The sequence below is a fragment of the Nicotiana tabacum genome, chromosome 12, assembly GCF_000715075.1.
Source record: "Nicotiana tabacum cultivar K326 chromosome 12, ASM71507v2, whole genome shotgun sequence".
Classification (NCBI taxonomy): Eukaryota; Viridiplantae; Streptophyta; class Magnoliopsida; order Solanales; family Solanaceae; genus Nicotiana; species Nicotiana tabacum.
The window spans coordinates 102,629,225-102,701,313 of NC_134091.1; positions in this window are offsets into that span (position 1 = coordinate 102,629,225).

The window sequence follows — 72,089 nt, forward strand, 5'->3', positions numbered from 1 at the left end:
ATTTGGATATGAGCACGATAATGATATCGGGCTTGTCATTGATCGGTCTTAGAGCTCGAAGCTTGACACCCTTACTTCGGACCTTGACCTGTCGTCACGCAGATACCCTTTGATCGAAGTATTATCATCTCGACTAGTCCGTACGACTGACTTAATCGGTTTTAACCGTACACAGATACTCCACTCGTTTCTCGGAAAGGTGTAACGAGAAACGATATGATTTTCCACTGGTACGGCTAGACGTACACTGACATCTGCATCTAGTTCGATCGTGACGTATATGATAGCGGTCCCGTCGATTCCGTTTACCGACGTATGTGATAGCGGAGCCACGGACGGAGGAGTGTGTTCCCAAAACATGCCTTCTCACCTCTGATTTCAAGCTCGACAAGGGCACGCTGGTTCCCGATCGATGCGAACCGGTATCGAGATATTTATGCTCGATAACCAAAAAGCAACTTGAACAATTGAAGGCAGATTGTAACTGGGCCAATAAGGAAGTGGTGATTCCGACTTCTGATAAAGATATTACCACCCATGTAGAAGGGTTCTTAAGTGTATATACCTACCCATTTACGTTAGGACCTTTCGACTCTGTTATCGTCGACTTTTGTCGGCAATACCAAATAACTCTAGGCCAGATTCATCCTTCCTTTTGGCGGATCGTTATTCTGATCCGTTTCTTTGCAAACATGGTCGAGGGGATGCCTTTCACCCTCGATCATCTTATTAGACTGTATAGTCCCCGCCTATTTTGAGGCGGATTGATAAAACTGCAACGCCAGGCTACCAAGGTTTTGTTCTCGAGTATAGACGAGGATAAGGATCGAGGTTGGATGGGCAGGTTTGTTCGAGTGAAGACTTTGGACCTGATTCCTGCCGAAAATATGCCGTTCCCCGAAGAATGGAATATGAATCGTGAGTTTACTTTACTGTTTTATTCCCTATTGCCTTGTTTCTTTGTTTGTTTTCTTGCCGATATCTTTTTTGTAATGCAGCGGTTCCTTGGATGCCTGGCGCCATTCCTGACCTTAAGAGCTGGGTACTGGCTCTAGCTTCGAACTCCTCTTATGCTGAACGTTCGTGGCGTGATCTGGCAAAGGGCCGATGGGAGGCGAAAACTCATGGTAGGCCTATCTTTCATGTTTTTGGGTATTCGAACGCAACATTTTCCTTATACTTAACCGATTTTCCTGTGTGTAGGCATGCGCAGAGACGCAGCTTTGAGGCCCATGTTCGGTGAGGAAGAGACCTCGGTTCCCATTTCCAAACCGGTGAAGGGAAATAAGAGGAAAAGGGCCTCTGCTTCTGAGAATCCAAAACCGAAGGCAAGGTCGACTCGTAAGTCGAAGAAGAATACCATCCCTTTGACATTGGAATTGGTTCAGCACCTAAGAGATGAAGATGAGGAAGAAGAAGGTGAGGAGTTCGCGCTGATGGCCCGAACGAAGAAAACCACCAATGCTCCAGAGGCAAGTGGATCGATGGTGGTTTATACCGCTCTGGTTCAAATCGAGGGTATATCGGAGAAGGATTCGGGCAGAGTTCCTGAGTCGTTGCAGATCGGGGATGTTTCCAATCGAAGCCAACGGATTAGGAATATATCTGAATGGGTTGTTCCCGAACCAAGTGACTCACTTGGGGAAGCGGTAATCGAAGATTCACCCACCTTTCCTACTTTTTATGAAGGGGCGATTCGGGAAACCCAAGCTTTAGGGGCCCTCGAACTAGACAGGCCTCATGAGGGGGCTGATCCCTTCTATGGTCTTTTTACTGGCATCGAGGATGCTGCCGGTAGCAGTGAGGCATCAGATATTTTCCACGTAGTGCAGCAAGCTTTGAATCAGGTAAACCTTAACTTATTTTGTTGGTATTATCTCTCATGTCTATTTTTCTTTTTTTACTTTATTTCTTCTCCCCTCGTAGGCTGCGGCAGCTTATCGAGAAGCATGTTCTCGATCCCGAGCTGAGCTGCATCGATATAAGGTCGATCTCCAACGGGTTACGGAGGAGAGGAATGTCCTTAAACTCCTCTTAGGGCAAAAAAGGGAGGACATTAAGGATATCCGAGCTGAGTTGACTAAAGCTCACCAAGATCAGACCGATCTGTCTGAGCAGGTAGTGATACTATTAAAAGCCTATGGGCTCGATACTGGAACGATGGCTAATCTTTCGGTCTCACAGCTGCAGCAGAAGCTTGAGTTGATTGGGAAAATCCGCGAGGAGGTTGATGAGATAAAGGCGGAGTCCTTAAAATGGAAAGAAAACATGGACCGCCTTGCTGCAGAGAGAAAGACTGCTCGAGCCTAGTTGTCATCGACTGAAAGTCAACTTCATAGCCTAAAAGAGAAAATCTTGGCTCAAGCAAGGGAAAAGAAGGAGCTCGAGGCTCGGTTGGCCTCTGAACTTGCCAAGGCTGAAAAAACAAAAGCTGATGCAGACGCAATGGTGGCTGTTTACCGGGATGATGCCGAAGCCGCTCAGTTACATGCGAGAGAGGTTGCCGATACCGCTCGAACTCGAGCACATTGGATCGCCGAATTTGCCAAATGCCAAACTCGGAGGGAAACCCTCGAGGAGATCCATGTTCGGGGCTTCGATCTTTCTGAAGAGATAACAAAGGCAAGCTTGAAGCTGATGCTGGGGCCTTGGCCTCCGATGATGATGACGATGATGATGATGACGGGAGCAAAAGCGGGTCTCAGAGTGGGGAGGAGCCCGATGTAGAAAAGATTGCTCCCGTAGATGATTAGGTTCCTTTGTAAGGCCCTAATCAATCGTTTTGTAAATATCATTGTGTATATAAAGTCTTTTCTTTTTCCCAGCTTGCCTTTGTTCCCATTCTTATGCTTAGTGAGGATTTTGTTTACTTGTGTTTTATGAAAATGTTCAGCACTTAGGCTTCAGGCAATTTGCTTCAACTCGAAGTAGCATAGCCCTTAGGCTTAATAGTCGAGTGAGTGATTGCTCGAACTCAAAGTATTTGTAGCCCGTAGGCTTTTTATGGTCGAGTGATTTGCTCAAACTCGAAGTAAGATAGCCCTTAGGCTTAACAATTGAGCGAGTGATTGTTCCGAACTCGAACTCAAAGTATCATAGCCCGTAGGCTTTTTATGGTCTAGTGATTTGCTCGAACTCGAAGTAAGATAGCCCTTAGGCTTAACAATTGAGCGAGTGATTGTTTCGAACTAGAACTCAAAGTATCATAGCCCGTAGGCTTTTTATGGTCGAGTGATTTGCTCAAACTCAAAGTAAAATAGCCCTTAGGCTTAATAATTGAGTGAGTGATTGTTTCGAACTCAAACTCAAAGTATTTGTAGCCCATAGGCTTTTTGTGACTGAGTGATTTGCACGAACTCAAAGTAAGATAGCCCTTAGGCTTAATAATTGAGTGAGTGATTGCCTCGAACTCAAACTCAAAGTATTTGTAGCACGTAGGCTTTTTGTGACCGCGTTATTTGCTCGAACTCGAAGTAAGATAGCCCTTAGGCTTAATAATTGAGTGAGTGAATGCTTCGAACTCAAACCCAAAGTATTTGTAGTCCGTAGGATTTTTGTGACTGAGTGATTTGCTCGAAATCGAAGTAAGATAGCCCTTAGGCTTAATAATTGAGTGAGTGATTGCTTCAAACTCAAACTCAAAGTATTTGTAGCCCTTAGGCTTTTTGTGACCGAGTGATTTGCTCGAACTCGAAGTAAGATAGCCCTTAGGCTTAATAATTGAGTGAGTGATTGCTTCGAACTCAAACTCAAAGTATTTGTATCCTGTAGGCTTTTTTTATCGCTCGTATCAAAATTCTCTTGATGGTGGTTGGCCTTTAAGCATGTTTGAATCATGAAGTAGGAAGATCTTTTCAAAGTATGAGATATCTGAAAAGAAGAAGTTTTCCTTTATAAGTCATTATATATGTGTTTGTATCTTGTGCCAGGGTTCGAGCAAAACTACGTGGGCATGGTTCGTTTTGACCATTTGGCCCTTACACTTTTCTCTATCGAGACCCTGTCCAACATGAATTTGGTATGAAATAACTTTCTTGTGTCGAACTTGATTTATTCGATGGTAGCCCCCTAGTATTTGAGGTTGATTATGAAGAAGCTTAGGATACTACTGAATTGCCCTCAGGTAGCACATAGTTGTTGCCTCGTTAATAACCTTGCCGGAAAAACTCATTTGGGATAAAAGCCGAATTAAGGAAAAAAGATAACAACGCGTGCTTTAAAACCAGAGGTCTTGATGTCTTTTGTCGAATTCCTGGAAAAAAGAGTACAACGCGTGCTTTGAAACCACAGGTTTTGAGTTTTTTGTCAAATTCCTGCAATGAGTTAGTGTCGAATATACGTATATAGACGATAGAGAAGAGAAAATCATACCTTAACAATAATATCGTTTGAGAAGCGATATGTTCCAATTGTTTGGTAATGGTTTTCCATCCATTTCTCTAATTTTATAAGACCTTTTCCCGACTATATCGAGGACTTGATAGGGTCCTTCCCAATTTGGGCCGAGCTTGCCTTCATTAGGATCTCGAGTGTTGATGGTGACCTTTCTTAGGACCAAGTCCCCAGCCTTGAAATGTAGGAGGTTGGTTCTTCTATTGTAGTACCTTTCGATTCGTTATTTTTGTGTAGCCATTCGAACCAGTGCCGCTTCTCGTTTTTCATCTAATAATTCGAGGCTAGTATTCATAGCCTTGTAGTTCAACTCTTCTGATGTATGTCAGAACCTTGCGCTGGGTTCTCCGACTGGAATTAAAGCTTCAGAGCCATACACTAGGGAAAATGGAGTTGCTCCTATACCGGATTTAGATGTTGTCCGATATGCCCAAAGGACTTTGGGCAGAATTTCTCTCCACTTTCCTTTAGCTTCGTTCAATCTTTTCTTCAGGTTTTGGATGATAGTCTTGTTCGTTGATTCGGCATGTCCATTCCCACTAGGATGATATGGTGTTGACAGTATCCTTTTTATTTTATGGTCTTCGAGAAATTTTGTCACTTTACTACCGATAAATTGCTTACCATTGTCGCACGTTATTTCTGCTGGTATCCCATATGAAATCTATAACCTCCTTCTCTCTCACTTTCTCGAACGCATGTACTTCAACCCATTTAGAGAAATAGTCAGTCATAAATAAAATAAATTTAGCTTTACCTGGGGCCGATGGTAGAGGGCTGACGATATCCATTCCCCATTTCATGAATGGCCATGGGGAAATGACTGAATGAAGCTGCTCTCCGGGTTGATGGATTATTGGTGCAAACCTTTGACATTTATCACATTTTCGAACAAACTCCTTAGTGTCCTTCTCCATGCTATCCCAGTAGTACCTTGCTCTGATGATTTTGCGAATTAATGGTTCGGCGCCGGAGTGGTTTCCACAAGTGCCTTCATGGACCTCTCGTAAAACATAATTGGTGTCACCTGGCCCCAAGCATACTGCCAGTGGTCCATCGAACGTTCTTTTGTATAATGTTCCATCTTCAACCAACGTGAATCGAGCAGCCTTGGTTCGTAGAACCCTCGATTCTTTAGGGTTCGACGGGAGTTTTCCGTTCTTTAAGTATTCAATATACTTTTCCTCCAATCCCAGGTTAAGCTCGTGGAATTTATCTCGGCATGTCCCTCCTCGATTATAGATCTCGAGATTTGAACGTCAGTCCCCGAGTTGATCTTATCTTCCTCGACCAACGATCCCAGATTTGCGAGTGCGTCGGCCTCACTGTTCTGCTCTCGAGGCACATGTTGTAGGGTCCATTCTTTGAAACGGTGCAGAGTTACCTGTAATTTGTCCAAATACCTTTGCATCCTATCTTCTCGAACCTCGAAAGTTTTGCTTACTTGGTTCACCACTAGTAAAGAGTCACATTTGGCTTCAATGACTTCTGCTCCCAAGCTTTTAGCTAGCTCGAGACCTGCAATCATGGCCTCGTACTCGGCCTCATTGTTAATTAATCTAGTGGTTTTGATGGATTTCCTAATAATGCCACCTGTGGGAGGTTTTAATATGATGCCAAGCCCGGACCCCTTCATATTTGAAGCACCATCTGTGTAGAGGTTCCAAACCCCCGACGACGTACCCGATTTTAACAAGAGTTCTTTTTCAACTTCGGGTACGAGGGTTGGCGTGAAATCGGCCACGAAATCCGCTAAAATTTGGGACTTGATGGCCGTACATGGTTGATATTCGATATCGTACCCACTGAGTTCGATGTACCATTTGGCCAATCGGCCCGATAGTTTGGGTTTGTGCAAAATACTACGAAGTGGGTAAGTGGTTAAAACGTATATGGGTGACTTTGAAAGTATGGTCTTAACTTTCTATAGGCACTTATCAGTGTGAGTGACAATTTCTCTAAGTGTGGGTATCTAGTCTCTGCTTCTCCTAAGGTGCGACTTACATAATAAACAGGAAATATTGTACCTTGCTCTTCTCGAACTAGGACGCCACTTACCGCGAATTTCGATACCTCTAAGTATACGTAAAGCTTCTCATCTGTCTTCGAAGTGTGAAGCAGTGGTGGGCTCGATAGGTACCGCTTCAATTGTTCTAGTTCATGTTGGCATTCCAGGGTCCAAGCGAAATCGTTCTTCTTCTTGAGTAAAGAGAAGAACTTGTGGCTTTGATCTGACGACCTTGAAATGAATTAGCCTAAGGCAGCTATCCGTCCGGTCAGCCTTTGCACTGCTTTCACACTGTCCACGACGGTGATGTCTTCGATGGCCTTGATTTTGTCGGGGTTGATCTCGATCCCCCGATTCGATACCATGAAGCCAAAAAACTTGCCCGACCCAACCCCGAAAGCACATTTCTCGGGGTTGAGCTTCATGTTGTATTTCCTTAAAATTTGAATGTTTCCTGCAAATGAGTAAAATGGTCCTCTGCGCACAGGGACTTAACTAGCATGTCATCAATGTAAACTTCCATCGACTTACCTATTTGTTCTTCGAACATTTTATTCACTAGGCGTTGGTAAGTAGCTCCTGCATTTTTTAGCCCGAATGGCATTACATTATAACAATAGGTTCCATACTTAGTACAACAACAACAACAACCTAGTATAATCCCACTAGTGTGGGGTCTGGGGAGGGTAGTGTGTACGCAGACCTTACCCCTACCCTAGGGTAGAGAGGCTGTTTCCAAAATGACCCTCGGCATCCTTGCTCTTAGGGTGACTCGAACTCACAACCTCTTGGTTGGAAGTGGAAGGTACTTACCATCAGAGCAACCCACCTTGGAAGTGGAAGGTTCCATACTTAGTGATAAATGAAATTTTTTCTTGGTCCTCCTGGTTCATTCGAATTTGATTGTACCTGAAATAGGCGTCGAGAAAAGTCTTTGGGGCATGCTTTGTTTAGATCTTTATAATCTACACACATTCTAAGTTTGTTCCCCTTTTTAGGGACTACAACTACATGGGCTAACCATTCGGGATATTTCACTTCCCAAACTGACCATATTTTGAGAAGTTTAGTTACCTCATCCTTTACAAATGCGTGCTTTACCTAGGACTGAGGTCTTCTTTTTTTCTTCACTAGTTTGAACCTAGGGTCCAAGCTCAGCTGGTGCGTTGTTATCGATAGTGGGATCCCTGCCATGTCTAAATGGGACCAAGAAAAATAATCTATGTTATCAATAAGAAATTGAATAAGTTTTTTCCTGAGTTCGGGGGTCAATCCCGTTCCCAGGTATACCTTCCTATCGGGCAGATGTTCGATTAATATAACCTGCTCCAGCTCTTCGATTGTCGATTTGGTGGCGTTAGAGTCATCGGGGACGATAAAGGTTCGAGGGGTCAGAAAATCTTCCTCATCATCTTCTATTTCCTGCTTCACGGATTCGGCCGAAACCGGTAGATGTGATTGTTATTTGGCCTCTCGTCTATCTTTTATGTTCGACCTTTCCAAGGCTGATAACATTGGTATCAGTGTTACCTCGTCGACCGCAAATATTTCCTTCATAGCATGCTGCTCCCCGTATACTATTTTCACGCCGTCCGACGTCAGGAATTTCATTACTTGGTGGAGAGTCGAAAGCACTGCCCTCATATTGTGGATCCAAGGCCTTTTGAGTAGGGCGTTGTACCTCATGTCGCCTTTGATTATGTGGAACTTTGTATTTTGGATGGTTCCGGCCACATTCACGGGTAGAATAATTTCCCCTTTAGTCGTTTCACTAGCCATATTGAAGTCGTTTAAGACCCGAGCTGTGAGCATGACTTGATTCTACAAACCAAGCTGCTCTACCACCCAAGATCGGATGATATTCGCAGAGCTACCTGGATCCACTAAAACACGCTTAACTTACTAGAGCGTCATTGTGAGGCTGAGAAATGCCTTCCGCTTCTTCAATTTCGAATGATAAAGTGCCCTCGGGTACATAACCTCGAGTTCATTTTTCCCCTGTGGCCGGTACCTTGCCGCGTTTGAGCACGGGTTCCTATAGAGTGTCGACCCCACCGATGATTATATGAATGATATTCTGAGGTTCCTCTTGTTTATAGTTTTTGTTGGCGTCCCTTTCTCTGAAGTGATTCTTGGTTCGATTACTGAGGAATTCTCGATAGTGGCCCTCATTGAATAGACGAGCTACCTCTTCTCTTAATTTTCTGCAATCCTCGGTCCTGTGGCCATGCGTACCATGATACTTGCACATCGAATTCGGGTTCCTTAAGGAAGGGTCGGTTTGCATGGGTCTGGGCCACCTAGTATCTTTGACTCTTCCGATCGTCGATATAATGCGCGATACATCGACGCTGAAATTGTACTCCAATAGCTGAGGTGCCTCTATAGGATCGGCATATTTGTCAAAGCCACCCTTGCTCATAAGCCCTCGAGAATTTTGTCCTCGATCACTCCTTCGATTGTTTCGGGCGGCATTGCGTGTCGAACCATTATTCATTCATCTGCAATGAATGGTTGATATCGGTCTTTGTTTGACCTCTGTTCTCTGTCGATGTTCCTCTGGTTTTTAATAGCCGACCTGTTCTGATGCATGGATCTGGAAGGACCTCCTAATTGGTCGTCTTCGACCATGATTTTTGACTGGTATCGATTATGCACATCTACCCAAGTTATTGCCGGATACTCGATCAAATTTTGCTTCAGCCGACGTGATGCTATTGAACTTTGCTCGTTCAACCCTTGGGTGAAAGCTTGGATGGCCCAGTCGTCTGTGACCGGTGGCAATTCTATACGTTCCATTTGAAATCGGGACACGAACTCTCTCAGCATTTCATTATCCCTTTGTTTTACTTTGAAAAGGTCTAATTTCCTCGCTGCAACCTTTATGGTACCGGCATGTGCCTTTACAAACGAATCCGCTAACATGGCAAATTAATCAATGTAATTTGGTGGCAGGTTATAATACCAAATCATCGCCCCCTTCGAGAGGGTCTCTCCGAATATTTTCAATAGCACGGACTCAATTTCACCGTCTTCCAAATCGTTACCCTTGATAGAACATGTATAAGAGGTGATGTGTTCGTTGGGATCGATCGTACAGTTATATTTGGGGATTTCGAGCATACGGAATTTTTTAGGGATTGGTTTTGGGGCTGCGCTCGAAGGAAAAGGCTTTTGTATGAATTTCTTGCAATCCAACCCTTTTATCATGGGCGGAGCTCCTGGGATTTGATCGACCCTGAAATTATATGTTTCTACTTTCTTATCGTTGTCTTTGATTCGCTTTGTGAGCTCCTCAAGTATTTTAGTAATTTCTGGGGCAGTCCCTGATTCTTGCTCGTTTGACCTCACTACGGCTAGCTCCGTTCGGTGGGCAATTTCTCGAGGTGGACTGGGCTCCGGTCTTCTTGGTAGCTGGGTTTGGCTCTGCAACTGAGCTATCGCTACCTGTTGGGCTTGCAACATTTCAAAAATCATATACAAGCTGACTCTGTTTTCCTCCACATTATGGGAGTCTCGAGCTGCAGATCGAGTACCGCCATGAATGCTATTTTCAGGCTCGGAACGTTGGTTTGCCTCAAAGGCCACATGTGAGTTAACATCTAGCGGTACTTCGGCTCGAGCTTCAGGTATTTCGACTCGAGCTTCAATGACATCGATAAGCGGCCTTTCGGCCCTGGGCATCAAGTTATTGGTTTCGTCTTGAAGGCCGGCTTCGTTGTCGGTAGGTAAAGCCATTAATTGAGGGTTTGCCATTGCTAGTTCGAGTGAGAGACACTTTCAAAAGACGAGCGTAAACTGGTGTGTGTTGCAGATTTGTATCAAACAAACGCTATTATCCTTAGCCCCACAGTGGGCGCCAAACTATTTACCCGAAAAATTGGATAGAGTTAAATTTGTGTTATGGGTTCTAAGGATACGTTATATAATTTAGTACAAATTGTAGAGTGAGATAGAGATATGTATATTCTTGACAAATGGAATGAAATATAAGGCAGAGAAAAAAAAATATTGATGAACAAGGCAAAGTAAATGAGCTCAAATGTATTAATCTCTCTAAAATTTTCTTTGTTGCAATGTGTCAATCTGTCTTATGCTTATAAGGATTCCCCTATTTATAGTAGAGGGATCCTACTTTATCTATAATAAAAAATATATAGTGGAGAACCCATGATGAATTGTCTTTTCCCCAATTCCCATCAAGATTCTCTCCCTTAGTGCGGTTACAACTGCTCTTGTCTGTGAGCTCGATACTGGCTCGAGCTCGGTATTGGATCGAGCCCTCGGCTTCGATTCGAGCTCGATTCTGTCTTGGAGTCTTGATATTCGGGGTGAGTATTGGTCGGTCTATGCATCTTCGATAATCTTCGCTTTGCCTCGTAGTTCGATTTGGATATGAGCTCGATAACGATATCGGGTTTGTCATTGATCGGTCGTAGAGCTCGAAGCTTGACGCCCTTACTTCAGACCTCGACCTGTCGTCACGCAGATACCCTTTGATCGAAGTATTATCATTTCGACTAGTCCGTACGACTGACTTAATCGATTTTGGCCGCATACATTTATCGCAAAATCCATCCGCTCTCTATTTCCAACCACAACGAAAAAATAAAAACAAGAAAAAACCTTTAATCTTCCCTCAAAAGCACCAAATTTCTATAACCCAGCCCCTTAAAACTATGATTTCCTTTTCTTCATAATTTCATACCCTACAAAAAGACTATTCACTATAATTCCTATTATTATACACGCATTTACAAACAAATCTGTCTCTCTTCAACTTTTAATTTCCCCCCCCCCACACAAAAGAGTTATAAATTTGACCCACACACACAAAAAAACTATAAATTTGACCCACACCAATCTTTTTCTCCGGATATGAATCGTTGACAACTCGACATCAATTTAAAAGGAAGGCAGGGTGACCCGGGGGAGGAGGGGGGTTCAATGTGATTATAGGTCTAAGTCGTGATTCTTGGTGTAAGTCCCACGAGTCAAAATTTATACTTAAATTTCTATTTTTAATCAGTTAGATGTCCAAATCTCATTTTAAGTGATTCTAGGTCTAAGTCCAAAATTCCTCAAATTCTATCTTTAAATCCGTGATTTAGTGTTAAAAATTAATGGGTAATCAAGATGCAGGCTCAAATCAGTGTGAATATCACTTATCTTCACTTAAATGTTGAAATCCTTGTTTGAAATCGCCTAAGATCGATCTCAAAATATATCCTAAAATGGTAAAAATAAAACAAATTACTCGTAACTCGACATTTTATATTCCAAGTCTCTGTTCGTCGCGATATAATCCACGCGATCACGCTTCACCCAAACTTGGACCCTAAAACTACGCTTATTCCCTAAAGTAATACTAACGGGTCGTTTGGTATGAGGTATAAGTACAAATAGTGCTGAGATAAAAATTTAATTTCACCTTAATATTTTGTTTGGTTAGTAAACCTGGTATAAGTTATTCCGATATTAAAATTAATACCGGATAACTTATACCTTATAGGGGGTTGGGTAATTAGTGCCGGGATAACTTATTACTTGTAGGGGGTAAGGTAATTAGTGCCGGGATAACTTATAGCTTTTTCTTAGAAATTATGCAAATGTCATTTTTAATACAACATATCAAACAGTGGATAAAAAATAATCTCAGCATAACTAATCTCGGCATAACTTATCTCGGCATAACTTATATTCAAACCAACTTATGTGGTGCATCAGAAATATTTTGGAATCTTGAATCCATTTCAAAAGAAGCCCAACTTATAGTGGCAAATGAGTGAAGTGTCTAAAAACTCAATGGTCCTATAAACAATTTGTGCAGTTTTGCATAACAACTTAGTCCAATAATTGGCCTAAAAAGGCCTATCTTTTAGCATTTGGCACACATAGCCTAAATATAATATTTAATGATATTCTCTCTCCTCTAATGGTCCAACCATCACCTAAAAATAAGCTTTCATTTCCTTTTTGTTAGTATTCGAAAATCCTTCAAGATTTTTTCCCAAATCTCTACAATCGTTTTTCTGTTTTTTTTTTTTTAAAATTTTTTCTCACAAGCGTTAAAAATATAAAACATTATAAATATAGTTTGTATATTTGCATTATTTGTATATCGCAGTGTATAATACAATAATAATGTGTATATGAGAATGTATATCACAACTTTATTAAACAAAAAGAAACAATATTTTTAAAAGAAAAATACCCACCTAGTTTTTCTGGGTTTTTTTTTATTTCTCACAAGAAATAAAAATATAAAAAACTATAAAATATAGTTTGTATATCACAGTGCATAACACAATAATAATGTATATCTCAAAATATATAACATAATAATAATTATATTATTTGTATATCATAGTATATAATAATGTATATCTGAAAATATATAACACAGATTCTGCATATCATAATTTTATTAAACAAAAAGAAACAACTTTTTTAAAGAAAAATACTACACCAATGTTTTAGTTTGTATATCAAAACAATTGTGTATCATAATTAGTTTTTCTGGTTTTTAATTTCTCACAAGAACTAAAAATATAAAAATTATATATATAACACAATAATAATGTGTATCTGAAAATATATCACAATTTTATTAAACAAAAAGAAACAATTCTTTTAAAGAAAAATACACCAATTTTTAGTTTGTATATTACAAAAATTGTATATCGCAATTAATTTTTTTGTTTTTTTATTTCTCACAAGCACTAAAACTATAAAAATATTATTTATAGTTTGTACATAGCAGTGTATAACATACTAATATTGTGTATCTTAAAATATATAACATAATAATAATTGAATTATTTATATATCACGACATATAATACAATAATAATGTGTATCTAAAAGTATATAACACAAAAATTGCATATCACAATTTTATTAAACAAATAGAAAAATAATTTTTAAAGAAAAATGCTACACTAATTTCTTAGTTTGTGTATCAAAATTAGTTTATTTGATTTTTTTATTTCTCACAAGCACTAAAAATATAAACATTATAACTATAATTTTTATATTACAGTCTATAATACAATAATAATTTGTATATGAAAATATATATCACAATTTTAATTTAAAAAAAAAAGAAATAATTTTTTAAAGAACAAATACTACAGCAAGTTTTTTGTTTGTATATCACAAAAATTGTATATTATAATTAATTTTTCTGGATTTTTTATTTCGCACAAGCACTAAAAATATAAAAAATTATAGATATAGTTTGTATATTACAATGTATTACAAAATAATACTGTGCATCTGAAATGTATATCACAATTTTATTAAATAAAAAGAAACAACTTTTTTAAAGAAAAATACTACACTAATTTTTTAGTTTGTGTATCAAAAACATTGTATATAAATTATTTTTTCTTTTTTTTTATTTCTCACAAGCACTAAAAATATAAAAAATTGTATATCATAGTGTATAATACAATAATAATGTGTGTTTAAAAATATATAACACATTAATAATTGCATTATTTGTGTATCACACTGTATAATACAATAATAATGTGTATCTCAAAATGTATATCACAATAATTGTGTATGAAAAGAAATAAATTTTTTAAAGAAAATTAATACACCAATTTATCCCTCTTACTTCAAAAATAAAAATAAACAAAGAAACAAACTTTACATACATACACTAATCCAAAAATAATATTTAATAAAAAATGTACTATACCAATTTTATAAGAAAAAAGACCTCATCAAAGCTACGTAATATAGATCCTCAAAAATCGCAAGAATTTTATGGTATGATTATCAATCAAAGGAAAAATTGAAGCATATTAAATATTCGTAAAGAAAAAGAAAAAGAAAAAGAGAGCACCTGAATATAGCAACAAAAAATAGGTCTATGCATGGAACAATTACTATTTTTATGGGAAGGGATTTTTACATTCTTATACACTATATGAAACCTTATTACCCTCCCTACTCAAGTTTTAATTTAATTATATAAATATATACAATTTACCAATTATATACATTTTGGGAATTAAATGAGATATTCCCTCCCCTACGTTTCTCCTTTAATCACGCTAAAACGTATCTAACGTACATATCCCACTCCCCCACGTATCTCTGTCCACACCTCACACGATTTTGATCATCTCTCCCTCCATTAACGTTTTTTTCCATTTTTGTTCAAAAAGCTTTTACAATTTCTTTCTCACGTTTTCTATTTTTCTCTCAAAAATTCCTGTGAAATCCTTAGTGCTTCAAATTTTCCTTCCCTTACGATGAAAAAGAAATGAACTCTGAGGAATAGCCCTAAAAAAAGTTACTAATGGTGATATTCCTACTTTTGATTTGGTTGCTTTCTCAAAGGATTCACCCAAAAAATGGTGAAATCCAAACATGCAACACCATAGAGAAAATCCAAGCTTTCTCCTCGTGAAGCTAGGGCAGAGGCTTGAACAAAACTCAAGCATGACATGGATGCTGCTGAAGTTTCGACATCTGCTAAATCAGTAAAACGGAAGGGCAAAGAAATTTCTCGTAATGATGATTTCGTTGAAGTTGTCTGTGCATTTGTAGCTTCAATATAGTTCAGTTGTTGTATTTATTTACTAATTTTATAATTTATTTATATGCAATGTATTAGTGTCTTTCTGGTTGTAGCTAAAGTGTAGCAGAATTATTGTTATTATATTTTTGGTCTTTAAACATATTTTATTAACTTATTTTTTCTTTTGGTGCAGAATCAGACATTTTCTGCACCACATGATGTTGATTATCGCATCACTAGGTTTCAAACATTATCCGACCCTACTGTTCCTGCCCAAATCAAGGTGTTATTGTTTGAAAATGGGTTAAAGTTATTTAAGAAGATATGTTTTGGGCACTTTCTTTGCATGCCCAAAATATGTATCCAAAACTAGACAATTCACCTTCTCGTGAAGTATGAATTGAACGCATCTAGTTCTCATTTTTTTTTACAGCAGAAATAAAGGGTGAGAGGCTGAACTTTGGGTTGAGGGAGTTTGCCCTTATCACTGGCCTTAGATATTTTATAGAAGTAACGAATTTTGGTTACACAGCTAAGTATTGTAAGCACCTAATTTTTGACTATATTTGAACTTTTATCACCTTCTACTATGTAAATATTTTTAGAAATTTAATATATATACTTTTTAGATTTGCTACATTTTTTTTATAGAAGGTAAAAATTAAAAAATAATTTAAAAGGTCAATTATTACTATTAGTATTATTTTTATTTTTTATCTTTATTTTAAAATAAAATAAATTAAAAAAACGAAAAATTAAATATTTTTTTAAAATTTTCGGATGGGAATAAAATAATAAAAAAATTAAAATTATGGAATAAAAAAGTAAAAGTAAAAGTAAAAGTAGGTGAAAATTACTTTTAAAAAAAATAAAGTTAAAGAAAGTGGAAAATTTTAAAAATAAAAGTAAAAGAATGTGAAAATTTAAAAAATAAAAAGTAAAAGAAGGTTGGAATTAAAAAATAAAAGTAAGTGTAGCTGAATTTTTTTTTAAAAAAAAAGTAAAAGTAAGTGGAAATTAAAAAAGAAAAGAAAAGTAAAATAAGTGGGAAATTAAAAAAAATGGGAATTTAAATATAATAAAAGTAAAAAAGTGATAAATTAAAAAATAAAAGTAAAGAAAAGTGGGGAATTATTTTGTTTTTAAAAAATAAGAAAATGGGAAGTGGAAATTCTTTTTAATTAAAAAATAATAAAATAAAAAATAAAACAAATCTGAAAAAATTTCGAAAAGTTTTCTATAAATAGAAGAGAAATGTGAGGAGAAAACAAGGGAGGAGAGGAAGGAAAAAAGAGAGGGGAGGGATTTGGAGAATAAATATTTTTGCTTCTTCTGCGCTAAGAAAAGTTCTGTTCATGTCATTCTTTCGAAAAAAAACTACCCGTTTTACCACCCCAAAGCCACCAGCCCTTGACCACTTTTGAGCCATCATTAACCCAAAAAATAAAATAAAAAATAAAAAAATGCCAAATATAGCCTCTAAATCGTCGGTTTTGCAAGGTCGATTGAAGTTGCAAGTTGAGATTTTCCGCTCGAGTTTTTCGCGGTCCAAAGGGTCCAGTTGAGAGTTATCTGATCATTGACTGGTTGTAATTTAAATCCACAATCATTAATACAAAAGTTCACTTCTCTTTCTATTTTTTTTTTATTAATGTTCTGGGTCACTCTGTTTTAATTTAACCTTAAGTATGATATGGTCGAGTTTGCATCTGAGTGTGCTAAGATTAATTTGTTCTCATGTTTAGTATTTGTTAAGATTAATTTATTGTCCTTTTTGGTAGTTCATATGGTTAATCTTATTGATGAATATGTAGTAATTTGTTACTTTTCTTGTTTATTCAATGAAGCAATGACTTTCCATTTTAGCATGCTTTAGTTTCATTTTGATCTCCTATCTTAGTGACTAAATTGCTTCTGCCCGTATCTATCTATTCCTACCATAAATTTAGTCTAGTTTCAAATATTGATTAGCAGTAAAATTATAAGAGATTAGGTTGGGCCATGATTGGTGTAAGACTTTAATTGGACTTCCCCGATGTATTTATGAGCTAATTGTTGCCCAGGACCAAAAACAAATAAACAGTCGCAAGCTAACTAATTTTTTCATAATTAAGTTACTTCATTTCCTCCACAACAATATCCATACCTCATGACCTTACAATAATTTCAAAATTAGTAATTGAATAATATTCGAACATCGTAGCTTGCTTTAGGCGCGATTAATAATAAATCATTGTGATTGTAGGTACGGTTCCCGTGGCATAGCCATGATACGTAAACCCCAATTCAAGTATGCGTTTCACGCGACTTGACCATAACTTCAAATAATAATAAAAATAAACATGTTCTAAATCGTAGATGCATTTCACGTGGCGCGGTTTGCAATGTGTACCAAAACGACAAGTGTACTACATCGTAACTTGTTCAAATAAATTTCATAAATACTAAAAGCGGTTAAGCAAATAATTAAAAGTGGTCAAAAGATAAAATGCACAATATGTTTTAAATATGTAATGAATCAGATAATTAGGCCAAGTATTAATTGTTAAGCGACCGTGCTAAAACTAAGGAATCCGGGAGTGCCTCACACCTTCTCTCGCGTTAACATAATTCCTTTCCAGGTCTTTTGTGTTTGCAGACCATAAATAGAGTCAAATTTCCTCGATTTGGGATTTAAAATAAACCAGTGACTTGGGACACCATAAATTATTCCAAGTGGCGACTCTGAAAAACTAAATAAATAATCTCATTTCGAATAATGTCACTTAAATTGGAAAAACTCCCCTATCCCTCGGAAAAAAGGAGGTGTGACAAGTATGACAATAAAACAACGAGGAGGTATTTTTCGAACAAGGAAAAAGTTGAGAAGTCGTACTTGAAACAAATTGTAACCAGCCGTAGTTGGGTGAATGATGAGGATGCAGTCAAGCTGTGTATTCTCTATCTGATAGAATTCTTTCTCTGTTCTTCAGAGAAAGATAATGGTTTGATAGACCACTTTAGGTTCTATTTGGTGGACTCGGGACAGTATGCGAATTTCGCATGGGGTATCGAAGCTTATACACAATTGCTTCAGTCTGTTAGGCATAAGCTAAACCCTTCTGTGCATTGTTATCTCATTTGAGGTTTTTCACTCGCTATGCAAATCTGGTTGTATGAGTATTTCTCTACAGTCAACATTGATATTGTCACGACCCAAAACTCACTATAGGCCGTGATGGCGCCCAACGTCGTCGTTAGGCAAGCCAACGATGAACTACCAACTTGATTGCGCATTTTATTATTTTCGAAATCGTGCATTTTATTAGATGAAGAAATAAACGCATTAAAATCATGAAAACTTATACTTTAAATAGAATAGATAATAAAAGTAGTGCATGAGCATTTACTAAGGAGTACAATAATAATACAACATCTGTCTGGAATACAAGTTAGACAGAAGAATATAAATAACTCTGATGGAGACTCTGTATGCTGCGAGTCGTAATATGGAATGCAGCTCACCATAAAGTCCCCGCAATAGTCGCGGCTCTGTGCCCAAAGGACCACCAGAAATATATATATACCTGCACAATAAGTGCAGCAAGTGTAGCATGAGTACGTAAATCAACGCGTACCCAGTAAGTATCTAGCCTAACCCCAGAGAAGTAGTGACGAGGGGTCGACATCGACACTTACTAGTGGTCCAATAAGACAGATATAATAGAAGTAAACAAATGTGAATTAGAGCAAATAAACGGTATGAACAAATATAAATACGAGGTACAATCCTCCTCTGAACGGTAAAATCAAGCTCTCACTAAGCAGTTACATCCTCAATCGGAGTATATCTAGAATGGATCACACCAAATAGGTCATCACAACTCAAATCAGGAAAATAAATACACGGAGGTGTTGGTTCCTTGTCAGATATTACGTACGACGCCGTCGAGGCGAATGACCTGATCCACAAGAGTGTTTTATAGAAATGCCACGGCTAACGGCCCGATCCCATCATACTGTGTGCACTGCCGTGGGTCGAATGACATGAACCATAGATGTATCTATTATACTGCCGAGGCGAATGGCCCAATCTCCCATAATAGTGTGGTACATAATCTTGTAGAGGCAAACGGCCCGATCCCATTAGAATGAGAAGCTTTAACGGGTCCTTGACCCCACTCATGAATAACCGTGTGACTTATGAATTTTTAAGGAAAACCTTTCGATGAAAACGCATAGCGCGGGAGAAATCCGTAAGAGGAGCACAATTATTCCTTGGCTAATCATGAAGCTCGTCAAATCTCTACAATAGAAAGTCTATCATTCTATGCAAGTCTAGTCTCAAGTCGTAATGCAAAATAAAGGAATTAAACGAGCAAAGATAACTCCAATAGTACAATTATAGCATGGCATGAACCTAAGCCTACCCGGACATAACATAAATTTAGCTACGTACGGACTTTCGTCACCTCGTGCGTACGTAGCCCCCGCAACAAGTAGGACATAACAATTACATCACCTAGGGGGTAGCTTCCCCCTCACAAGGTTAGACAGGAGACTTACCTCGCTCCGAAGTTCCATAACCGGCTCTAACGCCACTTTAACACCTCAAACCGATGCCCGTCGCTCCAAAATTAGTCAAACAATGTGCAAACCAATAAAAATATACTCTAATACTCATAATAAATCAATTCATAACAATTCTCAACTCTGCTCGAAAAGTCAATAAAGTCAACCATCAGGTCCACGTGTCCGAATTCCGAAAATATTTGAAGATAAACTTTACCCATAACACTATGAACTCAAATATATGATTTATTCCCAATTCCATGTCCAATTTCGTGGTAAAAACCCAAAAATACCAAATTCTAAGTTTTTCTCTTAAAATCTCATAATTTTCATAAATATTCATATTTTAATCCATATATAAACCATGTATTTAACACACAAGGTGTAAAAATCACTTACCTAAAGTTTGATGATGAAAATGGCACTCCAAAATCGCCCTAAAGTCGGCTCCCATGGAAGGAATGAGGTGAAAATGAGCCAAACCCCCGAAATATAGCTTCTGCCCAGGTATTAACCCTTCGCGATCACCTAAAATGCTTTGCGATCACGAAGCACAACTTTTATCAGCTCAAAATTGGTCTTCGCGATCGCGGAAAATCAATCGCGATCGCGAAGAGCAAGCTACCCAACTCCTCTAGACAACCTCTAGTATAATGATCATAACGTTTTGTATAAAACTCCAAATGACAAATGGTTTGCCTCTATGAAAACTAGACACCAAGGGATACAACTTTTATTTTTGGATCATCTCCAAATTCCTTATAGATTGCAAGATATAAGCTTCCAAAGCCAGCCCTTTGCAGCAGAAATTTCTTCATCGCGAATGCGAGTCTGCCTCCGCGAACGCGATTCACAGACCCGTTTCTCCCATTTTTCTCTTCGCGAATGCGACCCTTTCCTTGCGAACGCGAAGAAGGGCGCACCAGACCTCAGAAAACACACCCGAGGCCCCGCCCCCGGGACCCCGTCCAATGACACCAACAAGTCCTAATACATGACAAAAACCAGCTCAAGGCCTCAAATCACACCAAACACCATCAAAACTACGAATCGATGATCGAAATCTTTCTTTAAACTTTTAAACTTTCAAACTTCGACGAACATGTCTGATTCATACTTAAACATTCCAGAATGATGCCAAACTTTACAAACAAGTCATAAATCATGATACGAACCTTTTCCAAGGCTCGGAACCCCAAAAGGATATCGATAACACCAAAGTTCACCTCAAACTGAATTTAGGAAATTCTAAAACCTTTAAAATGCCAACTTTCCATAATAAGCGCTGAAATGCTCCCGGGTGACCCGATACTCAATCCGAACATACGCCCAAGTTCGAAATCATCATACAAACTTATTGCAACCTTCAAATCCCGATTCCTATGTCGTTTACTCAAAAGTCAAACCTTAGTCAACTCTTCCAACTTAAAGCTTACACATTTAGAATTTTTCATCTAAATCAACTCCGAACTTTCCGAAATTCAATTCCCACCATATGTACATGTTATAATACCTGAAGTGAATCTACTCAAGGCCTCAAACCGCCGAACGAAGCGCTAGAGCTCAAAACGACGGGTCGGGTCATTACATTCTCCCCTACTTAAATATATGTTCTTCCTCGAACGTGCCAAAAACTGTTCTGGAGTTGTCCAAAATTACTGTTTAATACCTCGTGCACCTACCCGTGCCACCACAACCCATGTGAGCACATTAGATCGAGCCAGACTGAAGATCCTCCCTACAACCTTGGCTAACAAGCCTAAGAACCAAATTCCAACATCCGAAATTCTCCACGAGACCCGAAAAATCGATGTCCAGGAAAAACATAATAAGACTTAGTCGCATTGCCTGTAGGGAAACCCCCTTCTATTATGAATCACCAAAGTCTTCCTACTTCTCCATTGTTACAATAAGATCCGAAAAATGTCTCCCAATAAATAAAAAAGGATTTCTGGTGACACGAAAGGCTCAAAGCGAATAGGCTAGCAGTCTTAAAGCGACGAAGCCTTAGATGTCCTTTCATAGATTCTCGAACCTCCGACAGACAGAATTTCCATGCCTGCGTTAATCCCTAAATACTTTGATTTTTTATATTCCCAGGGTCCCCCCTATTTTTTCATTTCTTTATCTATATTTTGCTAGTTAAAGAGTAATACCACTTAAGGGCGGATAGACTGTCCACCCAGTGCTGCTACCCGCTTCTACTAAGGTCAAGGGAAAATCACTTGAGCTTTTTCGCCTTTGCTCATTCTAACATACGAACACCACATTAATCACTACACACTGTACCAAAACATGATAGTGCACTTTTGCTGAAATCACACCATGCACCGCATAATTCGCATGCCCATAATAATATCCTCTGACCACATTAGCTGCAATTTCACGAATCCGATGCCCGCAATATGCCTCATAACATATGTAAGCCCTGTTCCAACTCTCGCAATACTGCCACGACGAAAGAGATGTGTAGAAACTCATAACCACCTACCAAAACAATAAATCATGGGGTCCCTCCTCCTGACAAGAACCATTACCTCATTCTGAACCGAATAACGATATTTGCTCTTTAATATACCCTACATAACTCCGATCGCACTAATCCCAGGTCCAATAATCTCATATCACCCAGAACAAACTGCTCGGGAAATAAGCCACTTCAAACACCCTCTAGAATGTCATATGATGCCACCAAAGCACCAACAAGCTACAACTCGAATATGACCCATAGGAAAGAACGAACTCTGGCAAAGAACTATCAAGCCCGCATAACGAATAAAACGGCCAACAACCGCTATGAACCTTCCTCAGAAATAAGAAACAAGACATACAAAAATAAGTATAGGGAACCGTACTTAACATGTCACTGTTGCGGCATGCAACTCGATCCAAATATGACCTATTGCAGTGTGCAACTCGATCCAAGCATGACATCGTAAACAAAGGGAATGAAGAGGAAGGTATACAAAGAGCCACAAATAAAACAGTAAAATTATAAGACACATATAAAGGTAAACAAATAAAATAAGAAAGTAAATCAAGCAAAAGGAAATAAAAAATTGATTTAAAAGAAATGAAATCATACAAAAATCCCACATAGAAAAGAAATCCATTATGGTAAGAACCTAAGTATCCCCAACAGAGTCGCCATGTTGTCGCGCCCCGTTTTCACGCGAAAGCGGATTTCGACATGTGACAACTCTTTTAAATGGGTATTAAAAGAGAAGAGTCACCACCTAACGATTTTTAAGGAGTGTTAGGGCACTTATTTGCAGATAAGTCCGGTTAAACCAGTCTGCATCACCAAAGATCGGGTAAGGGTTCAAATTACCTCAAATAGAAGGTGTTAGGCACTCCTCGAGGTACCCAAGTATGATTCCCGGCCGAATTTTAAGCTATGTGGGAAAATTGAGTTAAACTAAGTTGTAGGTTGCTAAATTAGTAATTAATCCTAAGTGGTCAAGTTTGTAAATTATAGGCAAATAATTACTTAAGTCTAGTAGTAGAAAGAACTAAAGGACATGTGAGGATTGTAACAATATTATATAATGGAAAACTATTTAATTACATAAAGGGGAGACCAAAGTTTTTAAGCCTAATGGATCAACTCCCGTGCAAAGTCGGCTAAGACTTTTATAGTCAAAATGCAATGGCTACTCGGGCAATTTGTGTATCATGTCCGCTACCCTCATTACTATCTTTAAGTTGTTACCTAAAACACACTAGTTGATTCTAAATCGTATCTTAATAGGTCTACCTGTCCCATTCCTATAGTCCATGAGGCGTTGGACACTATCTAAAGGATGGTTCTAGACATAAAGAAAACCTTAAATTTCTCTTTCTATTCATGTTAGCGTCACATAAGATGCACATTGGGACTTAAACAGGTAACACATAAGGCAAGTAAGAGCTCATGTTGGCCTCCGAATTAATTAAGTGAAAATAACTTAAGTAAGTAATCGCGATAAATTGGGCTCTTCAAGCATATTACGTGATTTGGTATAACACTATAAATTTAAAATAAGTTGAAGCAAATACAATTGAGAACATGTATGGTAAGAGGACATGTTAAAAATAGTAAGCATTCCAGACTATTTATAAGGATAATTAGATTTCTGTTGGTCAATACAACAACCCGACAAGTTCATAAAGCCAAATGCGATAAGCTTATTTATAAAGAAAACTTGCAAAATTCATCTCGATCTGTCATTGGTGTATCTGAACCAAGGCATTTGTAAAGAAATTTCAGATTTAAAATATAGGAAAATAGTGCTAAAATGCTTATAGGAAAGAAATGATTTCAGAGCTAGAAATATGTTCCAATTCTTTCGAATAGTTTAAATAGACTCCAGTACTTGCAAAATAGAAATAGAGCCCAAATAGACTAAAATAATACTTGTAAATTTAGGCAGTGAATTTCAAAAAATTAAAAAGATTCTTTAAATGGACTACATTGCTACTTAGGACTAAAACTTAACCAGTTCTCTTATCATATAGATAGCACATATGAAATCTGATTTTTTTAATTAAGTAATCGCTATAGGCATGATATCTAATGGTTTTAATAAACTATAAATTATTTAAGCATTCTCTTAAAACATAAAGACAAATAAAGTAGCACACAAATAGCAATTAGCGCGTAAATCCGTCCTAGCAGCCTTGCTATAGTGTCTTTACAAAGTGACTACAAAGATAGAGCTACAATTAAACTAACTATAAAGGCTTCAGGCATGACAAGGCTGCAAACATGCATTCTTGAGCCTCCCTCAATCCCAGGTGACTCCAATTGTTGCCCAATACTTGAATTAGGCACACACAGAAAAAAAAAAAGAGAAAAAAAAGAAGAAGAACATAATGCATAATGTTCGAGTATTACAGATTGATTTATTCGAGAGGCGTGATATACTAAGTATTCAATCCATTTTCAGTCCAATATTGAGCCAAACAAAGACAACATAATGCATACAGATTCATAAGAATATGCTTGTTATCCTTAAGAACATAATATCTAAGTGATTAAAGTGCTAATGACATGGCATCTAGGTGACATATGCTCAAATATGTTCAAACACTAAATCTTATATGCAAAACTCACACGTCAAGTCAAAAGACCAACACACACCTGGTCATTATATTGGCATAATTTCAATGGCAATCGGCATGGCCCAGAGTATATAGAACGCACAAATAGAGTAAAAGAAAACAAAAATAAACAGGAGAACTAGTCTCTTCTAACACTAACTAACACGTAAAGGAATCGTAACACGTCGTTTAGGTAACTGACCAGTTGGAGAGCGGAATAACAATATAATAAGAAAATTAGAAATTCAGTAACTTCAACAGCAACCAATAAGCCAATTACCCTCCGCAGTATGCAGTAATATGCGCGAAAATTCGAATAGCAATAATGATAAACCAATACTCGAACTCGATATTGTATCAACGAATATAAATACTAAAACTTTGTATCGAACAAATATAAAGACTAAAGCTCTGCAGGAATAACAGAGGAGTGAAGAATAGCTATATCAGTAGTGAAACCGTGATCCCCCGTTATTTTTTTCGCAACCTTAATAGCAATAGTATTTATAGCTGGAGAACTATTTAGGCTCATAGTTAGAAAGGCAAGACAGTCTAAAATTGAGGTTGCAAATTAGTAAGAGCCAATCTTTTGACAAAATTAATTAGCGCAATCGGAGGTAAATAATTTTTAAAAAAATATAAGAGATTGATTCAAATAAAATAAAGGGCATAAGTGAATATATGTAAAGCTTTAGTCATTACATAATTTGAACAACATTCACGTTAAGAAAGGAAAGCTTTTGGAAGTAAATATACATGATTGAGAAAGAAAAAAAATCAAATAAAATCAAATCAAGTTTGATAACAGAGAGTCAAAAAAAATAAAAGTTTAGAAAAAACTTACCTACTATGTGACCTCTCGAACTGTTGACGGATTCTTTAAGTATATTCGAGGTAATTTCCTTCTTGGGACACTTACCATAGAAAGTAAAAGAAAATTCTACTACTCTCACAAATTGGTAAAACATTATGCCATAAAATTAGGATTAACAGTTGGAGATAAGTACAAGAAATTAAGGAAATGAAACAAAAACAAAAAAAGAATCAAAATCAATGCAGAATGAAAGAATCTCGCAAATGAGGCTAGATGGACGTCGGCGTTGGAGGGCTTTGGACGAAGGAATTGGAAGGGAATTGAGCAAATATTTTTTGGGAATTATTGGGTGAAGACTAAAAAGGATTATTCGGGTATTGGGCTAAGCTTGATTGTGTTAGGTGTAACGTTGATAATTGGGCTAAGCTTGATTGTGTTAGGTGTAACGTTGATAATTGAGCTACTACTAAATTAAAATGCCATAGTAATAAAGTAATTATAAACTGGGAATGGTAATTAGTAAATAAAATACAAGAAGTTGAAAAACAAATCCTATTTTATAAAACATTTGATCAAGCTAAAAATAAATTGTAAATGCTTTATATTTTTTAACAGTTGCTAATATGTAGAAAAATTCTCTTAAAAAAATGTAAAAATAATAACAATAACAACAACGCCAATAATGACATTATAAATAATGACAATATTAAGTTAAAGAAGATAATTAATAAAAGGTAATTCAAATACTTGCATAAAATATGTGAGGCAGAAATAAATATTTAAATAAATACACCTTTACATAAATATACTTAAAAATAAATTATAATGCCTTATGTTAAGGGAAACTATAAATTTAACGAATAGCGCCATACGCTACAAAAACCCAAGCACGACTAAGGTGCAATAAATGACCTGCATCTCAAGAGCTATCTTACTCATATAACACCACAAGCTATACGGGATCACAACACATGTGCGAATAATCAAGCCGTCTCACAATCCACCTGGCACAATAGAGTATTACATAGAATAGCTGATGGTGTGAATAGCATCCAACGCCCGAAAACTCCTCGGTAAGAAATGTTATGCCTAATGAACACATCCGACCTGACGTAGAGCACACATTCACATTAGACCCACCAACGGACCTCAAGACGATTCTGATCATACCATACTCGGCCAATAACCTTTCAAGGATCTACAATAGCCTTATTCATGACGCACGCGAGTAGCCGTCCAATCCGGAATAAACTCCCACAGTCCACAACCAAAGGAATAGAGCGCCTTTCCGGCATAAACTCTCACATTAATGATAGTACCAGAATCTCCATACTTGGTTTCAATCCTTAACAATCAAGTGACTAACATGTCACACTTATACAGATTTTCCCGTGGGATATGCTCCCACGACCTTTCGCACCAGGTAGCAAAGTCTGCACCTCCACACCACCAACTATACTAATTCTGTAAAGCAAACCAAGAGTTCGCAATTCAATACACAAAATCTCTTACACATGACACTGTTCTTAGGTGACACTAAAGAAAATACCAGTTTACTCTGAACATCTGAACTCCATCCTGCTCATCCGAGCTCGCGACATTATTATCAACACCGAACCGCACCCCATATCCTCAACTTCCAATTCCCATGCCGCTCACTGCACCTATCATGCCATTACACGAGAGTGCAAGAATTCATCATAACCGCTGAACTACTAGTAGAATAAATACTTCATTGGTTAGATTCCTTTCACTTACAAACCTTAAGTCGTGATCTAGACCGCCGTAACTCTTTCGGAATCCATTAACACAATATGGCCATTTGACTCAAGTACCTCCTAAATCAATCAAGTTATGGCGGCTGTTAAGCCAGCACGTACAACCACAAACTACATGTATAACTTCACACGCCGAAGGAACTAATCTATCACGACCGAATTCCCTATAGGCCGTGATGGCACCCAACGTTGCCACTAGGCAAGCCAACGATAAACTTATTCTTTTAACATTTTAGAAATAGTTAATTTTTAATTATTAAATAAGTAAGATGTGAGAAATTCAATAAAATAAAGCGTAAACATTTATAAGAATAAGTGTAGTGAAATAAATGCTCAAAACCATCAAGTGTCTACTAGCAAAATTTCCAAGACCTGGTATCATAAGTGTATAAGCTACTAATAGAATATACAAAACACTAAGCTACTGTCCGAATGGAGAAGACAGAAAATAAAAGCAAACGAGAAACTCCAGATGCTGTAGGATGGACTCAGAAAGTAGCTCACCACGAAGTCTCGAAGTATCATGGGTGTGCGTCAGGATAACTACCAGATGCACCTGCCTCAGAACCTACATGGTTAGTGCAGAAGTATAGTGTGAGTACATAAACAACATGTACCCAGTAAGTATCTAGTCTAACCTCAAAGAAGTAGTGACGAGGGGTCGATATCGACACTTACTATGGGACGAACGACCCGCTCCCATGAGAGTAGAGGAATTTTTACTTCGCTCGCGGAAATACTTGCGACGCGAGTGAACATGGATTTATCAGAGTTATTATAAAAATTCTTCAATTCTTCCCAAATATAAGAAATCCAAACTTGAGACTTTGAATCTTAAAAATCCTTAATCTCAGCTCTTTTTAAGACAATTGATATGCATAATCAACCTAACAGGGCAAACAAGAATGATGTAAATCTAAGACTATCCGGACATCACATGGAATTTAGCTACGCACGGATCTCGTCACCTAGTGCGTACGTAGCTCCCCACACAAGTAATTCACAACAAATACACCTAAGGGGATGAGTTACCTCTTACAAAGTTAGGCAAGAGACTTACCTCGTTCTCAAGCTCACTTCCGATCCACAAATATGCTTTAAATCCTAAACTCGGTGCCAAACGACCCAAAACTAGCCAAATGTTATATAAATTAATCAATATGTGTTCAAAAGTTCATAATTTAACTATTAGAGTAATTACCGAACCCAAATCGAAATATTCATAAAACTTTCAAAAATCTTCGAAGATAAATGTTACCCATAGCCTCACAAACTCAAATATAAAATTTTCACTCAAACCCACAATTATTTTCGTGGTTAAATCCCATTTTTATCAAAACCTAGGTTTTTCATCTAAACCCATAATTTACACAAATTTACATGTAAAAATATACCCATAATCTATATATTTAACTCACATGGGATAGAAATTACTTACCTCCAAATTTCTAGGTGAAACCCCTCTCAAAAAGCTCCAAAATCGCCCAAAAAAGTGAGAGAAATAGGTTAGAAATGGCTTAAATACCGTATTAAATGAAGCCTTCTGCCTCTAGGACTTTCGCTTCTGCGGACAAAGCCTGGCAGATGCGGACCATGCCCAAGTTAGCCCCTTCCGCTTCTACGGCATGAGAACTACACATGCGCTCCTGGCCGCTTATGCGATATCCTCTCCGCATCTGCGCCTTCGCAGAAGCATCCAAGAATCCCGCTTCTGCGACCACTGGGAAGCCCACGCTGGGCCGCTTCTGCGGTTGTTGGCTCACATCTGCGGCTGGCCCTTCATAGGTGTCACGCCCCAAAACCGAGGAGCGCGACCGGCGCTCAACCGAGTGAACCCGGCCGAGCAAGCCTATAAGATTTTCTTCTACCCAAACTCATTCATGAATAAAGAGAATATATATGTTTTCGTTAATCAACCAATAAAGTGATCACGTTGCAATACCAATTTCTTACCATCAGTTACTTTATTTTAAAGTCTCAATTCCAAACACATTTTTCATAATCTGAAGTGGAAATAGTAATTCAAGCACAACACACGCGTTTGACTTCCCCAGCACCCTTATACAACCCACACTATGTCTATGAAGCCTCTATAGATAAAGATGAGTACAATGATAATGCCGTCAACAAGGCCCCGACTATACCTCAAACAGAATACACAAAGAACAAAAGATACATGACCTCGGGATGAAGTGGGGCTCACCAAGTCAGCTGGGAAGAAGGTGTACTGCTATCACTGTTCAATATCTCCTGCTGTGGAACCACCTGCATCCATTAAAATATGCAGCGCCCCCGACAAAGGGGACGTTAGTACCGTCGAATAGTACTAGTATGAAAACTAAACACTAATTTAAGAATTCAGAAATACAAGATGAATATGATGAACCAGTGCAGCAATAGAATAATATAGATAACCATTTAAACCATAGCAAGCTTATTAAAAGCTATCAATAACATTTATAGGATTTAAGATGAGATCCTCTATAACCATCTTCACACAAAGCGGCCCCGCCGCCTCACCCGATGTATGCAGGTGGAGGTGTACGTACAATACCACAACTCTAATCAAGCGGCCCTACCGTACCACCCCAATGTATTCGGGTGGATGTATAACCACATTGCCAAGAACCTACAGAAAGAGGCTATGTCGCCTCACCCCAATGTATGCGGGTGGAAATGTATCAACGATACCAATACCAATACAAAGAGGCTATGCCACCTCACCCCAATGTATGTGGGTGGTGGTGCTACAACAATACCAAAACTATATATAAAGCGGTCATACCGCCTCACCTCAATATAAGCAGGTGGAGGTGCAGTCCCACAATACCATAATTCCTACACAAAATGGTCATGCCGCCTCACCTAATATATATGCGGGTGGAGATGTATCATAATCAAAATCTCTATACCATAATCCCCACACAAAGCGGTCATGCCGCCTCACCCCAATGTATACGGGTGGAGGTGTATCACAATCACAATCTCTACACAACTTGGCATAATAACTTTCATATAAATCATGACTAGAAATTATAACATGTGGATACATAATCCATAGTTTGGGACACATCCTCAATTTATAATGCAATATGATAAGAGCATTTGAAACACGAATTGAACATATATCTTCATCACAAAACTTATCGCAATACTCCATTTATAATCAACATCTCGGAACCTACAAGGATATAGGGAATTCCAATTATTAAAGAAGAGTTTAGCCAACATACCTCACTTGAGCTTCCTTACACTCTAAATGTTCCAGAATTTTTAGCAACTTCAATCTATTTTAGAAATATAACAAATTGAACCAAAATTAGGAAGATGATCATGGTTCTAGCTCATTTGAGCATTTTATCAAACACAAGGTGTGCATAAGGTTTCAAGGCCCTTTTATGGAAAATTCCATCATCCCACAACCCAATATTTACCATGCCTAGTTCAACAATCTTCCTACACCCCTTGATATCACATGCATGTAAATAAACAACCCTCCTGCCTAGAAATTATCTTCCTAATTATTCAATTCTATACAAAATTTGAAAGTGAGGGTTAGGGTGTAGAATCTTACCTCTAGGATGAAGTCCTAGTGAGTTTCCCTTCTTAATCTTCCAAAACTTAGGCAAGAATTGAAGAACAATTATTGAAGAACACTTTCTCACTCTCACTCTAGGGCACTCTCTGTCACTCTAAAATATTATATTATAGTTCAAAAATGGCCCAAAGAGTATATTTAACGAAATAGAGTCGGGTTTTAAAAACCCCAAAATGGAGCTCCGGAACGGTTCTGCGACCGCATATGCGACCGCATAATGGATATGCGGACTGCATATCGGTTGCATAATCGCTGACAAAAATGATCAAACATTTGTCTGTGTATGCGGTCACTATGCGGTCCGCATAACTATTATGCGGTCGCATAATGCACCGCATAGCAGTTATGCGGTCGCATAGTCGACCGCATAGCTGCTTCCAAAATGGCCCTCTCCTACTCACTTCTGCGGCCATTATGCGGCCCGCAAAGTGATTATGCGGTCGCATAATGGACCGCATAAACGCGCTTTTCTGCCAAAACTTTTTCTTTACATTCCGGTGCATTATTCAACCCAAAAAGTCCGAGCCGCGGCTATAATCCTCAAACACGTAAGCCTAGTCCGGCACCATGAAACATTAATTTCTTTGCAAATTTTACCGGGCTTTACACTTAAGTACTTCAAAATTTTTCGGGGTGTTACATTCTCCCCTGCTGAGGATCATTCGTCCTAAGCAACATATACATATTCCAACAACGTAACATAAGGCCTATCCACCTATCATTCGTCCCTAAATTTCCAAAATTTCGCTAGAGTTTCCTTTGTACTTAGGCCTATCCACCTGTCAGAGAGCCCCAGAAACACATCCTAACAACATATACACATTCCAACAACGTAACATAATACAAAACAATACCAACTGTGGCCTCATAAGCAATATATTTTCAGAAAGGAACACCCTTAATGCCAATTGTTCAAATGATACAAAATTCATAAAAAGTAAGTCTTATAATTTTTTTTCCTAGATCACAACTTTATAAATTCATGGTCATTCAAACAAATAAGGATACTTTTTCTTCATTTCTTCCTCAACCTTTCAAGTAGCCTCTTCAACTTGTTGGTTTCGCCATAACACTTTCACAGAGGCAATTTCTTTATTTCTCAATTTTCGGACTTGCCGATCAATAATAGAAACCAGAATCTCTTCGTAAGTCAGTTTCTTATTTACCTCAATAGTCTCAACCGGAACAATGAATGTCACATCTCCAACTACTTTCTTCAACATAGACACATGAAACACCGGGTGTACTAATGACATCTTAGGTGGTAGCTCAAGCTTGTACGCTACCTCACTGATCCTCTTAATGATTTTGTACGGTCCGACATACCTCGGACTCAATTTTCCTTTTTTACCAAATCGCATTACCCCTTTCATGGGGGAAATTTTCAAGAATACCCAATCATCTTCTTTGAACTCCAAATCCCTACGACGAACATCCGAATAGGATTTCTGACGACTCTGAGCAGTCTTTAACCGCTCCTTAATGATTTTAACTTTTTCCATAGCCTGATGCCGAGGTCTGGCCCTATCAACTCTGCTTCTATAATTTCGAACCACCCAATGGGAGATCTACATCTCCTACCATATAAAGCCTCGAACGGTGCCACCTGAATGCTAGCATGATAGCTATTGTTGTATGCAAATTATATGAGTGGTAAATAATCATCCCAACTACCTTTGAAGTCTATAACACAAGCGCGCAACATATCATCAAGCGTCTGAATAGTCCGCTTTGCCTGCCCGTCAGTCTGCGGGTGAAAGGCTGTACTAAGATTCACCTGAGTACCCAAACCTTGCTGAAATTGCTTCCAAAATTTAGCAGTGAATTGTGCCCCCCGATCAGAAATGATGGAAACTGGGGTGCCATGCAACCTGACTATTTCTTTGATATACAACTGAGCATATTGCTCCACTGTGTCGGTAGACTTAACCGGCAAAAAGTGTACTGATTTCGTGAGTCAATCCACAATCACCCAAATTGAGTCAAACTTGCGCTGAGTGCACGGTAATCCTACCACAAAGTCCATATTAATCATTTTCCACTTCCACATTGGAATTTCTATGTTCTGTGCTAACCCACCGGGCCTTTGGTGTTCGGCCTTCACTTGCTGACAATTCGGACATCTTACCACAAAATCCGCCACATTCCTCTTCATATTATTCCACAAATAGACTTCCTTAAGACCCTGATACATTTTCATAGAACCTGGGTGCACGGAATACCTAGAAGTGTGAGCTTCAGTCATAATTCTTTCCCGGAGACCATCCACATTTGGAACACAGAGTCGCCCTTGGTACCTTAGTGTACCATCATCCATGCCAAGAGAAAAGGCCATGGTCTTATGTTTATGAATCCCCTCTTTTAACTGCACCCACAATGGATCATTGTATTGCTTCTCTTTGACTTCCACAACAAGCGATGATTCAGCCCTATTTTGCACAATTACCCCTCCTTCACTAGAGTCCGCAAGAAGAACTCCCAAACTAGCAAATCGGTTAACTTCCTTGGCTAATGGCCTCTGATATTCCTCCAAGTGAGCCAAACTACCCATAGATTTCCGGCGAAAAGCATCAGCCACAACATTGGCCTTTCCCGGATGATATAGAATATCAATGTCGTAGTCCTTGAGTAACTCAAGCCATCTTCTCTGCCTCAGATTCAATTCCTTCTGCTTGAAAATATATTGAAGGCTCTTATGGTCCGTGAATATATTAACATGGACCCCATATAAATAATGACGCCAAATTTTCAATGCAAATACCACTGCCGCAAGTTCTAAATCATGTGTTGGATAGTTCTTCTCATGATTCTTTAGTTGCCTAGAAGCATAAGTTATCACCTTCCCATGTTGCATTAATACACACCCAAGACTGATTCTTAAAGCATCACAATATATCACAAATCCATCTATACCCTCTGGTAGAGTTAACACCGGCACCGTAGTCAATCTTGCTTTCAATTCCTGGAAACTCTTTTCACAAGCATCTGACCATTGGAACTTAATTGCCTTCTGCGTCAATTTAGTCAATGGAGAGGTAAGAGTAGAAAACCCCTCCACAAACTTTCTGTAATATCCAGCTAAGCCTAAGAAACTGCGAATCTCTGTTGGAGTTGTAGGCCTCGACCAATTCTTCACATCCGCAATTTTTTGAGGATCAACCTTAATCCCCTCACTAGAGATAACATGACCCAAGAATGTGATAGACTCGAGCCAAAATGCGCATTTCAAAAATTTTGCATACAACTAGTGTTGATACAGAGTCTGCAACACTGCCCTGAGGTGACCGACATGGTCCTCTCGATTGCGTGAATATACAAGAATATAGTCAATAAACACTATCATAAAAGAATCGATGAATGGCTTGAAAACGCGATTCATAAGATCCATGAAGGCTAATGGGGCATTTGTTAGCCCAAAAGACATCACCAGAAATTTAAAATGCCCATACCGGGTTCTAAAAGCTATTTTTGGAATATCCCGCTCCCTGATCTTCAATTAGTGATACCCGGATCATAAATCAATCTTAGAGAAGTACCTGGCACCTTGCAATTAATCAAACAAATCATCTATCCTTGGCAGTGGGTATTATTCTTGATTGTGACCTTATTAAGTTGACGATAGTCAATACACGTTCTCAATGACCCATCTTTCTTTCTTACAAAAAGGACCGGTGCGCCCCAAGGCGACACACTTGGCTGGATAAAATCCTTTTCTAACAAATCTCTCAATTGTTCCTTTAACTCCTTCAATTCTGCCGGTGCCATTTTGTAGGGTGGAATATATATAGGATGCGTGTCTGGCATCACATTAATCCCAAAATCAATCATCCTGTCTGGTGGGATCCCACAGAGTTCATCCGGAAATACTCCCAGAAATTCATTCACAACAGGCACAGACTCAAGTGTAGGTGCCTCAGCATCGGTGTCCGTAACCCGGACAAAATGGTAAATACATCCCTTGTTGATCATCTTTGTGGCCTTAAGGTAGGAAATAAACCTACCCTTTGGCACCACATCATCACCCTTCCACTCAATCACTGGCTCATTTGGAAATTCGAACCTAACAGTTCTGGTTTGGCAATCAAGCTTGCCAAAACATGAATAAAGCCAATCATCCCCATTATCACATCAAAATCGACCATTCTCAATTCAATAAGATCAGCCATGGTGTCTCGACCATGCAATGTGACAACACAATCCCTATAAACCCGCGCGGCCAAAATAGACTCACCAACCGGAGTAGATATAGAGAACGACTCATAAAGCTATTCTGGTTCTATCCCAAATTCCATATCAACATAAGGTGTGACATATGACAAAGTGGAACCGGGATCAATAAGAGCATATACATCATGAGATTGGACAGTCAATATACCTGTGACAACATCTGGAGAAGCCTCTGATTCCCGACGTCTCCGCATAGCATAAAATCTGCTGGGTCCTCCCGAATTCTGTGCACCACCCCTAGCTGCACCACGCCCTACGAGTGCTGGGGTGCCTCGAGCTGGAGGTGCTGTGCATGTAGTAGCTACAGAATTAGTTGACTGTGCCGCACCTCTGCCTATATTTCAGCGGGACGAGCCGCAATCTCTCTGAATGTGACCCCTCAAACCACACCCATAGCATACTGGTAGGTCCATGAAACAGGACCCAAAGTGCATCCTCCCATACTTAGGGCATGGAAGCCTCCGCTGCTGAAACTTTCTGTCGGGCCGACCCTGCTGGTGGGGTCCCTTATTGCCCTGACTAAGGTCCAGATGATTGTGCACCCATCGAAGACTGGGTGAATGATTGGAATGGTCTTGATGACGCTCCCCTGAATGCCGACCTACCACCACAACCAACGGAAGAACCACCAAAGTTACCTGCGGATCGGGCCTTATTGCTACTCTGACGCTCCATTCTATTCTTTAATTTATGGGTCTCTGTGGCTTGAGCAAATGCCACCATCTTACCATAGTTCATATCGGAATTCAAGGCAGCTGTAGAGGCCTCATTGATAACCAAAGGGCTAAGGCCCTGTACAAACCGGCGTACTCTAGCCTCCATAGTGGGCAATATGTGAATAGCATACTTGGACAGGCGCGCAAACTCCATATGGTACTCCCACACATTCATACTACCATGCTTCAGGCTTTCAAATTCAGCGGCACGAGCTGCCTTAGTTTCGACATGCAAGAAATGATATATAAAGGCATCTTTGAACTTACCCCACCTTGCCGGAGGGCTTCCCTCCTCACGGGATTCCTCCCACAACTCAAACCAAGAATAGGCCACCCCTTTCAGGCGGTAGGAGGCCAACTCTACTCCCTCCGTCTCTGTAGCATGCATAACCCAGAGAGTTTTGTACATCTCATCAATGAAGTCCCGGGGGTCCTCCTCGGGATCAGTACTGGTAAATACTGAAGGATCTAACTGAAAAAACTTGCTCACCCTAGAACTAGCAGATTCCCCTGGATGACTGGAAGAAGTAGGCCCAACACTCGATCTCTGGGCTTGAGAAGCCACTATCTGTGTCAACATTTGTATGGCTCCCCTAATATCAATATCAGACATACCAGAATCGAAAGCTGGAGCTGGAGGTGGAACTGGAATATCAGTTGGAAGAACCGTTGCACCTTCTGTAGGTGTAGGGACAGGTGCAGTCAGATCAGTTGTAGTAGAGTCAGGCAGTGTAGTAACTGAAGGAATATTCTCACTCCTCGGGTGCTCACCCGCATCATCAATTATAGGATCAACTGTCACTCCTGGGGTGACATTGTCTTTTTGGTCGGTTCTTGCCTTTTTCTTAGGTGCCATGTACTGAAAATTAGAGCAACACAGGAGTTAAAGGAGGAACAATCTTACAACCAGCTTTATCGCACGATCAAGAATATGAAAGAAGGGTATTATTCCTAAATGCCCATGTAGCATCCTAATTATAGTTGTGGTCGACAACACACCGATAATAAGGACTCTACTTAATATGGCTCCGAGACATCCTAGGATACTTTAAAACCTTAGGCTCTGATACCAAGTTTGTCACGCCCCAAAACCGAGGAGCGCGACCGGCGCTCAACCGAGTGAACCCGACCGAGCAAGCCTATTAGATTTCCCTCTACCCAAACTCATTCATGAATAAAGAGAATATATATGATTTCGTTAATCAACCAATAAAGTGATCATGTTGTAATACCAATTTCTTACCATCAGTTACATTATTTTAAAGCCTCAATTCCAAACACATTTTTCATAATCAGAAGTAGAAATAGTAATTCAAGCACAACACACGAGTTTGACTTCCCCAACACCCTTATACAATCCACACTATGTCTACGGAGCCTCTATATATAAAGAGGAGTACAATGATAATGCCGGCAACAAGGCCCCAGCTATACCTCAAATAGAATACACAAAGAACAAAAGATACATGACCCCGGGATGAAGTGGGGCTCATCAAGTCAGTTGGAAAGAAGGTGTGCTACTATCACTGATCAATATCTCCTGCTGTGGAACCACCTGCATCCATTTAAAAGATGCATCGCCCCCGAAAAAAGGGATGTTAGTACTGTCGAATAGTACTAGTATGAAAACTAAACACTAGTTTAAGAATTCAGAAATACAAGATGAATATAATGAACCAGTGCAGCAATAGAATAATATAGATAACTGTTTAAACCATAGCAAGCTTATTAAAAGCTATCGATAACATTTTATAGGATTTAAGATGAGATCCTCTGTAACCATCTTCACACAAAGCGGCCCCGCCGCCTCACCCGATGTATGCAGGTGGAGGTTGTACGTACAATACCACAACTCTAATCAAGCGGCCCTGCCGCTTTACCCCAATGTATGCGAGTGGATGTATAACCACAGTACCAAGAACCTACACAAAGCGGCTATGCCACCTGACCCAAATGTATGCTGGTGGAAATGCATCAACGATACCAATACCAATACAAAGAGGCTATGCCGCCTCACCCCAATGTATGCGTATGGTGGTGCCACAACAATACCAAAACTATACACAAAGCGGTCATACCGCCTCTCCCCAATGTAAGCGGGTGGAGGTACAGTCCCACAATACCATAATTCCTACACAAAGCGATCATGCCGCCTTACCCCAATATATATGCGGGTGGAGGTGTATCACAATCACAATCTCTATACCATAATGCCCACACAAAGCGGTCATGCCACCTCACCCCAATGTATGCGGGTGGAGGTGTATCACAATCACAATCTCTACTCAACTTGGCATAATAACTTTCACATAAATCACGACTAGAAATTATAACATGTGGATACATAATCCATAGTTTGGGACACATCCTCAATTTATAATGCAATATGATAAGAGCATTTGAAACACGAATTGAACATATATCTTCATCACAAAACTTATCGGAATACTTCATTTACAATCAACATCTCGGAACCTACAAGGATATAGGGAATTCCAATTATTAAAGAAGAGTTTAGCCAACATACCTCACTTGAGATTCCTTACACTCTAAATGTTCCGGAATTCTTAGCAACTTCAATCTATTTTAGAAATATAACAAATTGAACCAAAATTAGGAAGATGATCATGGTTCTAGCTCATTTGAGCATTTTATCAAACACAAGGTGTGCATAAGGTTTCAAGGCCCTTTCATGGAGAATTCCATCATCCCACAACCCAATATTTACCATGCCTAGTTCAACAATCTTCCTACACCCCTTGATATCACATGCATGTAAATAAACAACCCTCCTGGCCAGAAATTATCTTGCTAATTATCAAATTCTACACAAAATTCGAAAGTGAGGGTTAGGGTGTAGAATCTTACCTCTAGGATGAAGACCTAGTGAGTTTCCCTTCTTAATCTTCCAAAACTTAGGCAAGAATTGAAGAACAATTATTGAAGAACACCTTCTCACTCTAAGGCACTCTCTCTCACTCTAAAATATCAGATTATAGTTCAAAAATGGCCCAAACAGTGTATTTAACAAAATAGGGTCGGGTTTTAAAAACCCCAAAATGGAGCTCCGGAACGGTTCTACGGTCGCATAATGGATATGCGGACCGCATATCGGTCGCATAATCTTTGACAAAAATGATCAAAAATATGTCTGTGTATGCGGTCACTATGCGATCTGCATAACTGTTATGCGGTAGCATAATGCACCGCATAACAGTTATGCGGTCGCATAGTCGACCGCATAGCTGCTTCCAGAATGGCCCTCTCCTGATCACTTCTGCGACCATTATGCGGCCCGCGGAGTGATTATGCGGTCGCATAATGGACCGCATAAATGCGTTTTTCCGCCAAAATATTTCCTTTACATTTTGGTGCATTGTTCAACCCAAAACGTCCGAGCCGCGGCTACAATCCTTAAACACGTAAGCCTAGTCCGGCACCATGAAACATTATTTTGTTTGCAAATTTTACCGGGCTTTACACTTAAGTACTTCAAAAATTTTCAGGGTGTTACAGTAGGTGCGATTGCACCAGAAGCTGGAGGCTTTAGCTATTCACCCAATACCAAACGGCCTCCGTGCATCGTTCGAATAGCATCCGAGGCCCCCGATTCCCCATTTAAACATGCCCACAAGTTTGTAAACATAAAACAGACTTGCCCGCACCCTCGGAATGCGGAAAACAACATTAAAAATAAGAATCACAACCCAAATTCAATGGAATCAACTTATGAACTTCAAATGCTTCCAACTTACTCCGAGCACGCCGATTCATACTTAAACTACTCGAAATAGCACCAATTTTTGCGTGCAAGTCTTAATTCACCATACGGAATGATTCCCAGGATATGAATCTCAAACAGACCTCGATAATACCAAAACCTACTCCAAACCAAATTTAAAGAACTTTTAAACCTTCAATAAGCCAACTTTCAACATTAAGCGTCGAAACGCTCCCAGTTCATCCAAAACCCGATCCGAACATATGTCCAAGTCCAAAATCTTCATACGAACCTATTGGATCCGTCAAATCCTGGTTCCGAGGTCGTTTACTCAAAATGTTGACTAAAGTCAAACTTAGCCTTTTAAAGCCAAACCAAGGAACCAAGTGTTCCGATTTCAACCCAAACGCTTTCAAAACCCGAACTAACCATCCCCGCAGGTCATAAAACAAAAAAGCACATGCGGGGAGTCTTATTTAGGGGAACGGGGATCTAGAAAGCAAAACGACTGATTGGGTATTTACATTTTCTAGCTCTTAAACAAATGTTCATCCTCGAACAGGTCTACAATCATATTTGGAGTGCTGAATAGGTGTAGATATCTTCTCTGCATGTCCTCCTCGACCTCCCAAGTCACGTCCTCGACTGGTTGGGCCCTCCACTGAACGTTAACTGCCGAAATCTTCTTGGACCTCAGCTGGCGAACTTGTCTGTCAACAATGGCAACTGGCTCCTCCTCATAACCCAGGCTCTCATCTAACTGAACCGTGCTGAAGTCTAACACATGTGACCTATCGGCATGATACCTCTGGATCATAGACACATGGAAAATCGGATGAACTCCTGATAGACTGGGAGGCAAAGCAAGCTCATAAGCAACCTCTCCAACTCGTCTCACCATCTCAAATAGACCTATAAACCTTGGTCTCCACTTTCCCATCTTCCCGAACCTCATGATTCCCTTCATTGGCGAGACTTTCAAGAGAACCTTCTCGCCCACCATAAATGATAAATCACGCGCCTTCTAATCCGCGTAACTCTTCTGTATGGACTGTGCTGTATGAAGCCGCTCCTGAATTAACTTTACCTTTTCCAGGGCATCCTTCACTAAATCAGTACTGTATACCTTAGTATCGCCGGGCTAAAACCATCCGATGGGTGAACGTCATCGCCGATCATATAAAGCCTCAAATGGAGTCATCTCGATGCTGGACTGATAACTGTTATTATAAGCAAACTCGGCCAAAGGCAAGAATCGATCCCACTTCCCTCTGAAGTCAATCACACATGCTCTAAGTATATACTCCAAGATCTGAACTATCCGCTCCGACTGCCCGTCGGTCTATGGATGAAAGGTTGTGCTGAGCTCTACCCATCTCCCCAACTCACTCTGCACTGCCCTCCAGAAACACGAAGTAAACTGTGGGCCTCTATCTAATATAATGGAGACCGACACACTATGCAACCGAACAATCTTGAATATAAATCTGAGCCAACCTCTTTGAAGAATACATGGTAACAACCGAAATGAAGTGTGTCGACTTGGTCAACTTATCGACAATAACCCAAACTGCATCAAACTTCCGCAAGGTCCGCGGCAACCCAACTACGAAGTCCATAGTAATGCACTCCCATTTCCACTCAGGTATAGTCATCTGTTGAAGTAGGACACCTGGCCTCTGATACTCATACTTAACCTGCTAGAAATTTAGGCACCTCGCTACATACTCAACTATGTCATTCTTCATCCGCCGCCACCAATAATGCTGCCTCAGGTCGCGATACATCTTTGTAGCACCTGGGTGAATAGAATACTGAGAACTGTGTGCCTCCTCTAGAATAGTTTCCCTTAATCCATCAACATTAGGGACACATAGGCGACCCTTGAGTCGCAGAACACCATCCTCCTTGATGGTTATCTCTTTGGCACCACCCCGTAGTACCGTCTCTCTGAAAACCAATAAGTGCGGATCATCAAAGTGACGAGCCTTGATCTGCTCGAATAGTGAAGACTGAGCGACAACGCATGCAAGAACTCGATTGGGATCTGAAATATCCAATCTCACAAGTCTGTTAGCCAAGGAATGAATGTCCAAATCTAGTGGCCTCTCATCTGCTGAAATGAATGCCAAACTGCCCATACTCTCCGCCTTTCTGCTCAAGGCATCCGTAACTTCATTTGCCTTGCTCAGATGATACAGGATGGTAATATCATAATCCTTTAGTAACTCAAGCCACCTGCACTGCCTCAAATTGAGATCCCTCTACTTGAACAAATACTGCAAGCTGTAATGATCGGTGTAAACCTCGCAGGACACCCCATAAAGATAATGCCTCCAGATCTTAAGTGCGTGAACAATCACAGCCAACTCCAAATCGTGTACATGGTAATTCTTCAAGTGGGGCTTTAGCTGACATGAATCATATGTAATAACTCACCCTTCCTACATCAATACACAACCCAAACCAACGTATAAAGCGTCGCAATACACAATATACATCCCTGAACCAGAAGGCAACACTAATACTGGTGCTGAAGTCAATGCGGTCTTAAGCTTCTGAAAGCTCGCCTCACTATCATCGGACCATCGGAATGGAGCACCCTTCTGGGTCAATCTAGTTAGAGGTGCCACAATAGATGAAAAACCCTCCACAAACCGACGATAATAACCTGCTAACCCCAAGAAGCTCCTGATCTCGATCGCTGTGGTAGGACGAGGCCAACTCTGAATTGCCTCGATCTTCTTGGGATCTACTTTAATACCCTCGCCTGATACAACATGTCCCAAGAATGCCACAGAATCTAACCAAAACTCACACTTGAAGAACTTAGCATATAGCTTCTGCTCCCGCAAGGTTTGAAGCACCACTCCCAGATGTTGCTCGTGCTCCTCCATTCTACGTGAGTAGATCAAAATGTCATCAATGAAGATAATGACAAACGAATTAATATATGGCCTAAACACCTGGTTCATCAAATCCATAAATGTTGCCGGGGCATTAGTCAACCCGAAGGACATCACTAGGAACTCATAATGGCCATATCTAGTCCGGAAGGCCGTCTTCGGAACATCCGAATCTCGAATTCTCAACTAATGGTACCCCGATGTCAAGTCGATCTTAGAGAACACCCTAGCACCCTGCAACTGGCCAAACAAATAATCAATACGGGGCAACGAGTACTTGTTCTTAATGGTAACTTTGTTCAACTGGCGGTAATCAATGCACATCCGCTTAGTCCCATCTTTCTTCTTCATAATTAACACTGGTACACCCCAAGGCGACACACTCGGTCTGACAAACCCCTTTACTAGCAACTCCTCGAGATGTTCCTTCCATTCCTTTAACTCTCTCGGAGCCATGCGATACGGTGGAATAGAGATAGGCTGGGTACCTGGAGCCAAATCAATACAAAAATCAATATCACGATCTGGTGGCATGCCTGGAAGATCAGAAGCAAACACATCGGAGAACTCCCAGACCACGAGCATTGAATCAATCACCGGAGTCTCTGCAGTAGTATCCCAAACATAAGCTAGATAAGTCAAACAACACTTCTCGATCATGTGTCGAGCCTTCAAAAAAGAGATAACCCGGCTAGATGCGCTGACAGGCGAACCTTTCCACTATAATATAGGAAGCTCTGGCATTGCCAAGGTAACAGTCTTGGCATAGAAATCAAAGGTGGCGTGATATGGGGACAACCAATCCATGCCCAGGATGACCTCAAAGTCGGTGATATCAAGCAACAAAAGATCCACTCGGGTCTCATAACCACAGAAAGTAACAATGCAAGATTGGTAGATCCGATCCACAACAACAAAATCGCCCACTGGAGTGGACACATAAACAGAAGTAACCAAGGACTCACGAGTAACACCCAGGAAATGAGCAAACAGAGATGAAGCATACAAATACATAGACCCTGGATCAAATAGTACCGAAGCATCCCTACCGCAGACAGAAATAATACCTGCGATCACGGCATCTAAGGCTAGTGCATCTGGTCTGGCCGGAAAATCATAGAATCTAGCTGGAGCACCACCTGACTGGCCTCCACCTGTCTGACCTCCACCTCTAAGATGGTCCCTACCCACCTACCCTCCGCCTCTGGGCGGCCAGACGGATAGTGCGGTAGCTGGTGCTGTAATCATAGGTTGATGACCCTGATGTACTGCCTTGCCCCGAAGTCTGGGACAAAACCTCTTCATGTGGTCAGGATCCCCGCACTCGTAACAACCCCTCGAACAGAGGACTGCTGACCTGAAGTTTGACCCTGATGGCCTGAATACCCACTGGAGGAACCCTGAATAGCTGGTGGCTGGTAGGAACTCTCTAGCATGGCGCTGAAATAGGGCAGCACTGAACTATCCAGAATATCGAAACCGTTTATCCTTCTGCACCTTCTCTCGGCTTCGCTGACGAACACCCTCGATCCTCTGAGCTATCTCTACCACTAGCTCATAAGAAGTCCCCATCTCAACCTCTTGGGCCATAGTGGCCTGCAAACCTGTAACAAACCTCTGCACTCTCTTTGTATCGATCAGAAGTATAATAAGTTCATGGCGAGACAACTCAAAGAATCTCACCTCATAGTCGGTCACCGATATCTGGCCCTGCTGGAGCTGCTCGAACTGAAATCGCAACTCTTCCCTATGAGAGGGTAGAATATATCTGTCCAAGAAGAGGCATGTGAAATGGTCCCAAGTCATGGGAGGAGAACCTGTTGGTCTACCGAGAAGATAAGACTCCCAAAACTAGTCAAATGTTATATAAATTAATCAATATGTGTTCAAAAGTTCATAATTTAACTATTAGAGTAATTACCCAACCATAATTGGAATATTCCTAAAATTCACCCTGGATTCCGAAAATTCTCGAAGATAAATGTTACCCACAGCCTCACGAACTCAAATATAAAATTTTCACTCAAACCCACAACCATTTTCATGGTTAAATTTTATTTTTATCAAAACCTAGGTTTTTCATCTAAATCCATAATTTTTACAAATATACATGTTAAAATCTACCCATAATCTATGTATTAAACTCATATTGGATAGAAATTACTTACCTCCAGATTGCTAGGTGAAAACCCCTCTCAAGAAGCTCCAAATTTACCTACAAATTGAGAGAAATAGGTTAGAAATGGCTTAAGTCCCGTATTAAATGAAGCCTTCTACCTCCAGGACATCCGCTTCTGCGGACAAAGCCTCGCAGATGCGAACCATGGCCAAGTCAGCCCCTTCCTCTTCTACATGCGGAGTCTCGCATCTGCGAGTCCGCTTCTACGGCACAAAAATCGCACTTGCGCTCCTAGCCGCTACTGCGATTTCCTCTCCGCATATGCGCCTTCGCAGATGCGGCCAAGAACCCCGCTTCTGTGACCACTAGGCAGCCCACGCTAGCTGCTTCTGCGGCTGTTGGCTCGCTTCTGCAAGCTCGCATCTGCAGCTGGCCCTCTGCAGGTGCAATTGCACCAGAAGCTGGAGGTTTCAGTTGTTCACCCAATGCCGAACGGCCTCCGCGCATCGTCTGAATGGAATCCAAACATGCCCACAATTTTGTAAACATAAAACGGACTCGCTCGTACCCTCAAAACACGGCAAAAAAATATTAAAACTAAGAATCGCAACCCAAAACCAATGGAATCAACTTATGAACTTCAAATTCTTCCAACTTACTCCGAACGCACCGATTCATACTTAAACTACTCGGAATGACACCAAATTTTGCGTGCAAGTCTTAATTCACCATACAGAACTATTTCCAGGCTCGAAATCACAAACGAACCTCGATAACACCAAAACCTACTCCAAACTAAATTTAAAGAACTTTTATACCTTCAATAAGCCAACTTTCAACATTAAGCGCCGAAATGCTCCCGGGTCATCCAAAACCCGATTCGAACATACGCCCAAGTCCAAAATATCATGCGAACCTATTGGAACCGTCAAATCCCAGTTCCGAGGTCATTTACTCAAAATGTTGACCAAAGTCAAACTTAGTTTTTTAAAGACAAACCAAGGAACCAAGTGTTCCGATTTCAACCCGAACGCTTCCAAATTCCGAACTAACCATCCTCGCAGGTTATAAAATAGTAAAAGCACATACGGCGAGTCTTATTTAGGCGAATGGGAATCTAGAAAGCAAAACCACTGATTGGGTCGTTACGTGATCATTGCCACAATCATGTTGATTCAACCAGTACTAATCGAACCAACTTCTTCCAATTTACTCTTATCTTGCCTTAGGAATAATAATAGCTTTACTCAAAAACATAACGAACTCAATCCGCACTCATCCCGAGTAACCCGAATCATGAGACTACATCACCTCAACACCTGTGAACCATCTCATACCCTCTTCAAGCGCACAATAGCATCTCCAACTGGTACGCCCGTTCTGCAACACCTTCTGTGAATCCAAAGCTATTTCTCACTTTCCTCAAATACTGCACCGCAAACCGATGATAACATAGAACACTCCAAGCCCCTTTCATAATCCACTGTACGAACTCGATCCTTAACCACACAACGGACCTGAAATCTTTAGGCACTGCACCTAAATTCTTGAACCCACTAGAACCGTTGTTGAGAGTCACCCACTCTGACCTGGTCCCGAATATAACAAAACTCCAACGCTCTGCTAGCATATAAACACCCTCTCAAAGAAGTAACCGGCTGAATTTTTTTCCTTGTACATCACATCCACAAGAAGCATAAACTCCGAGTCTCCCAAAAACCTGCACATGAATTGATAAGTCCAAATATAGCACACATTCATCAAGTTCTTTGCTCGAATTAACCTTGATGTTTTATTTTCTTAGTCATAAATAATCCACCAATACACCAATAACCAGAAACCGCACAAGCAGACATCCACGCAATCCAATCGTAGATGGTGGGCTCCCCCACTTAGCTTTAACCTACCATAACATAATGTAGAACCCACAAGGATTTCTCCTTCTCTATTACCATGATCTCACGCCACTAACTCACCAAACCTCTCGAAATCTCTTGTTAGACTCTTTATAAAGCATCTCGAATTATCAGCCACAATCGCGTACTCGACCTCCTGCCGGGTAGTAAGTAGAATTCTTCGTAGAATGTTCATCAACATCACGCAATCGCTAACCTGTTCATAGGAGATAACCCACTTGTGAAAATTCCATACCGACATCTTCCAATGACGTTGCATTGGGTACAACTACCACGAATCCAGTAAACCCTCCTAAGACTATGCTCGTCCACCAACTGTAGAAGTACGTTCCCTCCCCATCGACATCAACTGAAAATCTGACAATACATTCCAAACTCGGAGTCACGTTGCATCCAAAAATGATAATCAAGTCTTCACACCCCTCTTAATTTTAAGCAAACTCCTCTTTGCCATATTCCATCTCCCTCGGTACAGTAGCCACCATCCCAAATAAAATCCGTAGACCAAATCACCTTCCATCATGATTCCCCAAATCGCCCTAAACTTTCTCAAGGCACGTGGTTATCCTACCACAGAATCTATACGCTACTCTGCCACTCCCACTTTGGTTAACCCATCTTCTTAAGCAACTTCTCGACCTCTGTTGTGCGTACTTGACCTGCTAGCAATTCAATCACCGCGAGACACCTCCCATAATGTCCTTCCTTGTCCTTCACTACCCCAATACCGCCTTAAATCGAAAACCATCTTTGTAGCACCCGAACTAATAAATTTCTACCAACTCTAAGCCTCCTCACAGATCATCTTTCTCGAGCCATCAACATTAGAGACACTGATTCGATTCTGAAACCGCTACACACCGCCATCTTTGACAATCGCTTCTCAGGCACCATTTCACAACACCCTGCCCCAAAGGTAAATTAAGAAGACCATAACACCGTCGAACCTTAATGAGTTCAATAAGGACGATGATACCACATCACAAATGAGAATTCCACCGCGCTCAAAAATATCAAGTCTCATTACTCCATCAAACAAAACCTGAACATCCATAGTCTGATTGCCTTTCCTCTGCTGGAATTAAATGATGAACCTCTAAATCATGCACTGAGAAATCCTCCTCTCAAGTCATTCACTGCCTCAACACAAAAACAAGCACCCTACCATTACACCAACACCGTGCGATAACAACACATGAACATTATAACAATCTATGCATAACCTCAAAACCATCGGAAATATAGATATTGAGCTGAAACGACAGAACATCCTTCCACAAGGAGACAATAATAGCCTGCCCGAATACGCAGGGAAAAATATCCGGCACCACGTGTGCAGTACCACTACAACTCCTCGATACCCAAGTGATAACAAGTGCTTCACGTCACATAAGATTGAGTAGGAAGGAAAAAAAAGCATAAGCCTTAAAGGAATCAAATCGGATGATGAGGAATCAAGAAGGGAAGTGCTTCTACAGCCTTGTAGACTCTCGAAGATAAGTACAGACGTCTCTGTACCGATCCGTAAGATTCTACTAGACTTGCTTATGACTCGTGAGACCCAAGTGAACCTAACGCTCTGATAAAAAGTTATCACGACCCAAAACTCACTATAGACCGTGATGGCGCCCAACATCGCCGTTAGGCAAGCCAACGGTGAATTAACAACTTGATTATGCATTTTATTATTTTTTAAATCATGCATTTTATTAGATGAAGAAATCCATGCATTAAAATCATGGAAACTTACACTTTAAATAGAATATATAATAAAAGTGTGTAAATGCTAAGTAAAATCACCACAACATCTAGAACATCCCAAAACCCGGTGTCACAAATGCATGAGCATCTACTAAGGAGTACAATAATAATACAACATCTGTCTGGAATACAAGTTAGACAGAAGAATATAAATAATTTTGATGGAGACGATGTATACTTCGGATCGTAACATGGAATGCAGCTCACCGTAAAGTCCCCGCAATAGCTGCGTCTCTACGCCCAGAGGACCAACAGAAACATATATATACCTGCACAATAAGTACAACAAGTGTAGCATGAGTACGTAAATCAACGCATACCCAGTAAGTATCTAGCCTAACCCTAGAGAAGTAGTGACGAGGGGTCGACATCGACACTTACTAGTGGTCCAATAAGACAGGTACAGTAAGAAGTAAATAAATATGGGGCAGAGCAGATAAATGGTATGAACAAATATAAATACGAGGTACAATCCTCCTCTAAAGGGTAAACTCAAGCTCTCACTAAGCAGTTACCTCCTCAACCAGAGTATATCTAGAATGGACTTCACCAGATAAGTCATCACAACTCAAATCAGGAAAAACTAATACACGGATGTGTTAGTTTCTAGTCAGATATTACGTATGACGCTACCGAGGCGAACGACCCGATCCACAAGAGTATTTTATAGAAATGTCGCGGCGAACGGCCTGATCCTATCATACTGTGTGCACTTCCGAGGTTCGAACGACACGAACCCCAAATGTATCTATTATACTGCTGAGGCGAACGGCCAACTACTATAAGAGTGTGGTACATAATACTGCCGAGGCGAACAGCCTGATCTCATTAGAATGAGAAGCTTTAACGGGTCATTGACCCAACTCATGAATAAAAGTATGAGTTAAGAATTTTTAAGGAAAGCTTTTGGATGAAAAAGCATAGCGCGGGAGAAATCCGTAAGAGGAGCACAATTATTCCGCGACTAATCATGAAGCTGGTCAAATCTCTACAATAGCAAGTCTATCACTCTACGCAAGTCTAGTCTCAAGTCGTAATGCGAAATAATGGAATTAAACAAGCAAAGATAACTCCAATAGTTTAATTACAGCATGGCGTGAACCAAAGCCTACCCGAACATAACATGAATTTAGTTACGTACGGACTCTCATCACCTCGTGCGTACGTAGACCCCGCAACAAGTAGCACATAACAATTACATCACCTAGGGGGTAACGTTCCCATCACAAGGTTAGACAGGAGACTTACCTCGCTCCGATATTCCTTAATCGGCTCCAACGCCACTTTAACACCTCAAATCGATGCCCGTCACTCCAAAAACTAGTCAAACAATGTGAAAACCAATAAACATATACTGTTATACTCATAATAAATCAATTCATAAGAATTCCCAACTCTGCTCGAAAAGTCAATAAAGTCAACCATCGGGCCCACGTGCCTGGATTCCGGAAATGTTCGAAGATAAACTTTACCCATAACACTACGAATTCAAATATATAATTTATTCCCAATTCCATGTATAATTCGGGATAAAAATCTAAAAATACCAAATTCTAGATTTTTCTCTTAAAATCCCACAATTTCCATAAATATTCATGTTTTAATCAACATATAAACTATGTATTTAGCTCACAAGGTGTATAAATCACTTACATAAAGTTTGATGATGAAAATGACACTCCAAAATTGCCCCAAAGTCGGCTCCCATGGAAGGAATGAGGTGAAAATGAGCCAAACCCTCGAAATATAGCTTCTTCCTAGGTATTAACCCTTCACGATCGCGGAAAAGTATTTACGATCGCGAAGCACAACTTTTCTCAGCTCAAAATTGCCTTTCGCGATCGCGATGATCAAGCTGCCCAACTCATCCAGACAGTCTCTAGTATAATGGCCATAACATTTTGTACAAAACTCCAAATGACAAAGGGTTTGACTTTCTCCAAATTCTTTATAAATTGCAAGAAATAACCTTCCAAAGTCAGCCCTGTGCAGCAGAAATTTCTTCTTCACGAACGCGAATCTTCCTCCGTGAACGCGATTCACAGACCCCTTTCTCCTATTTTTCTCTTTGCGAACGCGACCCTTTCCTTGCGAATGCAAAGAAGGGCACACCAGACCTCAGAAAACAATATCTCCACATGGCAAAATGACCCGTAGACCCTCCGAAACACACCCGAGGCCCCCGGGACCCCGTCCAATCACACCAACAAGTCCTAATACATGACACAAACCTGCTCGAGGTCTCAAATCACACCAAAAAACATCAAACTATGAATCGACAATCAAAATCTTTTTTTAAACTTTCAAACTTTGACGAACGAACGTCAATAACACCAAATTCCACCTCAAACCAAACTTAGAAAATTCTAAAACCTTAAAAATTCTAACTTTTCATAATAAGCGCCGAAATACTCTTGGGCGACTCGATACTCAACCCGAACATACGCCCAAGTCCGAAATTATCATACGAACCTATTGGAACCTTCAAATCCCAATTCCGAGGTCGTTTACTCAAAAGTCAAACCTTAATCATCTCTTCCAACTTAAAGCTTTCGAATTTAGAATTTTCCATTAGAATCAACTTCGAACTTTCCGAAATTCAATTCCGACCACACGTACAAGTCATAATACCTGAAATAAAGCTACTCAAGGTCTCAAATTGCCGAACGATGCGCTAGAGCACAAAACGACCGGTCGGGTCATTAGAAATATGGCTACAAAGGTTGGTAATTCGATCCCCCGCATACTTAACTGGACAACTAGTAAGGACAAGATATGGATTTCTGCATTGGAAGAGAGGATGATCAAACCATCATGGATCAAGGTAAATATTTTTCACTTTTATATAAGGTATCTCAATATATTAACATACTTAACACAATTAGACTACAATTTTATGGTACAGACAATATAAATACAAATTTTATACATATGATGACTAGGTCCCTCAAATTTTTATTTCACTCAGTTCACCAACATGATTGAAGCCCCATAAGAGCTTTCTAGAATGGCTTTGCCAGACAAAGTTGAATACATCCTTGAAGAAGCTGAAACGCAGGTCGAGCATCCGATAGATGCTCCATCTTCATCTGGCAATAAGCCGGCAATGGGAATAGATGACAAGAAAGATATTCTGAAACAACTAAAAAAATTAAGAAAAGATGTTGATAAGGTAAAAACTGATGATATTCCTAGCCGGTTTCTGTAATTTATGTTATGCAAATTATTTCACTAACTCTTTCTATTTTTATACTTAGGTCGGTTCAGACCTTGGATTATTCAAGAAAGAGGTATACATAATTCTTGATTCTTTCTTTATATATCTGTAAGCCTCTTATTGTCAGATACATTATAAGCATTTTTTGTTCTTTAGGTTTTTAAAGAACTAGGTAGCATTCGAGTGCTACTCAATGATTCCATCAAGTCTGTGTTACAGGCAATAAAAAGTCAACAGGATACTAACATTGTTGCTAAGGTTTCATTCAAAATATATTCATTTTGGAAAATATTTTTTACCATGTTTATGTTTATATTAGCATTCATAAAGTATATAGCCTAACAAATTCTACTTGCAGTTTACTGACAGTTCTGCGAAAAATGATGAGCATTACAAAGAAAAGAACAAACAACAGTATCATGGCAGTAGTGCTAAACAAGTGTAGGGCAGCAGCAGTAAAACATGTATTTTAACAGTTTTAACACAATTTGATGACAAATAATCTACATTATATTTATATTATATCTACATTATATCTACATATAGCCTAAATTATCAACAAATAATCTACATTATATTTCCAATTGTTGTCTTAGATACATGACACATGTCTCACATTCAAAGGGAGGAGAATGTTCCTATATCATGCCCCGTAGGTGTTGACTTATCTTCTCAATTTCAAGAGGCATTGGAGGAAGAAACTGCAGGTATGATTTAGTACATTATATCTTATATTTCACAATACATATTACATCTCAGCTACATGACAGCATTTCAACAAATTAACTACAATTTATCTACAATGTTTATTTGAGTTTACAACAAATGATCTATAATTCTCTTAAGTTGTACACATTTGTTGTCATAGAGAAGAAAACTATGCATGTGCACTCTCCAAAACAGGATGCAAATGTTGGCATAAAAGGAGAGCGTTTCAATGAGGAGAAGGAGACTATGCATTTACAATATCCAATTCAAGAAGCAAATGTTATACAACAAGGAGAGGATTGCAATGAAGATTTCAGTGGTATATATAATTGTAGAAAAAAAAACAGCTTTCATATCATTTACAGTTTCCCATCATTTCTGATTCAAAAACATACAATATTATTATTATTTTGTTTTTAACTTTGTAGTTGAACCAGTCGACTTCATATATGTAGCTAACTCAGACAATGACTCCAGGTCTAGAAAAAGGGCAATAACACTTGATAGTTAAGTTCTCACAGATAGTTAAGTTCGGCGAGCTTAATGAAGATGAAACAACCCCTGTCCATCAAGGAAGAACAAAGGTTCCTGGAAAGCAAGCCAGATCCCACTTTCTCCCTTATTTCAGTTCTGGTGGAAGTACTTTTGCTGGACCTCCTCCAATTTTCAACATCAAGCATCCATTTACTGGGGTTATTGGCGACGATATTGATCCTGATTTGTTGGAAGAATTCAATAAATGATTATATTTAGGTACCGACATTATTTCAAAGAGGTTAGATTATACACTTCTTCGTATTATCTAGTGCATAGAATTTATGGATTTACAATTGCAACTACATTTTAATTATCCTTGTGATGTCTTTAAATAGGAAGAAAATACCTTATACTATAAAAGATAACCAGCTCAACCCGTGGTTTGATCTTGGAGTGGAGAAAGTTGATAAAAAGGACTGGTTTTTATACTTTGGCACATCCTGAGCAAATCCTCAACAACACAGTACACTCATACCCTGACAGAATTTAATGATTGGCTGAAGTATTCTGTTACTTTAGATATATGTAGATTTTTTATTTGAAAATTGTAGTTAAATTGTTGGCAGTAGTGAGAAATAATGAAATCTGTTTTTTTGCAGCACATTGATGCTATTTTATACTATTTGAGGAAGAGATGAAAGTATGATCCTGAAAACAGAATAAGATTTACAACTACTGACTGTATGTTCAAGACTACAATCGAACAAATTTATAAGAGGTACAATAATGCCCCTGCCGATTGCAAGCTTGTTGTTGTCAAACCCAGGACGTCGTATCAGAATACATATTGGGCTACCGATTACTTGCAAATGTTTCATGGGGCAAAGTTGATTTTGTGATTATGCCCATAAACATTGTTGAGAAATTACATTGGTTGTTGGTTGTGTTTGACATTACCGATAGGATTCTATAGGTTTATGATTCTATGGTCACTTTACGTAATCACAAACTTATTGAATCTATTGTCGACAAGTTTGCTATTATGATCCCCCTCTACTTGTCATGCACCTGCTTCTATGGAAAGCGTCCAGACATCAACTACAAGAACACAAAGGCATACATTAAAAAATATGTTACTGACCCTCTTGACATTCAGTGGTTGATCGGTGAGATACCCCAGCAAAAAGAGGAATCACTGTATGTGCTGCTTTTCCTTCGATTTAACCAATTATATTTTACATTGAATGCTAAATCTTTTCCACTATTATTTATTGCAGTGACTATGGTGTATACGTGGCAGCATTTGCAGAATATGTTAGTATTGGACATCTCTCGATTTCAAAGGAAGACCTTTTTGATATTGATCAACCTCGTAGATGCTATGGAGCGCTCCTTTGGGATTATGCTAGGATAAAGCAAGAGCTTAGTGCAATTAGTGAACGTGAGGTGACTGGGAGATTAGCAAGAAGAAAAGGTGCACCAACTATGAGGGAGAGAACATGAGTCCGAAACAAAAAGAAATAATTGCCCTTTTTAGTAGAAAAATTGTAGTGAAAGTGTTTAGTTATAGCTGGATTGTATTAAAGTTGTAGGGAAATTGTTTATTAAGAAAAATTCAGCTACAATTTATTTGTAGAAGATTTTTTCTACAGTTGTTTTACCTTTTGTTTTGTTATTTTGTCAAGAATTCTACCACTTACAATAGAAAATATATGTGGCATGTTTTTTTGTTGAACGTTATTAGTACTTGATCTCGATATTGATACTATGTAATTTCTTTACAGCATAACTACAATTATGTCTATAACTACTATACAAAAATACATAATCTATTCAATGTTAGCAGTGTTGTTAGGACAGGTTTAAAACTAATAAATAAACCTAGTGTTTGAACAAAACAACTACAAACCAATTGCATTAAAAGATGAAATCTGTTTACCAAACATTCATTATAAGATACAATCTTTATTCAAATTAGCAACACAATTACACCACAACTATAATTCTCTAGAACAGAACAAATAAAACTGAATATGTCTTAAAGGACAGATTATCATCAACAGTACTCAGTAAAAAAGAATTCTTTATACTATATCAATTCTTATTTCCTTTTGGGAGCATTCCTACAAGATCTTTTGTTATGCCCTTCTTGTCCGCAATTTTCACATGAAACCTTGTACTTCTTTTCATTTATTTCATCATACGGTTTGTATCTTTGTTTTTGAGGTCTCCCTGGCTACCTTTTCCCAGTAGGCGGCATTACAACTTCTTCTGCTATATGTTGGCACATTCCATTTTCTTTCATCAGGCAACGAGTCTAGTGGTATTTTATAAGTCTGCAGAAGGCTCTCCCTCGTGTAATAAGGAGAACAATAGTTTTCATAAGACTCGTTCCTATGCCTCAAAGCCGCCAAAGCATGTGGATAGGTACGTTCATCAAGCTAGAATTGTCCACAACTACATCTCTTGTTTTGAAGGCAAACAATGAAGCGCTTCACACCATCTATCACAATATGGATGTAATCTATTGAAGTCCTCACCTACAATTTCATTACAAATACACAATAAGTTATCAGTTACAGATAAAAGACAAAATAAATACAATTATACAACAACATATCTACAATTATCAGTATATATTTAGTTTGATGAAATAAATGATATGATGTTATTGGCCAAAACTTACTCTCATCTTCTGCGATAACGTCTTGTTGTCCTCCAACTCTTTGTTGTATTGTTTTCTCAAGGTATGTGAACGTACCCTTTGCATTCAATAACTTTTCATTAGTCCAACATTCAAGAAGAGTCCTCATGTACTCTAATAGTTCAACTACGGGCAGTTCTTTTGCATATTTGGTTACTGCATTCAACAACTCTACAATGTTTGATGTCATCATCCATGTTCTGTTCACCGTAGCATGTACCCGAGACCATCTGTGATAGCCAATATCGTATAGGTATGCCTTAACACGTGTGTCGATCTCTTCAATCTTTGAAATTATTTCATTAAATTCATCAAGCGTGTATGATCGTGCCGTGGCAAAGTACAATTCGCATAACTTTAGATGACCTTTCTTGAACTTTGACCTTACATTTATCCAAATATGCCACATGCAAGCATAATGTGACATGCAGGTATAAACAGTAGATGTTGCCTTCAATATACTCTCATTCCAGTCCAAAACAACACACATATTTGGTTTTTCACCATATGCATGTTTGAATTGCTCAAAAAACCACTTTCATGATGCATCATTTTCTGAATCAACAATGGCGTATGCTAGTGGTAATATGCTATCTATCGCATAGGTAGCAAAATGAAATTTAATTTCAGTAATAAAACTTGAAAATATAAAAAATACAGCCTCAAAAACAACTTTATTACAATATTTTTACAATTAATCTACATTACCTGCTGCATCCATTGTGCTAGCTGTTAGCATGATTCCCCTATATGCCGACTTCAAGAAGGTGCCATCGACTACTACAACTGGCCTACAATGCTCCCAACCCTTGATGGACATACTAAGAGCAATAAATAAATACAATAAACAGTCATCTTCAGTCTTCTGCAATTTCACTACCAACACGGATAAGTCTTCTCCAGAATATATAAATAACTCGACAAGAGACTGTAGGAATCAGCAGGATTGTAACGACCCGACCGGTCATTTTAAGCTCTAGTACGTCGTTTGGCGGTTTGATGCCTTGAGTAGATTCAATTCATGTTTTATGACTTGTACGCGTGGTGGGAATTGAATTTCGGGAAGTTCGTAGTTGATTCAGAAGGAAAATTCTAAATTCGAAAGTTTTAAGTTGGAAGAATTGACTAAGGTTTGACTTTTGAGTAAACAAAGTCGGAATCGGGATTTGAAGATTCTAATAGGTTCATATGATGATTACAGACCCGGGCGTATGTTCGGGATGAGTACCCGGTAGTCTGGGAGCATTTCGGCGCCTATTATGGAAGGTTGGCATTTTGGAAGTTTAAGAAATTGTTAAGTTTGATTTGAAATGATTTTTTGTGTTATCGATGTCCGTTCGAAGTTCCAAGCCTTGGAATAGGTTCGTATCATAATTTGGGACTTGCACGTAAAGTTTGGCGTCATTCCGGGATATTTAAGTGTAATTCGGACAGTTCGGCAAAGTTTGAAGGCTGGAAAGTTGAAAGAAAGGTTTTGGCCGTCGATTTGTAATTTTGATGTTGTTTGACGTGATTCGAGGCTTTGACTAAGTCCATATCATGTTTTGGGATGTGTTGGTATGTTTGGACGGGGTCTCGAGGGCCTCGGGTGCGAATCAGATTGGAAACGAATCGAGTTTGAGCTTGGAGGAACTGATGAAGCTTAAGGATTCTGGTGCGATCGCACCTGCGAGGTTATGGCCGCAGGTGCGAGACCGCAGAAGTGGCCCAGGGGTCTCAAAAGCGATAGGAAGTGAGGCTGGTTGGATTGGCAGATGCGAGGAATTTACCGCACCCGCTAGCTCGCTGATGCGGGCGGAGAAGCGTAGAAGCGGAAGTGGTTTGGGTGGATGATCGCCGGTGCGGGTGCTGTAGCACACCTGTGGAGCCGCAGGAGCGGTCATGGGTGCGCAAGGGCGGAGTGGTGCTCGACTTGGGAGCCCGCAGATGCAGAGTATTTCCGCAGAAGGAGATGCGTACCTGCAGTTGAATGGCCGCAGAAGCGGAAAACGCTAGCACCTTGGGGGAAGCAGCATCTGCGAGGAAGCTTCCGCAGAAGTGGAGCCACAGATGCGCAAGGAGTTCCGCATGAGCAAAAACTCGGTTGGGCAGATTGTTTAAAAATCGGGGTTTTGCTCATTTCACTCAGTCCCCTCTTGGTTTGGGCGATTTTTGGAGAGCTTCAAGGGGAGATTTTCATCATTTATGGAAAGGTAAGTTATTCCCCCCTATTGTAAGCTAAATACATGGATTTTATAAGGATTTAAATATGGAAATTAGTAGAAATTGTGGAATTTTGGTAGAAAACCTAGAATTTGGTATTTTTTGAATTTTGAGCTCGAAATTGGACATGGAATTGGGAATAAATTATATATTTGAGTTCGAAATATTATGGGCAATGATTATCTTCAAGTATTTTCGGAATCTGGGCACGTGGGCCCGAGGGTTGACTTTATCGACTTTTTGAGCGGAGTTGGGGATTGTTATAAATTGATTAATTATGGGTAATAGAGTATGTATTTATGGATTTGCACATTGTTTGACTAGTTTTGGAGAGACGGGCATCGGTTTGAGGTGTTGTATTGGTGTCAGAGCCGGCTATGGATCTTCGAAGAGAGGTAAGTCTCATGTCTAACTCTGTGAGGGGGAAACTACCCTTAGGTAATGTATTTAATATGTGCTACTTATTGCGGGGGCTACGTACGCCCGAGGTGATGGGAGTCCGTACGTAGTTAAATTCATGTCATTGTCCGGATAAACTTAGGTTCATACCATGCTATAACTGTACTATTTGAGTTGGACCTTGCCTATTAAATTCCTTTTTTTTACGTTACAACTTGAGACTAGACTTGCGTATAGTGATAAAATTGCTATTGTAGAGATTCGACGGGCTTCATGATTAGCCGCAGAATAATTGTACTCTCCTTACGAATTTCTCCCGTGTTGTGCGTTTTCATTGAAAAGCTTCCTTAAAGTTCATAACTCGCACGTTTATTCGTGAATGGGGTCAATGACCCGTTAAAGCTTCTTATTCTAATGGCATCGGGCTATTCGCCTCTGCAGTATAATAGATACATCTATGGTTCATGCCGTTTGACCCTCGGCAGTGTGCACATTATGATGGGATCGGGTCGTTCGCCTCGGCAAGATTTTGTATCACACTCTCATGGAAGCAGGACGTTCGCCTCGGCAATATAATAGATGTATCTATGGTTCATGTCGTTTGACCCTCGGCAGTGCACACATCATGATGGGATCGGGCCGTACGCCTCGGCATTTCTATAAAATACTCTTATGGAATCGTGCATAATATGTGACAAAAAGTCAGTGTGTCTGTGAGTTTTTCTTGATTTGAACTGTGACGACCTATCTAGTGAGGCCCATTATATATATATACTCTGGTTGAGGAGGTAACTGCTAATTGAGCGCTTGAGTTTATTGTTGAGATGAGGATTGTACCACGTATTCATACTTGTTATTCCGTGTATTTACTCTGTCTCACATCCGTTTACTTCTATTCTATCTGTCTTATTGGACCACTAGTAAGTGTCGATGTCGACCCTCATCACTACTTTTCTGGGGTTAGGCTAGATAGTTACTGGGTACGTGTTGATTTACGTACTCATGCTACACTTGCTGCACTTATTGTGCATGTATATATATGTTTCTGGTGATCCTCTGGGCACAGAGGCGCGACATTTGCGGGGACTTTACGGTGAGCTGCATTCCATGTTACGATCTGCAGCATACAGAGTCTCCATTAGAGTTATTTATATTCTCTTGTCTAACTTGTAATCCAGACAGATGTTGTATTTTGTTATATTTCCTAGTTAATGCTCATGCACTTGTGACACCGGGTTTTGGGGGTTCCTACTGATTGTTCATTATTGCAGTTCATGTAAATATTATCATTTTTCCCTGTAGATTCTATTTTATACTATTTAATTTATGAAATTATGATTTCAAAGTAATAAGAATGAGTAATTAAGTTGATCAATCACCGTTGGCTTGCCTGACGGTGGTGTTAGGCGCCATCACGACCTTTAGTGGATTTTTCGGTCGTGACAACTTGGTATCAGAGCGTTAGGTTCACTTAGGTCCCACGAGTCATGAGCAAGTCTAGTATAGTATTGTAGATCGGTGTGGAGACATCTGTACTTATCTTCGAGAGGCTACAGGGCTGTTAGGAGCACTTCCCTTCCTGATTCCTCTTCGTGCGATTTGATTCTTCATTGAAGCTTATGCCTTCATTTCCTTCATACTCCATCTTATGCGACGTGGAGCACTAGTTATCAATTAGGCATCGAGGAGTTGTAGTGGTACTGCAGACATGGTGCGGGATGTTTCTCCCTACGTATTCAGGTAGGCTATTATCGTCGCCTTGCGGAAGAGTGTACTATCATTTTAGCCCAGTATCTGTATTTCCTATGATTTCAAAACTGTGCACAGATTGCTATGATGTATATGCATTGTTATCGCACAATGTTGGTGTAATGGTAGGGTGCTTGTTTATGTGTCGAGGCAGTAAATTACTTGAAAGGAGGATTTTTCAGTGCATGATTTAGAGGTTCAACATTTAATTCCAGCAAAGGAAAGGCAATCAGACTATGGATGTTCAAGCCTTGGTTGATGAAGTGACGAGACTTGATATTTTCAAGTGTGGTGGAATTCTCATTTGTAATGTGCTGTCGTCATCCTTGTTGGAATGCATTAAGGTTCACCGGTGTTATGGTCTTCTTCGATTTGCCTTCAGTGCAGGATGTTGGGAAGTGGCGCCTAAGAAGCGGTTATTAGAGATAGCATATTGTAGCGGTTTCAGAATCGAATTGGTGTTTCTAGTGTTGATGGCTCGAGAACGAAGATCTTCTAGGAGGTTGGGCATTGGTAGCGATTTATCAGTTCAGGTGCTACATGTATGGATTTCATTTGAGGCAACATTTGGGCAGCGAAGTATGAGGGAGGACATGGCGGGAAGTATCTCACGATGGTTGAATTACTAGCATGTCAAGTATGAAAAGCAGAGGTCGAGAAGTTGCTTAAAGGAGATGGTTTAACCGAAGTAAGAGTGGTAGATTAGCATATGGATTCTGTGGTAGGATAGCCGTATGCCTTGAGAAAGTTTAGAGCGGTTTGGGAATCATGGTGGAAAAGTGACTAGGTCTACGGATTTTATTTGGGATGGTGGCTACTGTACTAAGGAGCATTGAATATTTCATAAAGGAGTTTGCTTGAAATGAAGAGGGGTGTGAAAACTTGATTATCATAGGGATGCAACATGACTTTGAGTTTGGAATATATTGTCGGACTTTCAATTGATGTCAATGGGGAAGGAACAGACTTGTACAACTAGTGGATGAGCATAGGCTCATGAAGGTTTACTGACTTTGTGGTAGTTGTACCCAGTGCAGCGTCGTTAGGAGAAGTCAGTACGGAATTCCACAGGTGGGCTATCTCTTGTGGACAGGTCAGTGGTTATGTGATTTTGATGAAGTTTCTACGAAGAGTTCTACTTACTATGAAGCGGAAGGTCGAGTATACGAGTATGGCTGATAATTCGGAATATTCATGAAACGTTTAATAAGAAACTACAAGAAATTTGGTGGGTTGACGGTGCGAGATCATGGTAATTGAGAAGGAGAAATCTTGTGGGTTCTAGGTTTATATAAATGTAGCTTAAAGCTAAGTGGGGGAGCCCCACCTTCTACGATTGGATCGCGTGGTTGTCTGCTTGTGCGGTTTCTGATTATTGGTGCATTGGTGGGTTATTATGACTAAGAAAATAAAAACATCAGGGATAATTCAGTCAAAGGACTTAATGGATGTGTGCTATATTTGGCCTTATCGATTCATGTTCAGGTTTTTTGGAAGACTCAAGGTTTATGCTTCTTGTGGATGTGACGTACAAGGAAAAGAATTTAGCCGATTACTTGTTTGAGAGGGTGTTCATGTGCTAGCAGAGCGTTGGAGTTTGGTTATATTCGGGACCAGGTCAGAGTGGGTGACTCTCAACAACGGTCCTAGTGGGTTCAAGAATTAAAGTGCAGTGCCTAAGAATTTCGGGTCCGTTGTGTGGTTAAGGATCGAGTTTTCGCAATGGATTACGAACGGGACTTGGAATGTTATGTGTTACCATCGGGTATACGGTGCAGTATTGGAGGAAAGGAAGAAATAGCTTCGGATTTGCAGAAGGTCTTGCAGAATGGGTGTACCAGTTGGAGACGCTATTGTGCGCATAAGGAGAGTATGAGATGGTTCATGAGTATTGAGAAGATGTGATCTCGTGATGCGGGTCACTCGGGATGAGTGCGAATTTGGTTCGTTACGTTTTTTAATGGAGCTATTATTATTTCTAAGGCAAGTCGAGAGTAAATTGGAAGAAGTTGGGTTGGTTAGTAATGGTTGAATCAGCATGATTGTGGCAATGATTTGTTCCTTCAGTGTGTAAAGTTATACATGTGGTTTGTGGTTGTACGCGCGGGCTTAACAACCACCACAACTTGATTGATTTGGGATGTATTTGATTCAAATGGCCTTGTGGTGTAAATGGATTCCGGAGGGGTCATGGCGGTTTAGATCACGACTTGAGGTTTGTATTTTCTGCATTTTGGGAATTCAGTTGTGTGTTTCATTGGCTCTTCTGAAATGAACTAAGTGAAAGGTTCCTAGCCAATGAAGTGTTTATTCTGCTGGTAGTTTAGGGGTTACGATGAATTCTTGTATTCTCGTGTAGCGGCATGATAAGTGCAGTGAGCGGTATGGGAATTTGAAAGTTGAGGATCAAGGTTGCAGTTCGGTGTTGACAAGAATGTTATGAGCTCGGATGAGCAGGGAAGAATTCATATGTTCAAAGTAAGCTATCATTTTCTTTAGTGTGACCTGAGAACGACGTTATGTGTAAGAGACTTTGTGTATTGATTTGTGGATTCTTGATTCACTTTATAGAGTTAGAACGCTTGGTGGTATGGATGTGCGGACTTTGCTACCTGGTGCGGAAGGTCGTGGGAGCGCATCCTACGAGAAAATTGTATAAGTGTGACCTATTAGTCACTTGATTGTTAGAGATTGAAATCAGCTATGGAGATCCTGGTATTGTCGCTAATGTTAGAGTTTATGCCTTGAAGGCACTCTAGTCCTTTGGTTGTGAACTGTGGGAGTTTGTTCCGGATTGAGACGGCTTGATTATTCGCACATATGTTGTGGTCCCGTGTAGCTTGTGGTATTATATGAGCAGGATGGCTCTCAAGATGCAGGTCATTTATTGCACCTTAGTTGTGCTTGGGTTTTGTAGCGTATGGAACTATCTGTCTCCCCAGGATTGTATTATGCATTTGGCATGCTTGTGGTCAATATTCGGTATTTCGTAGGTATACGCATTATGTCTTGATGGGTATTTCCTTATTTATTGTTATGTGTGGATCGGGTGGCATGCCGCCACGGGTACGTTATTTGGATCGGGTTGCACGCCGCAACAGTATCATGTTTGGATCGAGTTGCACGCCGCAACAGTATCATGTTTGGTTCGGGTGGCACACCGTAACATTGAGAAGTTGAGTACGGTTCCCTATATCTATTCCTATGTATTTGGTTTCTCATTCTCTTAGAAGGGTTCATAGCATCTGTTCGGTCATTTTATCAATTATGCGGGCTAGGTAGTTCTTTCCCAGAGATCATGTTTCCTTATGTATCACACTCGAGTTTGTAGCTTGTTGGCGCATTGATGGCATCATATGAGATTTTTTGGCAATGATTGAGATGGCTTACTGCCTGAGCAGCTTGTATTGGGTGGGACGAGGTTATTGGACATAGGATAAGTGCGATCAGAGTTATGTAGGGTATATTAAAAAGCAAATGTCGTTATTCAGTTCAGAATGAGATAATGGCCCTTCTCAGGAGGAGAGACTCTATGATTTATTGATTTGGTTAGGTGGTTATGAGTTTCTACACATCTCTTTCATCGTGGCAGTATTGCGAGAGTTGGAACAGGGCTTACATGTGTTATGAGGTGTATTATGGGCATCAGGTTCGTGAAATTGCAGCTATTATGGTCGGAGGATATTATTATGGTCAAGTGAATTATGTGGTACATCGTGTGATTTTAGCGGAGGAGCATGGTCATGTTGGGTACATTGTCTAGAGATTGATGCGGTGTTCGTATGTTAGAATCGGGTCTCATGGAAAATTCTGGATGTTGGAATTTGGTTATGAAGCTTGTTAGCTAAGGTGATAGGAAGAACCTTCAGTATGGCTCGAGCTAGCATGATCACATGGGTTGTGGTGGCACGGGTAGGTGCACGAGGTGTTAAATAATGATTTTGGACAACTCCGGAGCCGTTCTTAGCATGTTCGAGGACGAACGTATGTTTAAGTGGGGGAGAATGTAATGACCCGGCCAGTCATTTTGAGCTCTAGCATCTCGTTTGGCGGTTTGATGCCTTGAGTAGCATCACTTCATGTTTTATGACTTGTACGCGTGGTCGGAATTGAATTTCGGGAAGTTCGAAGTTGATTCGGAAGGAAAATTCTAAATTTGGAAGCTTTAAGTTGGAATAATTGACTAAGGTTTGACTTTTGAGTAAACGACCTCGGAATCGGGATTTGAAGGTACCAATAGGTTTGTATGATGATTTCGGACTTAGGCGTATGTTCAGGTTGAGTACCGGGTGGTCCGGAAGCGTTTCAGCGCCTATTATGGAAGGTTGGCATTTTGGAAGTTTAAGAAATTGTTAAGTTTGATTTGAAATGAATTTTGGTGTTATCAATGTCTATTCGAAGTTTCAAGCCTTGGAATAGGTTCGTATCATGATTTTTGACTTGCACGTAAAGTTTGGCATCATTCCGAGATGTTTAAGTGTAATTCGGACGCGTTCGGCGAAGTTTGAAGGTAGGAAAGTTGAAAGAAAGGGTTTGTCCTTCGATTTGTAATTTTGATATTGTTTGACATGATTCGAGGCTTCGACTAAGTCTGTATCGTGTTTTGGGATGTGTTTGTATGTTTGGACAGGGATCTGAGGGCCTAGGGTGCGAATCGGATTGGAAACAGATCGAGTTTTGACTTGGAGGAACTGCTGAAGCTTAAGGCTTCTAGTGCAATCGCACCTACGAGGTTATGGCCACAGGTGCGAGACCGTAGAAGCGGACCAGGGGTCATAGAAGCGGTATGGAGTGAGGCTGGTTGGATTTGCAGGTGCGAGGAATTTACTGCAGTTATGGGCTCGCAGATGCAGGCGGAGAAGCGCAGAAGCAGAAGTGGCATGGGGATGGATGATCACAGGTGCGGCGAGCCGCAGGAGCGATCATGGGTATGCATGTGCAGAGTGGTGCTCGAACTCGAGATTCCGAAGATGCAGAGGATTTCTGCAGAAGCGGATGTGCACCTACGGTTGAATGGCCGCAGAGGCGAAAAAAGCTGGCACTTTGCGGGGAAGCCGCATCTGCGAGGAAGCTTCTGCAGAAGCGGAGCCGCAGACGCGCAAGGAGTTCCGCATGTGCGGAAAATCGGGTGGGTAGATTGTTTAAAAATCGGGGTTTTGCTCATTTCTCTCTTGGTTTGGGCGATTTTTGGAGAGCTTCAAGGGGAGATTTTCATCATCTATGGCAAGATAAGTTATTCCCACCTATTTTAAGTTAAATACATGGATTCTATAAGGTTTTAAATATGGAAATTAGTAGAAAATGTGGGATTTTGGTAGAAAATCTAGAATTTGGTATTTTTGGATTTTGACCATAAATTTGGACATGGAATTGGGGTATAAATTATATATTTGAGTTGGTAATGTTATGGGTAATGATTATCTTCAAAAAGTTTCGGAATTCGGGCACGTGGGCCCGAGGGTTGACTTTATCGACTTTTCGAGCAGAGTTGGGGATTGCTATAAATTGATTAATTATGGTAATAGAGTATATATTTATGGATTTGCACATTGTTTGACTAGTTTTGGAGAGACGGGCATTGGTTTGAGGTGTTGGAGTGGCGTTGGAGCCAACTATGGAACTTCGAAGTGAGGTAAGTCTCCTGTCTAACTCTGTGCGGGGGAAACTACCCCTAGGTGATGTATTTGATATGTGCTACTTGTTGCGGAGGATACATATGCATGAGGTGACGGGAGTCCGTACGTAGCTAAATTCATGTCATTGTCCGGGTAGACTTAGGTTCACACCATGCTATAACTGTACTATTTGAGTTGGCCCTTGCCTATTAAATTTCTTTGTTTTACATTACAACTTGAGATTAGACTTGCGTAGAGTGATAGACTTGCTATTGTAGAGATTCGACGGGCTTCATGATTAGCCGCGGAATAATTGTACTCTCCTTACGAATTTCTCCCGCGTTGGGCGTTTTCATCGAAAAGCTTCCTTAAAGTTCATAGCTCGCACGTTTATTCATGATTGGGGTCAAGGACCCGTTAAAGATTCTTATTCTATTGGGATCGCGCCATTCGCCTCGGCAGTATAACAGATACATCTATGGTTCGTGACGTTCGACCCTCGGCAGTGCACACATTATTATGGGATCGGGTCGTTCTTCAAAAACCAACATTTTTCTCAACTCAAAACACAAATTAAATGATAAAAATAAAGATAAAATAACACTTAACCGAGCTTGAAAAACCTAGGTGAATAATACCCAACAAATTAAATAACACTTAACAAATTAAACACAAATAAATATATTAAATTCTAGGTGAATAACACTTACCCAATCGATTTGCTTGAAAAACCCACAAAGAATCGATCAAAATCGAGCTCTACAAGTCACAATATGATGAAAATAGCCTAACACTTGATTTGGAAGAACTTATATTCTGCCCAGGTGTTTGTGCATCGCGATCGCGAATAGGAGATGCGATCGCGAAGAGGAAAAAGGAAAGGTGCTCAGTTGTGCTTCGCGAATGCGACAACACGTTCGCGAACGCTGAGAGAAAAAATTTGATGGCCCAACGACTGCTCTTCGCAAACGCGTGAAGTAGTACCCGAACGTGAAGAGTGGAATGGAATAGCTACGCGAACGCGTAAGCGACACGCGAACGCGAAGGGGAAAAATGATCACCAGCTCCTAGTTTCTACTATGCGAATGCGAAGGTGGAGCTACGAACGTGAAGAACAGAAGGGCAGGCTTACACGATCGCAGATAGAAGCTCGCGAACGCGAAGAATAAATATTCCCTCCTCCAAAATTACTCTTCGCGAATGCGAAGGAAGGGACGCGAACGCGATTAAGCAAACGAGATGATAGGAAACAACAGTTCAAAAATATAAAGAAATGGCTCGTAGCCCATCCGAAACACACCGGAGGCCCCCGGGACCCCGTCTAAAAACACAAACAAGTTCCATTACCTAACACGGACTCGCTCGAGATCTCAAATTACATCAAACAACATCGAAAATACAAATCACACCATGAATCAAACTTATGAACTTTCAAAACTTCCAACTTCTAACACTCGTGCCGAAACCTATCAAACCAACTCGGAATGACGTCAAATTTTGCAGGCAAGTCCCAAATAACATAACGAAGTTGTTCCAACTCTCGGAATCGCATTCATACTCCGATATAAAAAAGTCCACTTCCGATCAAAATCTCCGAAAATTCGACTTTCGCCATTTCAAGCCCAAATGAGCTACAGACCTCCAAAACACAATCTGGACACGCCCCTAAGTCCAAAATCACCCAACGGAGCTAAAGGAACCGATGAAACTCCATTCCGGAGTCGTCTACATACAGTTCCGACTACGGTCAAATCCAAAGACTTAAGCTTCCATTTTAGTGACTAAGTGTTCCAAATCACTCCGAATCACCCGGTAACTGAACTTGAACATGCACGTAAGTCAATACACATAATACGAAGTTGCTCAGTGCCTTATATTGCCGATCGGGACTTAAATTCTTAAAACGACCGGTCGGGTCGTTATATCCTTCTCCTCTTAAACAAACGTTCGTCCTCGAACGTGCCAAGAATAACCTCGAAGTCTTCAAATTACTAAAAGCACATATCCAACATACACCCATGGGTGACCCCACTTCACCCCAACCCATATAAGCCTGACTACACCATCTGAACTGTAATTTACCCTTTCTACCAACACCGATAAGCCTTAGAGTCAAAATTCTCACCTTCCGTTCATCTCTAAAGGACCCGATTCTAATTCCATACCCGGTATTAGTCTCAACCAGCTGTAACAATTCATGCCTACACCCACAAGGTACGACCACACAACAAGACACACCACACATAGGCCATAATAACATTTCTGATCACAATAGCTGCCCGAAATCAAAACCAGCACCGGTAATTAGCCTCATATCCGTTAGAACCCGTTTCAAACCTCCACAATGCGGACAATGATACAAGAAACACGAAGACCTCATAACTATACACCCGAATCAACAAGTTACAACTAACACCACCTGGCAAACACCCCGCAAGCCAAACCTTAAGAAGCACATAATGAAAATGACTGAATATATAAAGAGAAACACATAAGAGAAATATCAAACAAGCCCGACAGGCACAACTCTCTAACACTACCCTACTACAAATCAATTAAAATAGGAAAAATCAAAGTACATGAATAAATCACAAGAATCTGATCCTGATATAACTTCCACCGCGGCACGCAGCCCGGCTCAAACATATCAAATCATATGGAATCGCGAGGGTCTCACCCTCAACTCTGAATCACAAGCCGAATACACATCATACCAATTTAAATCTTTCACTAACTCAGTTCTGGCAATAAAATCACAACACTTACTGAACTCTCACCCCGGTAGAGTATCAAATCACAAATCGTAACCAATTACTCAGGAATCACATCAAACCTACAATAATAGACAACATGAATTCACTTCTAGTCTCGTAACTTTCACTAATTAATTAAAACAACAATAGACACGGCTATCACTCATAGAATCTCCCAACAGGGGCAAACACATATACATAATGCTAAATCATGAACTCACCCATAGGGGCGGGCAACAAATAGGAGAACTCGCCCCGATAAGCAGAACTGAAACAAAATACGAATGGTGCCCCTTTATAATAGTTCAAAAGCATACTTGTATGGCATCATCTGGCGCACTGGCCTCAAGCCTACTATATAAAACACATCAACAGGCCGGGCCTTCCCCTCTTGGACGCCCTCTACTCGCCCGAATACTCCTCTGTGACACACCTGTCCGGAGTCTAGGCCAATCTCTCACCCAATGGATGGTATATCCACACTCGAAGCAACCTCGCTACTGACGTGGCTGTGGGAACTGTGCGGTACAGGTACTCTGAGACCCATGAGCACCTGAAACACTGTGCGAAGCCTGAAGTGCAAACTGAACTGGCTGACCCACAAAACCTCTACCATGTCGTACCCTGCCTCCAAAATAAGGACTAGTAGATCTCTCCGGTGTACGAGGCCTCCTCGCCTCCTTGTCCTCTCTCTCCTGATCTTGCATGTACTCTCTCTCATGGCCCCGCCTGTCCTCTCTCTCCTGATCCCATATGCCCTCTACACGGCGAGCGATCCCTACCACCTACTGAAATGAAACATCTGACTCTAACTCTCGAGCCATGCTGAACCGAATATCAAGCCTGAGTCCCTCAATGAATCTGCGAACACGCTCTCTAACTATGGCAATTAAAACAGGTGCATGTCTGGACAAATCACTGAATCTCACGGCATACTCTGATACTGACATAGTGCCCTGGCGTAGCTGCTCAAACTCCGCGCACCATGCAACTCGAAGGGACTGAGGTACAAACTCTCTCAGGAACATCTCTGAAAACTGGACCCATGTAACTCGGCCGGACTACCCAACTCATATGCCCACCACCACTGATAAGTCGCTCCCTTAAAGTGGAATGTAGTAAAAGCAACCCCACTCGTCTCAACAATACCCATAGTGCGAGAATACGATGGCACTCCTCTAGAAAACCATATGCACTCTCTGAAGTCAAACCACTGAATGTAGGAGGGTCATATTTCCTGAACCTTGCAAGTCTAAGCTGCTCTTCGTCAGATGTTGTTGCCCTGACCACGGGCTGAACTGGAACCACAGGTTGTGTCGTTATGACACCTGGAACCTGACCAACATGAACTCGCTGCTCTAGGGTGTGTGCAGCAGGAGTCTGGGTTCCTTCCCCAGTCTATGAAGTAGCTGATGCAACCGGAATCAACCACGCCTGAGCCAATGTACCAAACATGCTCAGGAACTGTGCTAAGGTCTCCTGAAGTCCGGGGGTGACAACAGGCGCTTCCGGTTCCCGGCCCCCAACTGGAACTACTGGCGGCTCCTCAACTGCTGCTCTGGTAGGTGCTCTAGCTGTGGCACGTGCTCCTCGTCGCCCTCTGCCTCTGCCCCTAGCGACATCTGCTCCGGGGGTAATGTCATCAGCAACTACAGCTCATGTCCTCACCATCTGTGAGAGAATGGAATGATAAAAGTTCAAACTTTGAGACCAATGAACTCGCACGATAGGAATGAAGGAAGTGAAACTATCCTAATAGTTCTGTAGCCTCTCAAAGATAAGTACAGACGTCTCTGTACCGATCCACAAGACTCTACTAAACTCTCTTGTGACTCGAAGCACCTATGAACCTAGAGCTCTGATACCAACTTGTCACGACCCAAATTTCCCTCCGTTTGGGTATCGTGATGGCACCTAGTCTTAGGGACTAGGTAAGCCTAACACTAATTGAAACAACAACATTATCTAAATAACATCCAACAATTTGAAATATAAATCTCTTAAAATTTACAATTCCCAAAACCGGTAGTATAAGCCATAAGCTCTACAGACTGTTTGCTAGAAAACTTCTAAATACAACTATCCAGAAATAAGAATAAACAGTGCAAAACAAAAACTTGAAGGTGGCTCCGAAGCCTGCGAACACAGCTGCAGGTTTACCTTGAGTCTCCACAGCAACGACCCGCACAGCTGCTAATGAACAAAAACTAGGATCTGCACAAAAATATGCAGAAGTGTAGAATGAGCACACCACAGCGGTGCCCAGTAAGTATCAAGACTAACCTCGGTGGAGTAGTGACGAGGAACATTCAAGACACCCACTGGTCTAATAAACTGAACAAGTATAAGTATAGGAACAATAGAAATATGATATCTACATAAAGACTATGCAATATGGCTCACAATACAGTAATTGCAATAAGAAAGGAAACAACAAGTATCAGCGGGATACCAAAAAACAATAACACAGAAGAGTGAATGGAACACAACCTAAATCCGAAATCATAAATACAGCAGGGACAAGTAATAACTCAGCAACTACGACCACTTATACATTAGGTTTTAGTCAACAAACTCCACGAGGTGCCAAATCTCGGACAAATCATAACTCATGTGTTTCAATACCAGAACCCTAACACTTGGCATCTTGTGCCCTCATAACACTCATAACCGCACTGACGACTCACGTGCCAATAGAGCCATTCTCACATAGAAGGCAAGTAAACAAGGGAGAGAATATATGCTCAACAATGTCAAGAACACCTCTTATCCGATAAGAGTGCTTAATTACGTGTATGCTTGTGCAAGTGTCCTAACATAGTCCATACCGGCAAATAAGCATAAGGAAAAAGAACGGACATCACGTAGAATATTTTTCTCACAACTTTCACAAGGTAAAGCTCACACAGGTAAGTGCACCACTACACAAATATCAACAACAAGAATGCCCCCAGGCCATCACAAATCATCACAATTCAATCCCTGACACAGCCCACCTTGTCTCGCCACGTGTGCAATAGTAAAGTAAATGCCCGCTTTGTCTCGCCACACGTGCATAATAATGTTCTCACCTTGTCTCGCCACATGCACAAATATATATATATATATATATATATATATATATATATATATATATATATATCGCCTTGTCACGCCGCATGTGCAAATATCAATAGTAACAATAGAACGGCAGAAACCTCGTGCATCACAATTACTGCAACCGCACGGCAGAAACCTCGTGCATCACAATAATAAGTACAACAACAACAATGACAATAATACAAAGTACAACAATTAAATCAACTCAAGAACTTTAAATCACAAAGAAACGGTGTAACTAGTTCACAAGGAATAACCACAGGAAAGGATGTTAGGCGTAAAGAGAACATCACAACAAGGGAAAACTAATATGTAGCAACGATCCCACAATACACATTTCAACAACATGGAAGCTAACATGAGTCAAATAATTCCAAATAAAACAAGTCTACTAAGATGTAGGATATCTAACATCTTCCAAGGTTGAGAAATTACGAAAGATATTCAACAATTCAATTAAGGATAAGCAGCGGAAAGATAATCATAACCTCAATTAAGACTGGACAATTATAGGATGAGATAATAATAATTCCAAATAAAGATAAGCAGTTATGAAAAGATAGCATGACAATAGAAGAGGTAAAATCTTCGGTTAAGTCAAATAAGAGTCAAATAGACAATAAGAGTGAATCCTGAAGCAATTAATTCAAATTAAAGCATGTAGAGGTGAAACTAGTAAATAGGAACTTAATCATATCAAGAACAACTTTATACTCAGTGAATATAAGGACCTAAGAACCCTAAAAGGCTAATTTTTCACAAATAAGTCCGAGTACGCACTCGTCACCTCGCGTACATGGACTACAATCAACATAGAAGACTCAAATCCTAAGGGGAAATCCCCTACACAAGGTTAGGCAAGATATTTATCTTAAAGAAGACAAACCGATACTCAAAAATGAACTTCTCAGGTGAAATAACCTTCGGACGGCTCAAATCTAATCAAAATAACTTCAAAGCACAAATAAAACTCGTAAGAGACTATTCCGGATCATAAAGCCTCAATCTTTAACGAAATCTAAAAATAGGTCCAAAAGTCGA